This window comes from Pleurodeles waltl, chromosome 1_2 (genome assembly GCF_031143425.1).
Source record: "Pleurodeles waltl isolate 20211129_DDA chromosome 1_2, aPleWal1.hap1.20221129, whole genome shotgun sequence".
In the NCBI taxonomy this organism is placed as follows: domain Eukaryota; kingdom Metazoa; phylum Chordata; class Amphibia; order Caudata; family Salamandridae; genus Pleurodeles; species Pleurodeles waltl.
Window position 1 is genome coordinate 827433036 of NC_090437.1, and position 72089 is coordinate 827505124.

Sequence of the window (72089 nt, forward strand, 5' to 3'; positions counted from 1 at the left end):
CACTGGAAGCCTTCACCTCAGTAAATGCTTATCAGCATCTAATTATTATAAATATTGTGTTTGAAGAAAAGCACTCACGCAGTTGCACCTCTACGTGGTTCCAATGGTAGCCCTAAATGCAGAATGGAAGGGGATAATAAATGTGCTTGTGATGCTGCAAACTTTGTAGTGCAAAACATTTTGGTGATACTCTCATAATTATTAAAAGATCGTAGAATCAACTTGATACCCTTTTCATAGACTCAAGGTTTCTACTGTGAACGTAAGCAATTAGTCATTGTATAAAAGGAGAGGATGGGCAGTTAATTTGTTGTTTAATAAAATGTATTGGCAGGGCATAGTCACCGAAGATTTGCATTTCACACCGTGTGATGCTGTGTAAATATAGATATGTTTCCTTCATTTAACTTAACATGAGCTGTAGCTTGCAGACTTGTGGTGTAAGAACTGTACCATTGATTTATTGCCACATTCGGTTTTAACTTTTGTATCGATCATTTGATGATTTTAAACAATCTATAATAAATCCTATTTGATTTGAATGTACCCTGTAAACCATATAGCCAGTATTGGTCCTGCCGAGACTGGGAGTGCTGCAGCGGTGGCGAGTATAAGATGTCACAGAGGTATATTCACCAAAGTAAATTTGCACTGCTATATCTAGAAATTGTCATCAGAAAAGGAGGCAAATTTGCTGAAGTCTGCAAAACAGTTTCAAAAGGAAGCTCTAAAATGTATAATTTCAGTATCCTTGAAGAGCTGGGAAGGGTATAACTTAGTACTTAGATCACCCATTCTTGAGAATGATGGAACCAACATGTTAGACAATGGATGCCACAGTAAATGCCTCACATGAACTGTTACTTAAACTGGAGAGTCGCTGTTTTATCCTTCAGAAGGTACCTACAGCAGTGGCTTTAATTCATGCATGATTAGCTCAGCTGCAAAGATGCTAGATAAGCAATGTAAAAGCTAAGCAGAGGGGTGCATCTGTATAACGTGTAGATAATCAATCAACTTGCGAACCTCCCAACCATTCGGTAGTTATTGATTGAAGTGAAAAACGAAATGATTTCACCAAATTTAATAGATGCAAAATTGTGGTCAACAAAAGAACAGGTTTTGTCACATGCAAGTGAGTGATAGTCTCAATTGATCAATGGGTAGGGTATTTGATACACAGGACTTGAGCAGTCCATTACTACCATTAATGAAAGAACAAGATTGGATTCAGGCACACACAGGTGAAAAAGAGGCTCACCTAGTTGGTGTGAGTGAAATCTGGCATAGGAAAGTTTGATATTACAGAAGTGGAGGAAAGATGAAAGAAAAACATTGAAGGGGTTGGCAATTGACCTCACCATGCAGATATTGGGCACTGAAACAGTCACTAACCGAGTAACGTGAGAGTATGCTCGACCTAAGATAGTGGCCGGGCTGTCAGCTCCATCCTTACTTGCTGTTATGACAGCCGGTATTGCTGATTTGAGGTGATTCGGCTGCGGTTTATGGAATTTACAATGAGGTGAAACTTATTGCTGCATATTTCTGGTGTTTCTCTTCGATGTTCTGCCACTGCAAGCTGATTCTTGTCAACAGCAGCATCTGTCAGGTGACTGTATGAGAGTAAGGCTGGCTTGAGGAAAGGAGGCCGAACTTGCAACTTCCTTATTTTTCTTGCAGGTACTGCACTAAACAATCTCTAGCATTTCTTAAAGGCACCCCGTCATTCCTATATGAGGCTTTTTTTATTTCTGTTTAAAGACTCTTGGTTCTTATTTAAATAAAACCTGGTATTTCTACCCTTATTGTCAAGTCTGACAGTTTGCTTTAAGACCCAGTTTAATAGCCTGTGTTGCTGTTTAATACCAGAGTTCAAATATTATTAATTTAGACATACATTTTACACCGCATCCCTCGATCAAAAGAAAGCAAACTATTTCACTAGCACCTGTTAAATCTAAAGTAGTTGATTCGCATAAAGAATCAATGACAACAATTTCGAAGACATTCATGCAATTCACAATAACGATGATGCCATTTGTTCAGACATTAAACACTTTCAAAGAGACTCACTTAGCATCTCAAGGTAGCCACACTGTGGTTATGAAAAAGCTGCTGTTGGATTTGGAAAATAGACCTCACCAATATTATTTATGTATCTTCAATTTATTAGAAAATATTGAGGGTCATAAGCACAGAGTTTTTCTGAAAAATCTATTGCCGTCATTGCTGAAATTAAAACTTTCAGAGAAGTTTGAAATTAATAATGCTCATTGCATACCCTCACAATGTAAGCTTAACCAAACTAAACCACAGCAAGTCACATTTAAAGTCCTACATCATCACCACCTAATGCTGATACATAAAACTGTCAGTGAAATTCCATCTTTAGTGGTGGAAAGAAATAAAATATATATACATGAAGACTTTTCAAAGAAAACAGTTGTGTTACCTAAGCAAGTTTCAGACTTACATCCTCAATTACGAGAATCTGGTTACAACTGTACTTTTTGATCCATCAGTCATAAGAATATGTAAAAATAATACATCTAGGGCCAGATGCAGCAAGCAGTTTGCATGTCGCAAACAGCAAATTTCACTGTTTGCGACGTGCAAAAAGCACATCGCAATGCACAAACCTCGTTTTGCGATTCGGTAACCTGGTTACCGAATCGCAAAACGGGTTTGCGAGTCGCAATTAGGAAGGGGTGTTCCCTTCCTAATTGCGAGTCGCAGTGCAATGCAGGATTGGTTTGTGACCGCGAAAGCGGTCGCAAACCAATCGCAATTTGTATCCTTTTCAAATGGGTGGTTACCCATTCTCAAAAGGGAAGGGGTCCCCATGGGACCCCTTCCCCGTTGTGAATGGCACTGTAAACATTTTTTCAGAGCAGGCAGTGGTGCTTTGGACCACTGCCTGCTCTGAAAAAATGAAACAAAAACGTTTCATTTTTCGTTTTTGTAATGCAACTCGTTTTTCTTTAAGGAAAACGGGCTGCATTACAAAAAAAAAAAAAAACTGCTTTATTAAAAAGCAGTCAAAGACATGGTGATCTGCTGTCCGCAGCAGGCCACCATCCCTGTGAGGGCCGCCATTCACAGGGGTGTCGCAAATTGCGACCCACCTCATGATTATTCATGAGGTGGGCATTTGCGACCCCCTTAGGCATCGCAGATGGTGTCAGGGGCATCATCCAACATTCAGAATTGCGACTCGCAAATTGCGAGTCGCTCTGACTCGCAATTTGCGGGTCGCAATTCTAAATGTTGCTACATCTGGCCCCTAAATCCTTCTTTTCACCTGCAGACCTGATTGCTTTCCTAGATCTACATGCTCCAGTAGCTGTGGATTCTCAACTTGGATATTTGCATATGGTTCTTCTTCGCTGCATAATTCTTGTGACTTCTTCCTTTTATGATCAATAAGTCATTTATAGAGCATGGTGCTGTCACACCTGGGGGTATCTGGGCGCTGGGGTGTGATGTCTCCATCAAAGAACCTGTACCTTACGGCTATCTGGGTACGAACACTACCATTTAGCAACAAATGCACTGCCACCAGAGGTCCTTCTGCACCATCATTTCAGGAATTACCAATAGTACTAAACCCTCATAACAGTAGTCCTCCTTCAAAAACAACTGGTGCTGCCTCGGACCCTCCCACTTCCTAGTTCTCTATCATAAAGATTTCTGACTCATCGCCCTACTGCCTCATTATTTACCATACAGCCTGCCTGAACTTCTACACCACCATACTTCGCATGCAGCAGGGCTGTGAATGTGAAGAAAAGGTCGGGAGAGTCCTACCACTACTGAAGCGGCCCAGCCAGGGTTGGGTGCGACTTGTAGCGGCAATCCTGTTTACCCATAGTCAAGGGTTCTGGAAGTTCTGGAGGAAACTCTAGTTGCCCCAGCAGGCCCTGACCTTCAGTGACCTCAACAAGAACCAGCAGTAATTTTGGGCAGCATTCAAGGAAACCACGTGTGCTCATGCCCCTCAATCCGAGGTGTGGCGGCACGTGCATGCATTAGGCGACAAAGAAGTAGACAAGAAAATCATCAACCTCAACAAGAACCAGCAGTAATTTTGGGAAGCATTCATGGAAACCACGCATGCTCATGCCCCTCAATCCGAGGTGTGGCAGCGCGTGCATCAGGCAACAAAGAAGTAGACAAGAAAATTCCAAGGGAAACGTATAGACGGGAAAGATGCGATCAGGAAAAGAAAGGGCTTTTCAGCCACAAGCAAAAAGAAGTAAGACGCTTAACAAACCCTCCTTTCTGCTCTCAACGTCGAAATGGGAATCAAATATGAAGTTAAAACATCAACCCTTGATCTCCCCGATAACCCCCATCTTTCAAAGATTTAAAAAATCATCAAACATTCCCCGCAAAATATACTTCCTGAAGGATCCAGTGGATGCAATGTTTTCCTTACCTAATGGCTCCATGATTCTACCTCATCCAATCTCCCCTATAAAAAGTGAAAGCAGCTTGCTCTTCGAGCAAGGCTACAAAAGTGAGATAAAGAAGGAGAGGCAGACTGGAAAAACTGCCCTTGATAACATCAATATATCAATGGACGACAATCATAAAGAAAACGTCTGGGGGCCAATCAGTGACCTGAAATTACTGACCCTCCTGTCATCTTCGCAGTCCCCTGATACTTCCAACTTTCCATCCTCGGAAAATTGAACTGACTTCTCACAAACAGGTATTCAACCTCCCCCTGAGGTAAACATAATTATTAAAGGAGCCAAGGACTCCAAAATAAGTCTACCTGCCCCGAGGCCACAAGAGGCCAGTCAAAGAGGGGAAGGGAATCACCCTCCAGAAACTATCCTCATCTTGGAGAACCCTAAAAATCCACTATCACCAGGGCTAAATCTTTCTCGATCACAAATGGATCTGAGTTCCGCCACACACACCTTCAACGGGCCCTTCCTCCAAGATATGGGGGAAAATCCAAATAAAGAGAAAGCTGCAATTTTAGGAACTCAACTGGACACTTCTGCCCCCGAATACAATTCCCCAAACACCTCTGTCACATCAAAGACAAAAATAACTGAACCCAGAACTAATGAGGTAAATTATGAGACTGTATGTCCTTCACAAAATATACAAAAACAACTGGATCAAAATGCTGTTTGGGATATTTTCTTTAAAATCTCACAACTTACACTGGATTCCCTGTCCTATCAGTACGCTAAAATGGATGTCCAGGTGGACCTATTGAATGCAATGGCTAAATCAGTATCAGGGATCGATCAGAAACTAGCAAACTTAAACAATTTGATAAAGCGAGCTTAGAACCTCGCAGAAATGAAAATAACTGATTGCACTTGTGAGCCCATAATCAACAAGCTGGCCTCACTCCCAGAAGTATTAAATTTAATGGTAATTAACCTCAAAGAAAATCTGAATATGAAAAGAGGGGGTGAAATTTCAGTTGAAGAATCATGAAGGCAAACTGAGGAAGTCATCCAAAACAGAAATAAGGGCAACGGAGCTTATGGCTACCCGGTGTAAATGACTGACATGGAAATAGAATCCCTGGAAGAATCAGGATCCGGTCAGAAAATAGCGCCAAAGGAAAATGCATGCTCATCAAAATCTCCGTAGATCGAGGGAAGAAGTGAGCCTGAGTTTCAAACAAATACACCTCCCCACAACCCACAAAAAGACAAAAGGTAAGTGTAAAGCAAGAAATAAAATGAGGGGTGTCTCCATGGGCCCCCTGCCATTAAATCAAGCCCGTTTCAAAATCTGGATAAAATAAATGGTACGTCAATGCCTCATGACCCCATAAATAGCACGATGTGTATCCCAACGGCAAGTACATTATTTCCATTATTCAAGTCCCAAACAAGGGGCCCCACCCCACAAAACTATAAGGGGCAAAACAAACCACACTCAAAGGTGCAGTTAATTCAGTGTAAGGACAAAGAAGTCACGCAAATCCCAAAAGTTATAGGCCAAAAAAAAGCAGGATTCATTGAACATCAATCTACAACAACGGGAGGCGGAAGTCAAATTAAGCCTTTGTCCTGTAACTAACATGATGCCATTTGATGAAGAGGATATAACTATAACAATTCCCAACACTGGATATGCTAAGCATCAAGGAGCTCAAACAGGGGCACAAATGGCTCGGCACCAGCCAAAAATAAAAAAAATGCTTAGACCACTCTCGGAAGAAGAATCCCCAAATAGATCAACTGTGAGGCAATTTGTTGAAATTCAGGATGGTCAGATAGAGATGACAGAACATAAAAGAACAATCAAAATGGGAGAACCGGGGGTCTCTACAAAAAGCCCCAATTACTTTCCGTCTAGAGTCCTCAAACAACTAATTTTGGAACCACAATATCAATCTAGGGGCTTACATGACATCCTTGATAGAAGTAACATATTAAAATTGTTACAAGCTATTCTGGTTCTAAAAGATATAAAATCTACTGACATTGTCTCAATAGAATTCCTACAGGTGGCTAAAAACAATGAAGGAAGATCATATGAATCAACCCTGGTAACATGGAAGACGTCGCAAGTGCTTGGGAGAGTTGTCAAAGAAGAAATCTCCTTCTTAAAATGGGGAATTAAATTCAGCATACCCAAACAAACGGGCTATCCTGATCCTCTAGAGGACCAAATCAATATACCAAACCGAATAAATTCAAAAGAGATAAAACAACTCTTCTCAGTTCTCAGATCTGCAGTTGGAAAAAATGATGATCACTCCACAGGGTTCAAAGCATCTAGTACGCACCCCCTGCTGCAGCTAGATCTGGGCTTGTTGTCGGAAGCAATTCATTTAGAAAATCGTCAATGACTTCCGAACACCCGGGACCCTACGGGGCGGTCAACTCCACTTGATAAACTCCTTCAAGTCTGCTCTTGGAACATAAATGGGGTTAGATCAAATATCCAACAAAACGATCTGACAAGCCTTTTAAAAAAAATTCATATTATCCTTCTGCAGGAAACTTGGGCTACACACCCATTCGCAATTGATGGATTTACGGTTTTTTTTCCCCAGCAATCAGGTAGGAAAGGTTTGGTCACCCAAAGGGGGATTAGCAATTTTTATTTCAGCAGGGTTAAATATGTCTTGCTTATGATTATATGAGGAAAACAAAGATTTCCTGCTAGTTAAGCTAGACGGATGGAATAAAGAACACTTAAGCCCTCTCTTGTTAATAAATGTATACATCCATCCGGATGCACGATCCAAGAAACACATGTCCTCCAAACTGATTGACATAATAATAACTGCCTATCAGGATTTGGGATCCCTGGAGCTTCTAATAGCTGGGGATTTCAACTTGAAACTACTAAACCCCTTCGAAAGGGATGCCCAAACCATCATTCAAGATCATTTATGAGCAGTACCCCAGCAGTCAATGGGGTCAATAGAGCGAGGGAAACCCAGTACAATGGCACTTTCCTTGGTTAAAGATCTCAAGGCCTTTGGGCTCAGATTCCTAAACGGCAGGTTTCCACAAGACACTCCACCAGCAGCCACCTGTTATGTCACCGGAACTCAAAAAACAATTGATTACACTGTGGCCTCCTTATTTTTACTTACTCTAATTAATAAGTATTACATTGTAAAATCAGATAAGAGTGACAATGGTCAACAATGCTTGGTGATTGGTTGTGGCGTTCCCATATTTAATTCTGCACTGACTGCACCAAGGGATGTTACCACAACGAACTACAAAAAACTTTGATGGACCGAAAAATCAATGGAATCTATTGGAGAATGGTCAATGGCGATAATTGACCAATGCTATAATGATACATCCAGGAACGCAATAAAAACCTGGTCGACGTTCCTGGATAGATTTGCAACTGGTCTCCTCACAGCTAGATCACAAAAGAATTATCAAAAGGAAATAAAAACAAAAACAACCATAATTATTAAAGTTTCAGTCCACTTGATTAAATTAAGAAGCAAACGAAACAGACTCCTAAGATTATATAAGGCACATCCAACAGACTTACGTGTGAAGGCCGACCTAAAAAATGTAAATAATATTTACCGGAAACAAATATGGGATCAAAAACAACAGGAAAATCATGTCTTTTGGGCAAAGGCCTTATTTCTAAGCAACAAATCTAATGTACAGGGATTTTGGAAAATGATGAATGACTTCAACAAAGCCCCAATGACCCTGACCAGCTCCAATATCGCAGAATCCGTATGGACTAAATATTTAATCCACCATTTTGGTGAAAAAAGGGAACTATCGAAAACCTGGAAGATATAACAAATGAGTCAAGCCCAAAATGATCTATATGAAAGCTACCCACTCACTCAAAAAAATCTGGAATTTTGACATTTACTACATCAGAAGTTTTAAATTTAATAAAGAACTGTAAAAATGGAGGTGCTCCAGGTCTAAATGGGATCCCAAGCGCACTATTCAAAGTGAACCCTGCCTTTTGGGGAAAAAAACTGGCCCTGACTTACAACAACTGTACAGAGCTAGGAAGTATTCCAAAATCATGGAGGGGAGCTATAATCCATCCGATATTTAAAGGTGATTTTATCCCGAAAACTATCGTTTGATTACCTTAATGGATGTCGAGGCCACATATTACGCCGGGCTTTTACTGGAGGAACTTCGCAGGTGGGCAACCGAGAATAGTACTATTCTGTGCCCTTCAAAGCATTTTCAGGGGAGGGGATGCTGCCCCTCCCTAGCCTGTAACACCTATTTCTAAAGGAAGAGGGTGTAACACCATGCTCTCAGAGGAAATGCTTTGTTCTGCCTTTCTGGGATCTGGGCTGCCCAGACCCCAGGTGGGCAGAACCCTGTCTGTGAAATGGCAGCAGCTGTAGCTGCAGTGCAAGCCTTAGAGAGCTGGTTTGGCAGTACTGGGGGTCCATGGTGGAGCCCCCAGGATGCATGGAATTGGCTCCCCAATAACATATTTAGAATGGGGGGACATGCTACATGGCCATATTCGGAGTTACCATTGTGAAGCTACATATAGGTATTGGCCTATATGTAGTGCACGCGTGTAATGGTGTCCCCGCACTCACAAATTCTGGGGAAATGGCCCTGAACTATGTGGGGACACCTTTGCTAGTGCAAGGGTGCCCTCACACTTAGGGGCATATTTATACTCCGTTTGCGCCGAATTTGCGTGGTTTTTTTCGACGCAAATTCGACGCAAAACTAACTCCATATTTATACTTTGGCGTTAGACGCGTCTAGCGCCAAAGTTCATGGAGTTAGCGTCATTTTTTTGTGTGAACACCTTCCTTGCGTTAATGATATGCAAGGTAGGCGTTCCCGTCTTAAAAAATTACTCCGATGCATATGCGTCGTATTTATACTCCAGGGCAAAAATGACGCCCGGGAGTGGGCGGGTCTAAAAAACCTGCATTAGCGCTGGATTTTAGCGCCTGGGTCAGGGCAGGTGTTAAGGGACCTGTGGGCTCAGAATGAGCCCAGAGGTGCCCTCCCCTGCCCCCAGGGACACCCCCTGCCACCCTTGCCCACCCCAGGAGGACACCCAAGGATGGAGGGACCCACCCCAGGGACATTAAGGTAAGTCCAGGTAAGTATTTTTTTTTATTTTTTTTTGTGGCATAGGGGGGCCTGATTTGTGCCCCCCTACATGCCACGATGCCCAATGACCATGCCCAGGGGACATAAGTCCCCTGAGCATGGCCATTGGGCAAGGGGGCATGACTCCTGTCTTTGCTAAGACAGGAGTCATTTCAATGGGGGATGGGCGTCGTAAAAAAATGGCGCAAATCGGTTCGTGGCGATTTTTTTGCCTCAGCCTGACTTGCACCATTTGTGGACGCCCATACGCCATTTTCCCCCTACGCCGGCGCTGCCTGGTGTACGTTGTTTTTTTTAACGCACACCAGACAGCGCCGGTGTCTAACGCCGGCTAACGTAATTGAATAAATACGGCGCCCGCATGGCGCTTCAGAATGGCGTTAGCCGGCGCTAATTTTTTTGGCGCAAAACTGCGTTAGCGCAGTTTTGCGTCAAAAAGTATAAATATGGCCCTTAGTAACTTTGCACCTAACCTTCAGCAAGTGAAGGTTAGACATATAGGTGACTTATAAGTTACTTAAGTGCAGTGAAAATGGCTGTGAAATAGTGTGTGCACTATTTCACGCAGGTTGTAATGGCAGTCCTGTGTAAGGGTTTGTCTGAGCTCCCTATGGGTGGCAAAAGAAATGCTGCAGCCCATATGGATCTCCTAGAACCCCAATGCCCTGGGTACCTGGCCTACAGTGACAAATGTAAAAGCAGAGAGAGCATAAGCACTGAGGTTCTGATTAGCAGAGCCTCAGTGACACAGTTAGGCACTACACAGGCATACATATTAGGTCACAAACTATGAGCACTGGGGTCCTGGCTAGCAGGATCCCAGTGACACAGTAAAAACACACTGACAAACACTTACAAACAGACTAAAAGTGGGGATAACCATGCTAGAAAGAGGCTACTTTCCTACACAAATGTAAACAAAAGAATCAACCGTTTTATCTGTGTTTTGTAGATTTCAAATCAGCCTTTGATTTGATACAGCTACGCCTTCTATGGAAGAAACAAGACGCTTGAGGAATACCAGGAAATCTGCTAAAAGCCATCCAGCTGTTAAACACAGATACGTGGGTTAGAGTTAAGATTGGTGACAGTTCCTTCCTTTCAAGGGAATTTAAGACAAAACAAGGTCTGAAAGAAGGCTGTGTGCTGGCACAATTTCTTTTTAATCTTTTTTTGTCAGATCTGACTGCAAAACTAAATAAGGTGAACATTCACGCCCCTAAGATTGGAGACATGCCTATCTCCAACTTGTTATATGCCGACGATGTAGTACTTCTGAGTCATACCAAAGTAGGATTACGTCAGCTCATCGTCAAGTTATCGGAATACGCTGAACTAAATGGAATGGAAATTAATCAGAAAAAAACAAAGTGAAGGAAATAAGTAATAGAATCTCAAGATTAAGAAAATGGCACACCCAAAGGGGAGTTCTGGAACAAGTCAACCAATATAGATACCTGGGCGTACTGTTTGACGAATGGGGGTCTTTTCTACCTCAGAAGCAGGAACTACATCGTAAGGGAAACACTCTATTGCTTGCTTTTCGCAACTTGAAGAAGCAGCTTAATGGCCCTAGCTACCGTCCCTTGCTGCAAGTTGTTGCAGCCAAACTAAATTCGACTTTAGGATACAGTAGTGAAGCACTGTGTGCACAAGATGCTACCATCCTCAACATTCTCACTGGGAAAATATTTAGGTCTCTATTCAAGTTACCAGGGTATACCTCCCAAGCACAAATTAGGCTGGAGTTTGGTCATTTAAACCAGTGCCTAGCTAGGCAAACAGTTATATCAAAATCTGGAAACACTTAGAGCTAGCTAAAGAAAATCAGCTTTACCAAGCACTCTGGAAGGAGATTAATTCCAATCCTAAAGCCAAGCAAAGACAGTATTTAGATCAGGCACTAGAAAGCCTGGAAGTATTAGATCTATGGGACTCAAATCTCTCCTGTAACATGTTCAAAGAAATCTTAAACCGAACAGTGAACAAAAGATCGGTAATTGTGGATAAGAGCCTATTAGCTACCAGATCACACTCTTGGATGATAATAAATTAATACAAACTTCTGAAATATCAGCCTTACTTCGAGGCTGGGTGGTCAAAAGCTTACAAGAATCTTTTCATCAGACATCGATTTGGCATTATTCCTGGTGATGCCCATCGACCTCCATGGGAACGCACCGCAACAATTCCTCAGTGTAGGATGTGCAGATGCGGACTGGAAGATATAACCCCCCTGATCTGCATCTGTAACAGCTTAAGAAATGAATGAAAACTCCTATTAAAGGCAGCATTTAACCAAAGGGGAATACAGTCCTGTAGACAAGCAGTGATTGCTTGCATTAATCCTTCAGACTTTGTTTTTAATGCTAAATTTACAAAGTTTTTACGCTTGATATCTAAAAAATTACAACAAGTTTTAAACTAGTATAAATGTAACATATATACCTATAGACTTAGAGTCCGGGACTGATTCTAGGGAAACTTTTTCTCCTTCCTGACATCAGATAAAATTAATCGGACCTAAAATACACCTTTATAGTCTTAGGATCTTTTGTTTAAAGATGTGGACACGCAGAAAAAGAGGTATTATACAACTAACACTATACGGAAATAAATCTACTATAGAAATAGGGGGTTACTGCTAGTAATAACATTTAATAAATTTACTCTTCCATGGAATATACCCTTGGAAAGTCGCGGTTAAGCATGCAGGACTGCACGTCTACACCTGGAAGTTTTTCTAGATTAAAAATGGGAAGTCTTGATCTTCTTTTAATGTATAAGGGAGGGTATGTATATATATTTGTAACATCTTTTTTTTTTTTAAAGTGTATGTAGGATGCATTGGTTTTAATTGACTACGCATTTAAAATAAACTTGACTTGACTTGACTTGGGTGTGATGTCTCCGTCAAAGAACCAGGTCTTGAGTCTCTTTCTGAAGTCTGACAATGAAGGTGTGGTTCAGATGGGGTGGCTAGGTAATTCCAGGCTTTGGCAGTGATGTAGGAGAATGAGTGGCCACCGCTACAGCTGAAACAAATCCTGGGAGTGTGTGCGAAGGCCAGGGAGGAGGAGAGGAGGTGTCTAGTGGGCTGGTGGAAGTGTAGGTTGTGGTTGATGTAGTGCGGTCATGCAGGGCTTTGTAGCCATGTGTGAGGAGCTTGAAGTGGCATCTCTTCTGAACGGGAAGCTAGTGGAGGTTTCTGAGGTGGGAAGTGATGTGTGTGCATTTGGATAGGTCCAGGATGAGTCTTGCTGTGGTGTTCTGTATTGCCTGGAGTTTCTTTAGGAGCTGGCAGGAGATGCTGGCGTAGAGAGCGTTGCCGTAGTTGAGGCGCCAGGTGACGAGGGCCTGGGTAACGGTTTTCCTGGTGTTGGCTGGGACCCATTGGAAGATTCTGTGGAGCATGCAGAGGGTGTGAAAGCAGGAGGAGGAAACTGCATTGATCTGCCACTTAATGGTCAGTTTCCTCTCAAGGATGATTCTGCGGTTGGGTGCGTGGTCTGTGGGTGTGGGAGTGAGTCTGAGTTCAGCTGGCCACCAGCTAAGGTTCCATTTTGAAGTGTTTTTTCCAAGGATCAGAACTTTCATCATGTCAGTGTTGAGTTTGAGGCAGTTTGCTTTCATCCAATCGGCGATGTTGGTCATGGCGTTGAGGAAATTTACTTTGGTTGTAGAGGGGTTTTCAGTGAGTGCGAGGATGAGTTGAGTATCATCTGCATAGGAGATGATATTGAGTCTGTCGGATCTGATGATGTCGGCCAGGGGAGTCATGTAAGTGTTGACTAGGGTGGGGCAGAGGGATGAGCCTTGGGGTACACCACAAATGATACTCTTGATGCGGAAAGTGAAGGGAGGCAGTTGGATGCCCTGAGTGCGTCCTGTCAGGAAGTAGGCAATCCATTTGAGGGTGTTGTCTTGTATGCCGATGCATATTGAGTGTGCGGATGAGCATGTGGTGGGAGGAGATGTCAAAAGCAGCTGACAGGTCGAGGAGGATCATGATGGCAGTTTCCCCACAATCGAGGAGTGTTCTGATGTCATCCGTAGTTGTAATGAGAACAATCTCGGTGCTGTGGTAGGAGTGGAAACCTGATTGGGAGATGTCCAGTAAGCTGTTTTCTTCCAGGTAGCAGGTGAGCTGTTGATTGATGTCCTTCTCAAGTACTTTGACATGGTAGGGGAGCAGAGAGATGGGTTGGTAATTTTTGAGTTTGTTGGGGTAGGCGGAAGGTTTTATCAGGAGGGGTCCGATTTCTGCATGTTTCCATTTGTCCAATAAAACTGCAGAGGTGATGGAGATGGTGAGGATGCTGGTGAGTTCTGTGCTGATGAGGTTGCTTCTAAGGTTGAACAGGTGGTGGGGGAAAGGGTTGGAGGGTGCCCCGGAGTGGATGGATGACATGATGGCAGAGGTGGATTGTGTGGTGAGCAGTAACCATGTGGTGATTTCTCTTTTGGTGTGCACTCGGAGGTCGAGAGGGCTGAGGTTGGAGATCGAGGGTTGGGATGGAAGTTGTATATGGTGACTATCTTGCTGTGGAAGTAGTCTGAGAAGGTGTTGCAGAGCTTTTGGGAAGAGTGGATGGTGTTTTCTGTGGCTGTCGGATTGGAGTATTCTTTGACTATTCTGAAAAGTTATTTTGTGTGGTTGGTTGCTGGGTCAATGCCGATCGTGATGGCCATTCTCTTGGCTTCCTTGATTTGCCAGTGGTAATTGCTGAGGGCTTCTTTGCATGTGGTTCTATTAGAGGGATTCCTGGTAGGTTGCCATTGTTTCTTAAATCTGTAGCATATGTGCTTTGTGGCTCTGAGCTCTGGTGATTATCAGCTAGTGTGTCTCAAAGTTTTATTCATTCTAGCTGGTTTTAGTGGGGCAACTCTGTTGGCGCATTTGGTGATCCAGGTGAAGAAGTTCACGATGACCTGGTCAAGGTTAGATGAGACTTTAGGTTTAGAAGAGGCAAGGGCCTGCATCCACTGTTTTCCTGTTATTTTTCTCCAGCTGCGGAAGCCAGCTCTGTGGTTCTTGATGATGGTGTTTTGAGCACAAGTGATGGCCAAGTGGGCAAATCTGACTCTGTTGCTGGAGGTAAAGAGGGAGTTGAGTGTGTGTCCGGCTCTGTGTTGGTACGGTGACCAGTTGGGTGAGGCATATGCTGCTCATATTCTTGAGAAGACAAGTTGAGGACTCTGAGTAGGATGTAGTGATTGGAGTTGATGGATAGTGGTGTGATGATGTTGGGGATGGCGTCACAGAAGGCCGTTGGAGTCCTGGGTGTTTGTATATGAGGGTACCTCTTACGGTTGTCTTGGTGTTGTAGCTGGAAACTGAGATGTTGCATGAAGGGTGTGGTTTTCTCGATGGTTGCGATGCATCAAATGGTGTTCTTGAAGATCATGGCAATGCCCCCGCCATGTTTGTTGTTGCAGTCTTGGTGTATAACCTTGTAGCCATTGGGTGTTGCAGTGGGAATGTCAAGGTTCAAGGACAGGGTCAGCCAGGTTTTGGAGAGAGATAAAGGCCACGTCGGGGAGAGGGAGGTGATGGTGTCCCAGATATCAGTGGCATGTTTGGAAAAGAATTAGGCGTTGAGCAGGAGCGGTTCTGAGTTGTTCACAGTCTTCGGGGTAGGTGTGGTGTGGGGCCATGGGTAGTCTGGCGGCTCCAAGTTGCTGGAGAAGCAGCAGCTTCAGTAGGTGAAGGGTCCTCTGGTTGCTCAAGGGGAGGTGGTTCAGCAGTTGCTGTTGTCGTGTCCATGGTTCATGGCTCTGAGCTCCTTGGTGGAGTAGCAGTGGGTGGTGGAAGGGCCAGGGTTCCTGGTGCTGGGTGCGGTCCAGGTGAAGATGGACGCAGACAGGCTTGCCTTTGGTGTGCCGGCGACACATCATCTGTGCATGTCCGCTATACTCCTGCGCTGCAACCTCCATTGAGTAGGTCCTGTGGGAGAGAGCAGTGCTGGGTGGCAGGAGGTGGGAAGAGGGAAAAAGGCGGGAAGCGGATGAGCGGCAGGTGGGATGGGGGGAGTACGGGGCAAAGGCGACAGAAGGAAATAAAGAGCCTGTGAGGCAATATACACCAAAAGAGGCAAAAAACTGAGAAAGGCAAAAAGGTCAGGCAAGAAAGGACAATGAATGGGCAATAGAGAGACAGTGGAGAGCCTGGGAAGGCACAAGGAAAGAGGAGGCGAAAAGAGGAAAGCGGGCACAGGAGGAGAAAGCAACAGGAGCATAACAAGTGAAAAAAGGCTTGAGGAGGCACAAAGGAGTACGAGGGAGAATAAAAAAGAGGAGAACAGCAGCAGCAAAGGCAGCAGGAGTACTGGGGGAGAGGTGGGCACTGAACTGCAGGGAGACCTACGCAGGGAGAGCTAGAGCGAGGACCCAATTTTAATAGGCACCCTAGCACCATGTTTCCATCTTGGATTGCACTTTCATTGTCTCAGTGTACCAATTAACGTGTTCTTCCCTTAGAGGTTATATCTGCTGTTTGTCTTGTATGTTTTATTTGTTGTCAAATATGGCCTTTTTTTTTATCACTGTACTCATGTCACGCTTTCTAACCTCTTTTCTCCACTACCATAACAAAATTTACTGTGGCAAATAGTTATAATTTAAAAATTGCTTCTTAAAATGTTAAAGATGTGCTACCCAATAACAAAAATGGAAAATATTATGCAATTTACATAAATGCATATTGCCTATATATTTTCAACAATAAACACACTTAGATGATAACATTATGGCCTATATGACAAAAACATGGGTTGGTACCATAGTTTTGTCCCCAGCATAGCAGCACAAAAATGGTGTGGATATTTGTTTCTCTCAGAATTTTCTACTTATAATTTAAAAGCGCAAAAATGATTCTGAAGGCTGGTATGTTTATGATCAAATGCAAACTGGTAAATACCCCCCTCATTTGTTTAATATTTATGACCCTATACAAAATGATTAAATTTTTGGGAAATCAGGATCTGCAGAAGAACTTGCTATTGGAAATGTACCTCTTATTTTAGGTGGAGACTTTAATTTGATCTCAGACCTACTTTTAGATAGCATTTCTACAGTCAAATATTGTCCTACAAAGTAATATGCCCTACTTAAAACGTTTTTAGGCAACATTAATGTAGTTGATCTTTGGAGAGTTACCTACCCCACCGATAAGGATTATACTTTCTTTTCTAGTGCTTATTCTCTGTACTGATGTATTGACCATTTACTTTCCTCTAGAAATTTATGTCTTTTGATTTCAAATTGCAAAATAGAACCCAAAACTGTTTTAGACAATGCCTCCGTTTTCTTTTCTTTAACTTTTGATGATATTCCCAAACAAATACCTAGCTGGAAAATTAATGCAGATGTTGTGCTCTCTGAGGCAAGTTGAAAACAATAATTGTCTGCTATTTCTGACTATCTACATAGTAATAAACCAGATAACACTCCTAAAATAACTCATTGGGATGCTTTTATGGCTTTCATTAGGGGTGCTGCTATTACTTTAGTGGCACATGGGATCAAATTATTCAAATCTAGCCTCAATATTTTGGAACAATAAATCTCCTTAACTGAAAAGCTATTCTATCTTCTTGAGACATTAAATATAAGACACTATTACAAAATTTAAGATATGAATATAATACTGTACTTAGTCAAAGAGAGGTATTTTTATTTGCAGGCAAAATAAATCCATTTTTAATTCACTGTCAATAAATCTGTGTGTACTTTTACTAATTGTCTATGAGTCAAACAATATAGGAAGTTTAGATGCCCATTTCTTATTTCTACTGAAATAGCTCAATAAATTCAGACATTTTATTCAAACCTTTAAAGAAAACGTCGGGATACTCAAGATTCTATAATTGATAACTTTTTACTTAATTGCAATCTACCATATTTATAAACCTCTGACAGTAGCATTTGCGATGCTTTCTTTACTATAGAAGCAGTCTGCAATGCAATTAGATTTTTAAAATCTAGGAAAGCCCCAGGTGCTGAGGTATTCTAGCAGAGTTTTACAAAACATTCACTACCCACGTTTTCCCTCTTCTCTTATCCTTATTTCATGAATTTGTGAGCAACATTTTTGTTGTGGGTTCCTTTAAAGAAACAACAATTATTATTATTCCTAATCCAGATAAAGACCACATGGTAGTTCCTAATTATCACCCTATTTCTCTCATTATTCATCGTTGCTAGACTTATGCTAAAATGTTGGCAACTACACTTTCTCTAATGTTAAACCATACTACTCACACAGATCAATCCAGATTTGTGAAATGTAGATTATCGCCAAATGATACCAAATTACTATGTCATACTCTTACTCCCCTGAAGACATTCAAATGGCCTCTAGGTTTATTGGTTTGGATGCTAAGAAAAGCTTTCGACAGGGCTAATTTGATTTTTGTTATTTAGAACCATGCAAGAATTCTATTCTGTTTGGTACTACTTTTATTTCAGTGGTTAAAGCATGACATTATTCAAGTTCAGCAACAATCTATATTTCTGACATTTATTTTCTTTCTTTTCACTTATTTAGGGGTACTCTGAAGGGTTGCCTTTTATCCCCTTCATTTTTTATATTAGCTCTAGTTTGTGACTCTGTGGATACTACAAGTTCATAAAGTCTCTGCTTATTCAGATGATGTTTTGTTATATCTCAATGAAAATTTGGTTATGTAATATCTCAAACTGGCTTCAATCATCCAAATGTCAGACTAACGTATTCATATTAAATACTCGTTATTGACTCTTGTTTAGCTATATAATGTGAAACTAGTTGACAAAACAGGTCCTTGGCATTGCAGTAAGGAACCTGGCATGGTGAAACATGGTATTTGATTGTGCAATCATTTTTATATTCTACTCTGGTGTTTGATATACAATTTCACAAATTTGCCATTTTGATATTTAGGGTCCTATGAATGTGTTATAGGTACATCTTCTCTTAAGATGTTTCCACTAACATATATCGATATAAGGTTGTTGGATTAATTAATGTATTCAAATCCATCACTATAAATTGTAAATGTTGTAATGCTCTATCTTTAAATGATTGGTGGGAGTGTATATTATACATGAGAAATAGGACTGATTTTTTTAATAAGAATATTAAGGCAGGAAGGTGTCACTGGCAATTTGGGAACTGCTCAGTGGTAGGATTGGGTAAAGCAAGCTAGCTGATCAAATAAATTAAAGGAGGCTCCAAGCTCAGAATCCTCTCAGTTATGATTGAAACGTGTCAAGATTACAGCAACAGATATCATGACTATTGAATTTATTCCCCCAGCCACTTTAAGTGCTATGAAATTAATTAAAGTGAAACTGATGTCTCCTCTGCTTCAGAAATCCAAAGCCTCAAACACTACTTGTAGATCATTCAGATTTGGATGTCCAGCACCTTCTTGAAGCCCAACCAAAACAGAATTCCTCTTATTTGTCAAGGACAATAAACAAGAAAGAGTACAAACCTGCTCCAGTGACATGAACCTTGACGGATTTGAAGCCCAACTTTCACCAAATGCTAATTCACTTGGATTCACTCTGGACACCAACCTCACCCTAAAGGAATATGTTGCCAAAAAAAACAAAGACAACTGTAACAGTTCTCTCTCCTATAGAAAGTCAGAGTCTTTCTTCCAGAAAGTGACTTCAGTTCTGCTATTCATGGCTTTGTACTCCTGTCTCTGGATGATGGTAGTGCCCTATTCTAAGGCCTTCCAGACTCCACACTGGTATCTATGCAGCACATCTCATCCTGCGCCTGAAGAATATGATCAAATCACCAGCATCCCAAAAAAAAAGTTTAGCTCTGCTTGCCAGCCCACACCATCTTCAAAACCAGCTAAATCATTTACAAACCCATCATGATCAGAAATCCCACTTCTTGTGCAGATAAGCTTACCATCTCTGGTGGTTCTCAGCACACGAACAGCTAAGACACCATTACACTGCAGACTAAGAAGTGTAAAAAAAAGAAAAAAAACAAAACAGCAGGCTTCTTCCATCTAAATGAACAGGATATGGAACAACATCCCTGTATCTAACAGGACCATCCTAACACAGATCCAACTTAGGAAAGAGTTGAACAGTTGATGAATCACTTCTTCAAAAAACACTGCATCACAATGCATTAATTATCCTCAATCCAGCTTCCTTTCCTATTACTTGTTGATTTTATGTTTGTCTCTGATTAGGTACAGCACTCTGCTGTCTGCTGACTAAGTTTGAGATATAGATATACCAAGTACATACATACATACATGATGTGGGCAACGTTGAAAATAGCCTAAGTGATTATTTACTAAAGGAGATGCTGGGAGTAAAAGGTTGCAGAATCCAAGGACCAACAGTGATCTATCTGTTCTGTGCCACAGGTAGGTCGAGCTGGGAAGCTGAACTTACCCAGCAGCAAAGGGGGAGCACCAACATCATTGTAAAATCTATTGTGGTGTGTGAAGTGAATTGGAGACATGTAGAATTCAAATTCACTGCAGTGAAGACCAAGTGAGAACTTGTTCCGAATATTTGCCCTGAAAGAGAGTATTTCATTGTAATTTGGGCTGCAGGTGCATAGAAGGAACATTGTCATTCTCCTCTATATTTTGGTCCTCACTAGTTCTATTTCTAATGGTAATATAATTTTGAGGAAAGTGACTGGGGGTAGAGACTATTACATGTATGACTTCTTACATTTGCGTGTCTCATTTTAATTGTGTTCGGGGGACATTGGTGCAAAGATAATATTTCATTGACAGGAAGCTGGATTTAAAAAAATCTAAGTTTAGACATATTTTGCTAGCCTCTTAACTGCGGACTTTTTAGAACTTCCTGTATCTAATATTACTTTGAGTACTGTATGAGAATTTGGACTATTGCCCAATTGTAATCAGTATTTATGTTCACCCAACACCAGTATGAACATGTAAAAATGTGCTCATTTTGGTACAAAAGATGTAGATACTGATGCCTTTGGGACAGGAGGTTTTAACTTGAATTTGACAGCAACAAACTGGTGAAAGGAACAACAAGAAGTGTTTATGAATGCCTATGAATGGTTCTCCTCTTCAAAAATCTAATATCCTGGGAGTGCTGTGTCTTTGCAATGTACATGAAATAAATGTAGGTATCTTAAATTGGCTTTTTTGTCAGATATGCCAATACAATGTGAACATAAATCAAATGCCACATGGGCAGTCTTAGACTATACCTTTGAATCTTAAAACATTGTTCACATAGCTTCTGATTGTACCCCATCTCCAAGACTGAAGAGTGACCACTTCCCCCCAGGCCCCCAGCCACCATGGCTGACTTTTCTTTGAGAGTTAGAAGCCAAGTGTTAAAGAGTAAGCTGCTTTGAAAGATGGATTGTCTTGACAGTGATTCCTAGGCCTAATACAGCAATGTCAGTATAGGAATTTTGGAAATGTTCCACATTTTAAGGAGAGTTTTGCAACAGTTAGAGCTTGGGAAATAAGGGGATAAGAATTATTAACATCTGGGAACTAGTTATAGTTGTTTGTGTTGGGAACTGAAATCATTCTCTATGTCTTGTAAGTTGCATTCAGTGAAGATGGGGCAAATGTTCAAACCTTCCCTCCAATTTAGGATGGGCTTCTGTAGTGGTAGCGCTTAGAATACACAGTTTGCATTTCTAGATCAATATATATATAAATATTGAATAGCACGGTTTGGGATTAAAGTGCATTATAATCATAGAAATCCACCAAGAAACAGTTAAAAATTGGATCATACTTTTGGCCCAAAGGTGCAAAACTACTGAAATTCACCAGTTATGGTATAAATGGCACACAGCACCCACCATACCCTACATCGCCTACCCTGTTAAACTCTTGCTTGTGATTACTTGTTCCGGTCTCATTTGCAAATGGGCATTTTGTGCATGATCAGTACATGAGTTCTGCCATGCGTTGTGTGAATTACATTCCATAAGCAGCAAAATTTCAGTTATTTTGAGCAACACCCATATCTTGGTTTTTAACTATGTTTTCTCAGCGAGTACATACAGTGGCAGTTGCCACTGTGCAGTTATAGTAAGACCCAAGTTTCCATATGAAATGTACACTGTGCAGTTATAGTTAGACCCAAGTTTCCATATGAAATGTATTTTTTGCGTTGCTGATAACTTTGCCGCAGTGTGACAAATCTTTACAGAACATTCCAAAAGAGTTAATCTACCTCAGCTCCTTCCTGGAAACTTTTGTGGTGATCCGTCAAATGGGGCAGAGAAAAGAGACAAGCTCAAAACATTTTTTCCCTATGTAATTTCAAATAGACATTTTACAAAAAACTGTTGAAGAGAATAATACCAAATTTGGCAGAATGCTAGATCTTTGCTCCAAAAGCATGTTTTTTTATGATTTGGTGTAAATCAGTTTAGCAGGGTTTGAGTAATTAAGATTACAATATTGGTGATTTTAGTGGTATTAGGGAAATACTAGTGATATCTTTATAGTTTGTCCCCCAGGAGTCCAGTGAGCCTTCCAGTACCACAAATTAAAAAAATAGAGCAATCTGACAGGCTGGCAAGACTTGTGTTTCCATTGACTGCTTCAGTCCTTTGGGACCTTCCCAGTAATGTCCATTGGGACCGCTCAATCTGATTGGATGGCTGCAAAATCAACAGAAATGTTTTGGCTGCTGGGCTGGGGACTTGGTCCTCATGTCCTGAGTTGCCCAACCATGGGGGTTCGGCTCAGGGCATGGCAGCTGGCCAGCTCACACATGCCACCCATGGCTAAAGACCATTTATGGTAGCTGGCTGGCTTTGGAATTGGGCAAAGGCCCTGGCCACAGGCCAAGCTCTGTGGTCTACCCGATGCTGTGCACACACGGAGGCCATATGTGGCAAAAGGGTTGGCCACCAGTCAGGAGTAAGGCACAGGATTATGGCACAGACCCAGGCCACAGGCCGGGCCTGCATACAACCTTCTGTTGCACCTGGCTAAAAGGTGTGTTCACTGAGGTTGAGGGTTAATATGATCAAACAACCCCAGATATTCACTGAAAAAAACAAAGTTTAAAGTGACATTATAGTTAGATATGGTAATAAGAGCTTACTTTACTTTTAAAAAAAAACTTAGAGCTTTGCTGAAAATAAATGTAAAAAAAAAAGGTTAAACCCTCCACACTGCTGGAAACCTATTGGATCTGATTTTCTCCTCAATCAGGAACACCACAGTCAACAAGCCAGCAACCATGACCTGAGCAGACCACATCCTCATTGGTTTCAGCATAGCCATCCTGCACCATCACAGACCTATCACCACCTGAAGTGCCCAACATAGCTAGAAAAGTATCACAGCAGAGGGGAGGGCTTCCACCATTTCCAAAAACTAGCCTGAGCACACCAGCAACTTACTGGATGCCATCAAGAACATCATTGGTTGGATTACTACATTTACCGATACCTTGGCTCCCCTTAAGCACAACCCAATGGCAAGTGCCCGACCACCAGCCAGATGCAACACAGAGGAACTCAGCGTGATGAAACACCCGTGTAAGCAACTGGAGTGCAAACTAGTCAAGAAACTACAGAAAAAAAAGAAAATACATTTTCAATCCCTAGAGGCTATCACAAGCAGATATGTATCACTAAACGCGCAGCTCTGGCAGATTGCATTTACCATGGCACTAACAGCAGCAACAAGATCTTCACCATCAAAGATTTCACTGCTCCTCCTGCTGCCTTCAGTAACATCACCCTCTCACAAGACCTTTGCAACAAGCTCTTGGAATTCTTCTGTAAAAAAATAACCTCCATATACAGCAACTTCGATCCTCACCCAGACCTCATCAACTTTGCATCACAGTCGAAGAGCAAACCCTAACCTTGTGACCTGCCATCAACACAGTCGACATTGCTGCTACCATGAAAACCATCCACTCTGGAGCCCCATCTGACCCTTGACGCCACCAAGCCTTCACCAAAGGATGCTTACCAATCAGCGAAGCACTAGCACCCAACCTCAACACCTCAATAGACTCGGACACTATTGGGATGGAAAAGTCCTCTGCATGGTAATGGACATGCACCCCTGCCCTGAGTGCCCAACTCTACTGATGTCTGGATCGCTAACCGTGATTTGTCTTGACATTGGAAAACATGGATCATGTCTGTGTGCCATGACATAGGCCTGTCTCGCAGACTGCAGTCTTGTTGGACCAGTATGGGCACCCCAAGCGCTACCCTCATAGTGGGGGAAGGCTCATGTCTTCACCATGAGTTAAGCAGCACAAGCGCAGTGATGGTAGCATACCGAACCAGAACTAGAAGCAAAGCAGGACAATGTGCTTAACTGCAGCTGTTATTTACACAAGGCACAAGCACAAAAACTGGCATTTAATTTTTATGGTCTGTTTTTCTAAAACAAACAGGGAAGAGCAGAGAGGAGAAAAATAGAATCTCTAACCACTTTTTTAATATACTTAATATCACATTAGGGTCCACTGTTATTCTTCATGTCTGCAGCCATACTTCCTCTTTCATATGTGAGAGAAAAACAGCAAAGGTTGGCAGGAAGGGTGATGATGTAACCATGTATGGAATAAAGTACCCCCTACCATACACTTTAAGAATATTGCAAATCATCACAGAGGTTCATGATACTACAGGGGAACCAGGCTGAACATTAAAAAGGAACTCAGTCTTCAGCCTCGTTCCTTTATAAGGTTATGAAACTCCTCTGTGACTTGCAGTATCCTTATAATGTACGGCAGGGGTACTTTATCCCACATACAATGATGATAACACTGTGAGAAGCTGGGCTGGTTTGTAGTGGGTACCAGCTGTACTTACACCTTCTGCCAGGTCAAGTGATCCAACTTAGTGAAATGTAGGCAGTGTCTAGAAGTTTAGGCTGTCTGGGGTAGCTGTAGCAGAGCAGCCAAGGCTGAACTATGAGACATGCAAAGCTCTTGCAACACCACTATAGTCACACAGTACTTATACACAATACAAGACAATACTCAGTGTTATCAAAAATAAAGATACTTTATTTTAGTGACGCAAGGGCAAAAATATCTTACAGGCAATACTGCTTCTGGAGGTAAGTATTATACACAATATACACACTAGTAACCAAAATCAGGTAAGTAAACAGTCTTAGAATAGTGCGAACAGTGAAAAACAGAATAGATTTATATGGGCCTTGGGGCAAAACAAACCATATACTAAAATAGTGGAACGTGAAAGTCAGATTCCCTCCTCGGCAAGTGTAGTGTGAGAGGGGCGCTGGGAGTGTAAGAAAACACCAAAGGTAAGTAAAGAGCCCAGGAAAACAGGAGTAAAGTACAGCAAGTTTCCGTAGGACACACTAGAAGTCGTTGTAAAGGATTATGCAAGAACCAAGCAAGACTGCAAGAAACCAACAATGGATTCCTGGACCTGAAGACCTGTGGAGAGAGGAGACCAAGACAAGAAGCCGATGAAGAGTCCAGGAAGAACAGGAGTCCTTGCCAACCTGGATGAAGGTGCAAAAGTGGATTCTCCATTTGGAAGAAAACTCCAGAAATGCACAAAAGAAGATAGCTGCGGGTTCCTGTTGGTGCAAGAGATGTCCCATGTTGAGTCGTTGGATGCAGGCTGTTTGTGTTGCTGGATTCCGCCATGCCTTGGTTCACGCAAGAATGCGTTTTGTGTCAAAGAGGAGCTGCCCGGACCCAGGAGGGACCTGGGGGTCTCAACTCAGACTGAGGAGACAGAGGGGGCTCTCAGCACTTCAGAGAGCCCTCAGAAGACCAGGCAGCACCCACAGGAGTCCCAGGACACGGGGACAAAGGAGTTCCAAAGTGCGGTTGTCACAGCACTACACAAAGGGATCCCACGCTGACGGAGGACAACTCAGGGAGCTGAGCATCACAGGATAGAGTGCTGGGGACCTGAGCTACACTGTGCATGAAGAACGTTTGGAAGAAGTGCACAGAAGCCGAAGGAGCTGCAGAGGACGTGATGCACAGGGGTACTGTCTGGCACAGGGAAGCAAACCCTTACCTCCACCAAATTTGGACAGCTGGACCTTTGGACAGTCAGGATCACTTTGGTGCACCACCTGTGTTCCAGGGATCACGCTCGTCGATAGGAGAGGAGTCCCAGAGTATTGGTCGTCATTGCAAAGAGGTGCCTTCTGAAGCAGGGAAGTGACTCTGTCACTCCATGGGAGATTCCTTCAGTTCTTCTGGTGCAGGGTGAAGACAGGCAGTCCTCAGAGCGTGCACAACCTGGAAACTGTTGCAGTTGTTGGCTGAAGTTGCAGGTCACGGTAGCCTTCCTGGATACTTTGTTGCAGCGGTTCCTGGAGCAGTCTGCGGTTGATCCGACGGTAAGAAGCTGAGGCAGAGGATGCAGAGGAGTCCTGGTGGAGTCTTGCAAACTGAATCTGAGGAAACACCCATAGGAGACACCCTAAATAGCCCTGAGAGGGGGATTGGCCATCTACCCAGGTATGCACCTATCAGGAGGGGTCTCTGACGTCACCTGCTGGCACTGGCCACTCAGCTGCTCTCCACACCTTGGTATCCAATGGCTAATGACAGGGACACTCTACAGGAGCTCTGAGAACCACCCCTGGGGTGGTGATGCACAGGGGAGTGGTCACTCCCCTTTCCTTTGTCCAGTTTCGTGCCAGAGCAAGGACTGGGGGTCCCTGAACAGGTGTAGACTAGATTATACAAGGAGGGCAACATTTGTGCCCTTCAAAGCATTTCCAGAGGTTCTGGGAGAATACCCCACATGCCTGTTACACCTATTTCCAATGGGAGAGGGTGTAACACCCCCTCTCCTAAAGGAAATACATTGATCTGCCTTCCTGGGATTGAGCTGCTCAATTCTCAGGAGGGCAGAAACCTGTCTGTGAGGTGGCAGCAGCTGGGGCTGCAGTGGAAACCTCAGAGAGCTTGTTTGGCAGTACTGGGCCCTATGGTGGAGCCCCCAGGGTGCATGGAAGAGGCCCCCCCAATACCAGATTTGGATTGGGGGTTCAATTTCACAATCTTAGACACCTCACATCGCCATATTCGGAGTAACCATTGTGAAGCTACATATATGCATTGACATATATGTAGTGCACGCCTATAATGGTGTCCCCGCACTCACGAAGTCTGGGAAATTGGTCCTGGACAATGTGGGGGCACCTTTGCTAGTGCAAGGGTGCCCTCACACACAGTAACTTTGCACCTAGCCTTTAGTAACTGAAGGTTAGACATATAAGCGACTTATGATTTACCTGGTGCAGTGAAAATGGCTATGAAATCCACCTTCGTACAAACACTGATTCTGAACACAAAGATATCTGTTTCTGTGCTTTCGTGCCTATGTTGTGTGCAGCGGCGGCTGTTACTCAATGGCGGTAGTGGGGCGGGAGGGTGCGGTTGAAGAAAAAAATAAAAAACAGCTTACCTTTGGGGAAGATGCGTTCGTCTCCCCTCCGTCCTCATTCTCTTCCTGGCTGCACACAGGTTCCCAGCCAATCACAACGCTGCTGTTACCAGCATGACAGCAGCGTCATGATTGGTCTGAATGGCCTGCTTTGGCGCTCAGACTGGGAATGGGAGCCTGGGCATGTTCTCCACTCGTCTGTACAATACAGCCGGGTAGAGAACATGCAAGGTGCGCATGTCTGTTTGGCAGGCCCAGCACGGCCAACCAAGCAGACATGCATGCTTTGTGCAACAAAAGCCCTCCTCCGGCCCCCTCCCTCCAGCCCAGTCCCGCCCCACCCCATACCCTTGGAAAAATAAAATGATAATAACATTGTGTTCTCATTTTATTTTTCCTTTCCCCACAATCCAGTGGGGTGAAACTCCTCCGCCTCAGCGGAGTAGCCAACCCTGGTTGTGTGTTTTTAAACCCTAAACTGATGAATGGGCTCTTGCATCCGTAGTGACTTTGGATGCATAGACATAAAATTGATTTTGCATTGTTGTCAATAGTTAATTAGAAATTCAGGATCTCCTCATACCGAGTACCCATTGATCGTTAGATAGCGAAGATGACTTTTTTTTTTAAACAAAGCGACTGAGGAGACCAAAGTATAAACTAAAAAAAATGTATCGGAAAATATAAAAAAAGCCGAAGGAGTGATTTTCAGATGGGTTGAAAGTGGACACAAAATAAATCATGTAATAAACATGGCCTTCTCTTACCCTATTCTAACATTGTAAGGATATCACAAAATTCCAAACATGAAAGCCCCTCTTTCAAAAGATGTCTGCCATATGTGGAGATCAGGGAAACCTTCTGTACAAGTACTGACCCGGGCCGACAGAGACACAGATCGGATAATTATAAATCATTCTGTGTCTGTGCTTTTTAATGCTGCCCTCTGAGATCACTACCGTTATTTTTATGCTGTTATGTGAGGCTTTAAAGTAATAGCACTGAGGGGAAACGCGTCTGCATAAAAATTAAATGTAGACGTAGTGTGACTTGATGTCTACTTTAAAGGTTCACTAGAAGAAGCGACATTGCATTTTATGCTGCTTAATAAGGTTTGCGATTTCTGCAACAAAGACATTAAAAATAGACCTGGAAATCTCTTATAATGTTGATTCACAAAAATTATTCAAAAGATCACTCACAATTTGACAAATGTGTTTTTTCTTGGAATGTTCATAGAAAGATTCTGCAGACGTATCCTTTACAATTTTCTATTTACCTGGTGATTCCTAATGCATTTCCTAATTTGTATTATCTGTGGAAGAAACCGAGCCATACTTCACCCTCCTACATCCTTCACTGTTGCTTTTTAATTAATGAGATTGACCATCATTGTTTTTCTCCTCATATTTGCAAATGAACCTTAATTTCCATGAAATTCTATGAATATACTTTGTCCACAACAGCTTATGGGAAAGAGGATGATATATGACCTGTTTGAAGGTGACAACAGGGCTGTGGAAGTAAGGGACCTGTCCTGAGCGAAAGACACACATTGACAATGATGCTAAGTGCACATGTGGACTAGATTAGTAATTTACCTCTGGGCCCATTTATTATCTAATCAAAGGAATGAGGCACTCTGGGCAGGATTTGACAGCAATTTGGCATGTGGTGTGTGTGGCAATCTGAAGGGCAGAGAGAGTGATATCATACCTGTCAAAAAATGACTAGCAAGGGCAGATGTCTGAAGTAATCTCAGTGGCAACATCTACATTGCTTACATTTCTCACAATTGACACATACAACATGCATACTCAGCTCATGCTGACATGTACATACATGTTGTCTCACATATTCAACAATCTTGATGAAATAGATATCGGTGGATGGCTGTAATGTCACCTAGGGCCAGATGTACCAAAGGATTTCACCCATTCTGTGTCTATGGGAAAAAGCTTTCGTACATATGGCCCCTAGTTCTGTGCATCCAACCCAAGTTTGTTCAGGGAACACAGGCAACGGGAACAACACAATGTGAATGTACTCAACAAATGGCACTGGCCACCAATACCTGCACATTGACTCTCCCTTTAATGCCACACAGACTGCAACAACAGGCACATGAGTATAAACTCAGCACATATGAGCACAATCTAGCCCATGAAGAGGCAAAGGATGGTGAGGTACAGAGAGAACTGTGCACATGAGGCACTTACCTCTGGTGCACCATAGAGCTTTTTCATATGGAGGTAGGACCTCAGTCACCAGCCTCTCCATCTCCTCTTGTGTGAAGGCTGGGCCCCATCACCTGCTGGACATGGCATGATTGCTCCCAGAGTCGCTACACAGCAGCCCAGTAGTGGAGGTCTTGCTGGCAGCAGTCAGGAGTCAAGTGAGGGATTTTTTTAACATGGTGGTCACGTCTGCCACGTATGTGATCGTCACCGCCGGCGGACTCAGCCATTTGCCCAAGAATGCCACTGGCAACAATGATAGCCTATGGGTGTGTCCACCACGGTTGCTACCGCCATCCGCCATGATGACTTTCACCGGCGGGGTCGATCAGTTCCTAATGTCCAATGGAGCATGTCAGGCAGCTGCTATTTCATAGGCCAGTAATGCGGTATTAGGACTCATAAACTGTGTCACACCTCATATAATTTTGTTTTGAGTACTAAAACCTGCTCTTGTAAGTCAGTTTTGTTTGTCCTACTACTCAAATACCATTGGAGTATGTTTCTGGGCACATATGGAAATTTACAGTGGGGCACAGTCAAGCCCAGTCAAAGGTCATTTTTGCGCTCAGGAAATCCAGTCACATTCCTAGTGGCATCTGTGAGGTACAATGTTGCTTTTGTTTCTGATACATGATGTGTACACATGTGAGGCAAATCAAGGAGGTTGCATGTGACCCTTGTGTTTTGAGCAGTTGTGGTGTGTACTGTTTGCCATGTCAATCCATTCAAAATTGTCATGTCACATATAAACCTTAACATGCATGTATGTTGCTGTGGACACAATGACTAATGTCAGAACTACTTTTTTGTCCTGTACAGGTACCCAGGGAGAGGGATGATTCAACAAGCACCTGTCCACCATCCACTGCCAGACCTTCAGGCCACTGAGCAAAGGCACATCATAACATACTACCGCCTGGATAGGCAAACAATAGTGGACGTTTGTTGCCACTTGGAGCCAGACCTGACGCCAGCCTTTAGTTATCCATCCAGCATACCACTCATTGTACAGGTTATGTCAGCATTGCACTTCCTAGCCACAGGGTCCTTCCAACATGCAGTGGCCATAGCTGGTGGAATGCCCCAACCTATGTTTAGTCTGGTGTTAAGGGATGTCCTCTTAGCAATGTTGTAACAACTTGACAGCTATATCTAGTTCCCCCCCTCCCCCGAGGATTAAGCCCATGTGAAGGCTGACTTTTATGGGTTTGCATACCTCTCACATGTTGTGGGGGCTATTGATGGCACATATGTTGGTTTGTGTCAAGTATACCGCAACAGAAAGAACGTCCATTCCATCAACTTCCAAGTTGTATGTTTGGCAGACTTATATGTTTCACAGGTATGTTCCCTTTATCCGGATTCAGCTCATGATTCATAATGCAGAACAGCACGGTCCTCCAGCTGATGTCACTACTGAACCCAGAGGGGGCTTGGCTGGTTGGTAAGTGACATCTGTCCTGGTTGTGAGTGCGCAATGTTTGGTGCCACAATTCTGATAGGAGGGACTCACTGTAGCACATATGTCCCATTCCTTAACAGGAGACTCAGCATATCCAAACAGTCCTTGGTTGTTGTCGCCACTGAGAAGTCCAACTATGCCAGGGGAAGTCCTCTTCAATGAGGCCCATGGAAGAACAAGACAGGTAGTAGAGCTGGCTTTTGGGCTCATAAGGCTACATTTAGGAGTCTGAACCGCACTGGTGGAGCTCTCCTCTACTCACCGGGTAAAGTCTGTAAGATCATTGTGGCCTGCTGCACGCTTCACAACATTACCCTGCAGAGGAATATCCCATACATCCCAGAGGAGGCGGAGTCTGCAGTGCTACCGGGTGAGCCCCCTGAAATGCCAAGTGAGAATGACAGTGGTGACGAGGAAGGAGTTGATGTGGGAAGATCTCATCAATAACTACTTTTCATGAGTGTATGTCATGTGACTGTAGGAAGAACTGCAGGTGTCAGAATGTGTGGAGTAGAGGGAGTATGCAAAACAATGCAGTGCTAATGCTGTCCAACATCCATCCAAAGGGTGCGTGAAAAGTTAGCCTTTGACATATCCCCACTTAGATGTAGTTGCTTTGTTTATGTCAGTCTTATTGCAATTTAACCTAATTTCCAGATGCTTGCTATGCGATTTGGGTTGTAGGCATGTTATTGAATCTATACTCTTTGGCTTGTCTTTGTTCAGGTACCTTCACCATGATACCCTCATGTGGGCATTTTAGCTTTGTAGCATTGGCAGGTATCTGATGCTGTTCTGACATGTGAGGTGGACATAGATTGTTCCAGGTAATGTAGGTAACAGATTTGGGATGTATAAGACCTATTCCAAATCAGTCGGGCCATTGTTAGGATAGATGGTCTGAAGTGCACAATGTACTTGTTCTTTTTGTGCTGTGTTGGGCCAATTTTATTATGTGTGTGGATATGTGGGCATGAAATATGTTGTCATCAAGAGCAAGCCAGGCATTCACCCTTCACATAGGATAAACACTCTTCTTGTTTAACCTCTATGTGGCGTAGCTGTAGATGTGCTTCCTCATTGCAGGCCACAGTGCATGTGCTACAACACTGACATGTTTGTGTCATACCACCAGATGCATGGTCATTGGAGTAAGATGGACCTGTGTTCAGGGACTTTTGTCCTGCCCTCTGTCTGTACCTTGGTTTATGTGAAGTTGGATTACTTTGGTGTGGTATGTGATAAGGCTCAAGCTGGTGACATCAAACGCTTCTCTCTTTGCCTATTCTACAGGTCAATATCTGTCAAGGCTCTTCCTTCTGTGGTCTGGGCAACTGTGTTGAAGCCAAATCAGCTCAGCCCAATCTGCTCAGAAACCAAAGACCAGCCTGCTCCTTAGATAAAGTAAAGTAGTTTATTACGTGTACACGGAGACTGAACAGCCAAAGAGATCAAACTCGAACAGCATCCAAAAGGAAGTAATACATGATCTTTTATACCATTAAACCACAAGCAAATTCGTACATTTCATTGGTTCTTGACATTGACGTATGATCATTTCTGCAAGATTGCTAAAGTTGTTACCATTAATTCTTTATAACGCACCATATAGAGAATAAAGCATAGACAAGGAACTTGCATAATATGTCCTACATGTAAAATATCGCGTGATACATCTAAAAACAGAAATAGGAACAACACGTGTACATTTGTCACTTTCCAGAAGGAAGATTGCTTAAGCTAGCATGCAATGATATTTCATGGTGGCTGTTCTAATAGCAAGCCTTTCAACATAATGCGTTCCAAGCAGTACCAAAATATATCAGTAAGCACAATTCATGTTGGATATCAGTTGTTCAATAGAAACAGGCCTAGTTGTCATTGGATATAACAGGACCCACCAGGCCCATAATGGGTCCCAGGAGAATGCAATTCCACATTCCACCCTCTGATACTCAATGACAACCTAAATTTTGTGATCAATGGGTGCCATTTTGATAGGGTCACCACCCCTGACATTACGCTCACCGCCCACTTGGCAGTGGTGCGCAGTATCTCTGCGACAGACATTCTTTATAAGTATTGTCAGGAAGGAGGGACAAACCCTTATCAGCACACCCAATGTTATTATCGCCACTACCCCTACTACCAGCACTTCTATTAGCCATGATCCCCAACCACGGAACCATGCTGCAATTGTCCCCAGAATTCCTCCGACATATGTTGAATCTGACACTTCCTTTGCCCCCTTTTCTACCTTCTCCATCTCCCCTATTGCCCTTCTTATATTACTGTTGTTGTCCCGAATATATACGCAGCATTCTTGAAGGATCACGTGACAGACACCACCATCTTTTGCTAGAATGATGTCTAACGCAAGTCTGTTTTGAATCACAACAGCTCTTAGATCTGTGAGTTCCTCATTAATATTTACCAGGGCTGCAGCTGTGGCGCTCGCCAATTTTTCCGCTAATCCTGCTAATTTGTGTATTTGATATTCTGAGTGCATGACCCCCAATGGCGGCATCAATACTCCTTCTATAGCTATAGCCTTATCTATCTAAGAGGGAGAGCTTCTTCTGCGTATTTTCCAGGGGGCCTCATTTACTATTTTGGACAAATCAGTCACATGTGAAATGCGAGGTAATACAAACACCGGGTAGCAGCTGCCTCGCCACCCTGATGGCAACTTAAAGTATGCAGAATTTCCACACATGAAAAATATGCCTCATTGCACTGAGACACCTACAGACAAACCCATTAATTCTTCATAACACACCATATATGGAGAATAAAGCATAGACAAGGAACTTTCATAATATGTCCTACTGGACTAATATCGTGTGATACATCTAAAAACAGAAATAGGAACAACACGTGTACATTTGTCACTTTCCAGAAGGAAGATTGCTTAAGCTAGCATGCAATGATATTGCAAGCATTGCAACATAATGAGTTCCAAGCAGTACCAACATATATCAGTAAGCACAATTCATGTTGGATATAAGTTATTCAACAGAAACAAGCCTAGTTGATATTTATATCATAGGGCCCACCAGGCCCAGAATGGGTCCCAGGAGAATGCGATTCCACAACTGTACCTTATTATATCCACCTTGACACAATATGACTTTGCCAGTCCAGGCATTTTGACAGAACATGTGCTATACAGTGGAATAAGATGTTTGTTGTAACTAAACACTTGTACCAATGTGTTTGTGTGTGTTCCTAGTAAACCTTAGCAGGACAGTGTACCTGTTACACAACCCTCCTTGCACTAGTATCTTTTGTCTTCATCCTTTGCTTCACATGGTCTTAAATCTCTACGTAGCTATAATTGATACAGAAGCAAGCAGACACAAACTTTGTGATATGTGGTATTTATTGTGCATAAGTGCATACAATGAAAATAAGGGACATGATGGAACAGAACAGTTAGGGATTCAGTCATGGTTAATGAAATCATTGTATTAGATGCCACAGCATTTGAAGTCCAAAATCCAGTGCACTCCTCCCATAGGAAATGGAAGGTTGTTAAGGGGCAGTCAACAGAGTGATTATGTGACACACAAAGGAGTTTCTTCAGGAAGAGGTCACTTGCTGGCAGTGGGGGGTTTCTTGCTATCTGCACCTCCTGTATTTTTAAGTTGATGTCTAAGTTGATGTCCCCGCTACAGAGGCAGGGGTACCTGTTGCTGTTTCTACCCATGACAGGGCCTCCCTTCCAGTGGCTGGGACCGACGATGAAGGGCCTGGTGTTGCTGGTCCAAAGGAAGAGGTATGGTGTTGCTCACAATCCCTGAACAGTGTACTGCTAATCTGCCTGAACACCCCTGTTAGGGAGGCCAGGATGGTATTTGTGGGTTCCCACTTTTAAAGCATTTCTTTATGTATGTCACTTTGCAGTTGCTTGACCTCCTGGAGCGCGGCACCTACCTGGCCCATCACGCCTTGGGACTCTTGATTGACCCCCAAGACCTGGCTGATGGTGTCCTGGCAAAGGGCATCCCCAGTGCACACAGCTTGTTGGCCCACCGTATCCCTCTCACGCACCGTTCCCCCTCGGACCTGTGCCCTTGCCACAGGGTGCTCCCTACTACTGGTTCCAGGACCATCATTGTCCGAGGTGTAGTGATGTGGCTCAGGATCCTGGACTGGGGGGCACAAGATGGTTGACACTGTCCGAGGGATGCAGGTCGGGGGGCCAATGGCTACCTGTGAGGTTGATGCAATGGGGCTGGGAGATCTTGATGTGGGCATACTGAGAGTCATTGTTGTTGCCTGACCAGGTTGCCCAGGCGGGCCAGAACTGTCCACCATGCCCAGAGGTACAGTAGCGTTGTTGTCACTGAGGGCTCCATCCATTCAGCAGTGGCAGTCTCTTCTCTGGGCTCTGTGTGCCCAGTGGCAGCACGACCTGTTGATATGAAAGATACAATATTACTGGTTGTATTGTGACATCTACCTTCAAACTTTTACAGTAACATTTAGCAAAGACCTTGTAGTTAGTTGATTTGCAGGTTATCCTATTGTGACAGGTACCCATGGTGTTGGTTGTATTGACCTCAGATTATTAATACATGCACATTCCATCGACTTCAAGCAGTTGCTGATTTTGGCTTTTCATTGGCACTTGGGAGGATGGTATGCGATTGCTATCTTTCAAGCAGTGCAAGCAAAACAGTGGCTGGACAGGATGTGGCTTTGACCATTTGGAGGCCTTGTTGATTGTTGTGCAGGCAGACCCAGGAGTCTGTTGTATGAGTGATGGGAGACATCATGTGGTCAGTGCATTGTGAATGTTTCTGCAGCCAATGCCATTCTGTTTATGCACCTTTAGTCCTTGTTTTTCATTTATGTTGCACACTGGTTGTGCTGTCCTTCCTGTCCTCAATTGTTTCATCTTGGCTTAGCAGTTCAAGATTGAGCTAGGTGACCAACAGCATCTCTGATTTGAGCATGATCTGTGTATTGGTCCCCCCCAGGTGAGTACATGTGATTTGAGAGTGATCAGGCAAATGTTTTGGACAGGTGACCACTGTTCTGCTATCTGGAGTCACTTGAACAGTGCACCCTGAGAGGTGAAGTCAGGCCACTCCTTCTACTTCCCAACACAATCCAGATGTTATCTTCCCAGGTGAGTGAACTTCATTTCAGAGCTCACTTACATATGCATTGGGGCAAGTGGACATATGGCTGGTGAGTGTAGTTAGCAAAAAAGGGCCCATTTAGTTAGGCATTCAGGACACTCCCTCTAGTTACCAACAGTTGACAAATGTTATACCCCCCAGGTAAGTGCACTTCATTTGGAAATTGTCATCCAGAGGTGTTTTGAGAAGAGAACATGGTGCTGATGTTTGTAGTTACAGATACAGTGCATGCTGGTAGTTGCAGTTATGTCACTCACTCTAGAACACACACTTGACCAATCATTTCCCCCTATTGAGCACACTTCACTGAGAGTTGACTGACAAATGTAATTGGACATGTGACCACTGTTCTGGCGTTTGGAGTTAATGAATCAGTGCTTGCTGGCAGTTACCTCTCTCTACTACACTAACTATCCTCCCAGGTGAGTAAACTTCAATTGGAACTGACAGGAGTATTTGGACAATTCTACACTTGACTGGTCTTTGGAATTGCATACACAGGCCCTCCTAATCTTAGCAGTCCTGTCAGTCCCTATACTACACACACTATACAAATGTTACCCTCACAGGTGTGTACACTGTAATGTTGATTTTACAACAGGAACACTTTGAGGGGAGGACACTGTGCTGGTGTAAGGAGTCATCATCATAACAGTGACTGCTGGAGTTGTAGTCCTCTTAGTCCGTGTACCTCACACGATATACACAGATGTTATCCTCCCAGGTGAGTAAACTTCACTTGTGAGATGCCAGACAGGGGTCTTACAACATGGGAACACTGGAATGGTGAGTGGTATGATAGTAAGGGTAGCAGTCGGTCAGCACTGGTCATGCATGACCTGGCATATAGGTGACATGTTCATTGTTGTGACTTACCAGACTCCACTCCCTCAGGTATTCCTGTCAGTCCCTCAAGACGCAGAATGGCCAAGACCTTCTCCTCCCAGGAAGTACGTTTTAAAGGTGGAATGGCAGTGCCACCGCCAGTCTTCTTAGCCTGCATCTGGTGCCTGGAGACCAGGGAATTGTCCTTGCCCCTGAGATCATTCCACCTCTTCCTGATGTCTTCTCTTGTAAGCAGAGTGGTGACTACAGCATTCACTCTGTCGACTGTCCTGTCCCACATTTTGATTTTCCTACTGAGGGAAGTATATCTGGACTTGTGCCCCAACCAATTGTGGCTCTACTCTTATGATTTCATCCACCATGACTTTACCTCATCATCAGTCAAACAAGGATTTTTCATGGGTGACATGGTGGTACAAAAAAACAGTAACAGGTGATAGTATCTTACTAAAGCGGGGGAATGCAGAGGTGTGTAACTGAAAAACGTGTGTGCAAGGTGTGGTTTGTGTTGTAGGAAAAAGTTGAAGGGGCGCCTATTCTATGTATACTTTTTTGGAATGCTTTCTGTCTTGCTGGGTCTTTCTGTGTAAATACAAAAGGATTGTAGTGTGAGAAGGGTTGTGTTTTACAGTGCGCTTTGCCGGTGTATCGAGTGTGGCAATGTGTGTCCGCTGTGTTGTTTTCAAATGTATCCAATGTGCCGTTGTGTATTACTTTGGTGAGCACGGACCTCCATGGTTCAGACCTCCATTGGCTAACCACCATGGGTGTCCACCTCTGTGATTTTGAAGTTGTAATAGGTCAGTGGTTGGTCGCTGGGCTGTCGGGCTGGAGGTTATTATGCTTAATTCCAGCCCCCCACATCACTAGTGGTCTGCTCTTTTTGGTTGGCGGTCCTGCCTGTATGACTCATAATAGGGCGATCTGTAAGACCACCAAAATGGCAGTCTTTTTCAGACCACCAACAAGGCGGTCTGGTGGTCCGACTGACAAACTCGTAATGAGGCCCAGAGTCTTGGCATGGTTTTGAGTCCCACAAGTCTTTCAATCTTTAATCAGATCCTAAAATAAAATATGTAGACATTAAACATGATGTGTGATTCAGTCCTTTTGTAATACAATGATGGCCTATGTGTGGCATCAAGCACAAGAGAAGCTTGCAAACAAGGCACCATTACTCTGTTAAATTATGTGTCTGAGAATAGACATATGGGGGGTCATTCCGACCCCGGCGGTCAAGGACCGCCGGGGCCGGGGATGCGGGAGCACCACCAACAGGCTGGCGGTGCTCCTCAGGACATTCTGACCGCGGCGGTTCAGCCGCGGTCAGAACAGGAAAACCGGCGGTCTCCCGCCGGTTTTCCGCTGTCCTGCAGAATCCTCCATGGCGGCGCAGCTTGCTGCGCCACCATGGGGATCCTGACACCCCATACCGCCATCTGCGACCCGCCAGGAACAGGAACAGGATGGCGGTATGGGGTGTTGTGGGGCCCCCATAAGAGGGCCCCACTTTGTATTTCAGTGTCTGCTTTGCAGACACTGAAATACGCGACGGGTGCCACTGCACCCGTCGCACATACCCACTCCGCCGGCTCCATTCGGAGCCGGCTTCCTCGTGGGGAGGGGTTTCCCGCTGGGCTGGCGGGCGGCCTTCTGGCGGTCGCCCGCCAGCCCAGCGGGAAAGCCAGAATGGCCTCCGTGGTCTTTCGACCGCGGAGCGGCCATATGGCGGCTCCCTCCAGGCGGGCGGCTCCCGCCGCCCGCGGGGGTCAGAATGACCCCCATGGTGTCCCCGAACAAATTGAAATACTCTCAAAAAGAAGTCCAATACTTGGGACATATCACTGAAAAGGAAACAAGAAAAGTGTCATGTGAGAGGGTGGAGGCCATTCTAAGAATGGGTCTTCGTAAAACACAGAGAGAAGTCAGAATGTTGCTGGGAATGGTTGGCTACTGTAGACAGTGCATACCCAACTTTTCCTTGGTATCAAAGCCTTTACTGAAGCTGGCACAAAGAGATGTGCCTAATCTGATCCCATCCGACTCAAATCTATCCTAGAGCTGAAACAAAGTCTCTGTCATGCCCTGCACTGGGAATGCCTGATTGTACCAAGAGTTTTATTTTGTTTTGCAGTGAGAGGGAGGACTGTGCTCTATCTATGCTTAACCAGTTACAAAGAGATGCGAGAAGACCTGTGGCCTATTTTTCAATTGCCCTTGATCCTGTCGCTGCAGGGCTGCCTGGTTGTCTAAAGTCAGTGGCTGCCGTGAGTACGAGCCTCGAGAGGTGTGAAAGCATAGTGATGTGACATCTTTTAATTGTTATGGTACCTCACTCAGTCAAAGTTTTGCTTACCAGAACCAAACCCCAGTACTTGACCGATTCAAGGTTAACTAAGTATGAGCAGCAGATACCAATCATGTGGTGTTTATAAGATGCCAAATTTTAAGTCACAGTACATTGCTCACATTACCCACAAGTGGTAAATTTGATAATTTTGGGCATGACTCTCTTGATGTCACGGATTTATGCACCAACCCAAGGCCCAACATAAAATGTGAGCCTTTTATCAGTTCTGATTATGTCCTTTTTGTTGATGGCTCATGCTTGAGAATAAATGATGGTTCCCTGAGAGCAGTTTATCCAGTAATGGGGAGCATGTGAGAAGATTGCCGGAAGCCTTGCAGCTTCCAACTGAAATTGCTCTTGTAAATTGTGCAGCAAATATGCGTGACAATAGTTAGGTTGCAGCCGGCAATAGATATAGAGGTGATGTGTCACACTATTGTGCAACTGTGACCTGTACATTTAATGGAGCATTCACAGATGAGTCTCAGGAGGACACTGTCTTTTCACTGTTGATAGCTATAGCTGACAAATGGCAAGAACTGAAAGCCTTTGAGGAAAATGTTACTGAAGCAGAACAGCAATGTTGGATTAGAGCAGGATGTAGAAAAGATGCAAATGACATTTGGGTTTCAGCAAATGGGAGACCAGTGTTGGCAGAGAGTCTGTCATCTCACCTGACACAACATTTTCATTACCCCACACATTTTGGTAGAGACATAATGGTAAGGTCTTTTAGACAGAGTTGGATCTATCCTACATTTAGAGCTCATGCAGAAGAATTGTGTCACCGTTGTGTAACATGCCAACAGATGAATGCAGAGAAACAAACACCAGTCAAACTGATCAGGTGGTCCCTTGAACCGGATGCAGATGGATTTCATCTAAATGCCTGTTTGTAATGGGCCAAGATATGTTCGAGTTATAGTGTGCATTTTCTCTTTCTGAATGGAACCCTACCCAACAAGAAAAAAGGACAGTCTCGCTGTAGCTAAGCTGCTGTTGTTAAGGGAACTGGTACCAAAGTATGGAAATCCGCTTTCTCTGGAGTCTGATCAAAGAACTCTCTGTAACAGTGAGATCATTCAGATGTTGTGAGCATCACTACAAATAGAGCATACGTTGCTTTGTAACTATTGATCTGAAGCTTCTAGCATTGTAATTCAACTCAATGGCACAATCAAATCCTGGTTGGCAAAAGTCTATGCATCCACCACTTCACTGATATGGCCTGATGCTTTACTTCTACTGTTGATGAGTCTTCAAAGTACACCTTACAAGCTTATCACCCCGTGAAATACTAATGGGAAAAGCCATGAGATTGCCTGCTGGACCTGCAAATGCACTTATGAACATTACAGATGACATGGTAATGGATTACTTCAAAGGATTGGCTGGTGTGGTCCATTTTGTCTCTTGACAGGAGAAAGCTGTCACTGCAAATTCACATCAAGAGCAGTGCCATGATTTGACCCCTGGGGCAGGGGTGGTGCCTTCACTGGAACATTAAGATGTTGACCCCCCCTCACCTCTGCTGACAGCTACCATATGCATTATCTTTAATTTAATAAGACCACAGCAGCACCGCAGTGAGCATTGTGTTACTCCTGTATCTTGGCAGGGAGCAACTAATCTTGCTCATTGGCAGCCAGCCAGAATTCAGTCAAGTACGCATGTCGGTTTTGAGAGGGCTCCTACTCTGACCACCCCAACATGTACACTTTAGGTCTCTTGAACCCGCACTGCTTATGAATCGGGGGGGGCACAAGCACAGCTCCCCCTACCCCTTTGGAGCACTGGATACATATGCCCCAATCAGTCCTTGATTTGCTCTCATACCGTGTACTACTAAAAATGGCATGAAAGCAATGCAGGAGATGGTTGTGTTCATGGCAGTTCAGGCTGGCTCAAAAGGTAGTGAGGAGTGGGAGTACTACAGAACATGACAAATCAATGTGCGCCTTTATTTTTAAGCTGTACAGTGACTGGTCGTGCTTAAGTTTCTTGCAGAGTCACATGCCCATATTCCCACACAGAACATCAGGGCCGGTGAAGTGAGGTTGAAGGAAGCATTATTTTGTCTGTGTCCTCTCCAGCTGTGCCTGCATGCTTGCAGGGTTGCGTAAGTGACTGTTTTTGTAGTATGACCATTACGCAGAGCAAAATCAATCCGCAAACTGACACAGCTTGTTCCTAACATAAAATGTATCTACACTTTTTTTTAAGAAAACCAGGGTAAGCAGTTAAGGTGAATGTTTCATTTTGTCCTTAACTCCAAAGGACACCTGCTGTTGTTCTGACTGTTGTTAGAATCTACTGGGTAAAACTAGTTTTGAAAAGGAGTGGAAGTGTATGTGGCAAGTCATTGGCAAATACATCAAGACTAATGTAGATGTCAGTTACCTTCGAATTTATTGTGGTTTCTCAAGCAGTGATCCAATCATAGTGACCACCCTTGCATTCCATTGCAAAAATGTATTAAATTACCTCACCAGAGTTTAACATTTAGCAACTCTAGGGTGAATGCAGTGTGTGCAGCATTTTTTTAAATTTTGCTTGGTATGACACTACATGTCAAAATGTAAAATTATAAACCAGAGTGACAGCCTATGTGCACGTTTGTATCACCACATAGGAAAGACATGGATGTTTGTGGAACACTCGAAAGTCAAACTTGGGTATCAATGATGATAATTTCACAAACCCCATTTATAACAAGTGAATGGAGACAAAAATATCATGTGTTGTTAGAAACTCTCTCAAGTCCCACAGATCATTCTTCGGAGGAAACCACCCCAAATTATGTCGGTTGAGCTTACTTGCTTTGCTCAATTGTGAAGTTTCTCTTAGTCCCAACCTTTTTATGCCCTACCACTTTGAAAAGTCACCCCTACCACTGCCCAGGGGACTGGATACTCATCAAGAAACACATGAAAAAGTCCTGTCTGGAGTCAAGGTACAAAGCCCCCTAGCTGGTGAATTTCATCACTGACACTGCTATTAAATGTGCTGGAGTGCCAAACCGGGAGCATGAGTCACATACCCACAGAACAGAGATCTTTATGAAGAAATAGAGTTCTCTGAGCCATAACGGAGATCATTGGTCAATGTACCACTGCAAATCGTACAAAGCATTTAACAGCAAGGAGAAGAAAGGGATGAAGAATTGAAGACAGGTGAAACAATCCAATTGTCGGATACCTCACAGATTGGCATTGGAGCTCTTGGTGTAAAAGGTGAAGAATCAAGTATGCAAGAATCAAGTATGCAAGCTGAAGTGACTGCTGAGACACCTTCAGAGCAACAAGAGGATCAAAGAAAAGGAACAAGCACTGAATCAAGAGCAAAAAGCGATGCCCACTGTTAGAAATGGGTTCTTTGCAGGTTACCCTCTGTCCAAGCAAGAACCCTCAGTCTAGTCAGGGTAAAGGACAATCACCTTCAGTTAACCCCTGCTCACCACCTTGGTAGCTTGGCACAAGCAGGCAGGCTTAACTTCAGAAGCAATGTGTAAATTATTTGTACCAACACGCACAATAACTCAGTGAAAACACTACAAAATGACACAAAACAGGTTTAGAAAAATAGGTAATATTTATCTAAACAAAACAAGACCTATATGACAAAAATCTAACATACACAAGTCTAGTTGTAAATTTAAAAAGCAAAAAAAGTCTTAAATCCTTTTGAAAACAGTGAGAACTTAGTTAGCATTCAAAAATACCTGGGTAGCGTCAAAATAACACTGTGTGTCGGAAAAGGCCAGCAATGCGTCAATTTCTCACTCGCAAGCAAGACCATGTGTCGTTCCTCCTCCGGTCGGGTCGGCATGCGTCGCTTTTCCTCTCCCACAAGAGAGCAATGCATCGATCCGACAGGCACCTCAAGTCCGGGCAGGCTTTGCGTTGTATTTCCACGCCCAGTGATGTTGCGTTGAAAATCCAGTCGCATGGTATCACAAAAACACGCTGCGTGGGGTTTGCGTCATTATCAGCCTATATTAGCGGGTGTTGCGCGTCGTTTCTCCTGCTGCGTTGCGTCGATCTTCCAGCCGCGATGCAGGTGGAGCATAGATTTCAGCCGTGAAGCCGGCGGCGCGTTGTTTCTTAGCCGTGTCTCGGAAGGTGCATCGAAAATTTCCTTGCACAACGGTCTGTGCGTGGATTTTTAGTCTTGGACTGTCAGCTTTACCTTTCAAGGGTCCAGGAACTGGATAGGGTACCACTTGCAGGGCAGGAGTCTCAGCAGAGAGTTCAGGTGCTGGAAGGGAAAGTTTTTGATTGCCCTGGGACAAGAGTGAGATTCTTCACAAGCAGGAATGCACAACAAAGTCCAGTCTTTGTCCCCTTTCACAGGCAGAAGCAGCAACGGCAGGATAGCTCCACAAAGCACAGTCACAGGCAGGGCAGCACTTCTCCTCAGCTCTTCTCCTTGGCAGAGGTTGCTTTTGATTCCAGAAGTGATCTAATTTTGAGGGGTTTGGGTGCTCTTCTTTTACCCATTTCTCCTTTGAAGTATGCCTACTTTAAAGGAAAGTCTCTCTTGTTTGTGAAATCCTGCCTTGCCCAGGGCAGGCCCCAGACACAAACCAGGGGGTTGGAGACTGCATTGTGTGAGGGCAGGCACAGCCCTTTCAGGTGTACGTGACCACTCCTCCCCACCCTCCTACCACAGATGGCTCATCAGGATATTCAGGCTACACCCCAGCTCCCTTTGTGTCACTGTCTAGAGACAGGTGGACACAGCCCAACTGTCAAACTAACCCAGACAGGGAATCCACAAACAGGCAGAGTCACAGAATGGTTTGAGCAAGGAAATACCTACTTTCTAAAAGTGCCATTTTCAAACACACAATCTCAAAACCAACTTTACTGAAAGATGTATTTTTCAAATGAGAGTTCAGAGACCCCAAACTCCACATGTAAATCTGCTCCCAAAGGGAATCTATGCTTTAATGATATTTAAAGGTAGCCCCCATGTTAACCTATGAGAGAGATAGGCCTTGCAACAGTGAAAACTGAATTTGGCAGTATTTCAATGTCAGGACATATAAAACACATTAGTCTATGTCCTATCTTAAACATAGACTGCACCCTGCCCACGGGGCTACCGAGGGCCCACCTTAGGGGTGTCTTACATGTAAGAAACGGGAAGGTGTAGGCCTGGCAAGTGGGTACACTTGCCAAATCGAAGTCTGTGTGTCCGGTTTAAAACCAGACACACAGACACTGCAGTGGCAGGTCTGAGCCAGGTTTACAGGGCTACTAATGTGGGTGGCACAACCAGTGCCGCAGGCCCACTAGTAGCATTTGATTTACAGGCCCTGGGCACCTCTAGTGAACTGTACTAGGGACTTACTAGTAAATCAAACATGCCAATCATGGAAAGCCAATTACGTACACATTTTATATAGGAGCACTTGCACTTTAGCACTGGATAGCTGTGGTAAAGTGCCCAGAGTAACAAAAACAGCAAAAACAGAGTCCAGCATGCATCAACAACCTGGGAAATAGAGGCAAAAAGTTAAGGGGGACCACACCAAGGATGCCAAGTCTAACACCCACAATGCTATATGGCCAAAAGCTTACAGTCAAAAGAAGTTGAAGTAAAGTGGGTCAGTTGTTTGAATACCACCAACAATTGACAAGAACACAACATCAGGTGGTATAGGTGATACAGAAGGAGATCAACAAACAAGCAGAATATCAAAAAGAGCTAGAGTGTCTTGTTGAAGAGATTCAGCACCTGAATGGACTTACTACGTGAGTCAAGTGCTAAAAATTCCAATATCTGATCGGCTTGACTGGAATAAAGAATTGGCTGAACACCCTTGAAACTGTTTATAGATAATTATTAGTCCTGAAAAATTCATTGAATGACCTGTGCTAATAGACTGAAACAAAACCTGATAAGTTGCCAAAAAGAATAAAGAAAATTTACATAGGCCCGAGGCAGCTAAAGAAGATCTGGGATATCATTTTAGGGGAACACTGGTAGATTTAAGGAAGACTATATGTAGAATTGAAAAGACTGTTTTGCAATATAAATGCCAACTTTGCTGTTACACTCATCATTTTGGATGATCTGACTTTAGACAAATGTGTGTCCTAACAGAGATAGATGCAAGATTATTTTAGGAATTACATTTTATTTAGTAGTTTAATTAGCTATGGTGATATTATTGTTCATATACTTTACACCAACGACAGAGAAATCTGTATTTTCATTCACTAACACACCACCTAAGCCTGAAATAGAACTTCATTTGTAGATTACATTCAATAAATGTTTATTCTAGATTAATGCAAGGATATACATAAGCTGTAGATGTAAAGGATTGTTATGTATGTGCACACTTACCCATATTGGCTGTTGAGGAGGTGGCATACCATCACATTCCTCTTTCATATGCTACTTTACGCAGTATTTTCCTTAGTTTAGTTTACAGTCAACAACACTTTGAATAATACCACTCTAACTTTGACATGATACATTCAAAAGTACCTTTACCAAAAAGCATGAACTTACATCCACAAGCAAACGAAATGGAGAGTACCTGGCATTATTTAGGATTTTTCCCTTCGATAGACAATATTAAAACACAGGAAAATAATCTAACCTGCTTAATAAATCCATTAGGGAAAACCTTTATCATGATACTGGGAGAGAGGAGGACACATTTTGTACGTAGTGCTAACAAGAATGAAGATATTTTGAAGAATGTTTAGAAAAAGGAGGGCAATGAGTATAGAAAGAAAATATCTACTCCAAGAATAAAGTTAGAGAAGAGACACAAAGAGAAAGTGGGTGTTTTCAAAAGAAGGTTTCAGGGCAAGAAGTGTCCTGTAGAGAATAGTAATTGTGAGCATGTATTTGAATTATCGGGAGGATCATGGCAACTGTTACAGGGAGACAACCCAACTATACCTGGAGTTTATTTTATTTGTGGAGAAGATGCTTATTATAGATTACCTGCTGATTGGAAGGGTATTCGCTTTAGGATTGATATTTCCAAAAAGTATCATGTACAGAGCTTAAATGCTTCAATAATGACACCTGCAAGCAGATACACATGTAGTGTTAATGTCTGAACACAACTAGGGGGAGATATATTTAGAGCAACCATAACAATAGTAGGTGTGATACTAAACAATGAAAAGATTAGAAAGCTTTCAACAATAGTGGACAAGCTAGCAACGAACAGCATATCTGGAGCTTTATTAGTTGAAAATACTGAATTAGTAGCAATTAGATCAATGGTTTTGCAAAACAGACATGCTTTAGACATTCTGATAGCAGAAAAAGGCAGAGACTGCAAGATGCTGAAAATAGGGCAATGCTGCGTGGACGGGAGACAATTTTAGAATAAGCAAAGAATATTTTTGATCTAAAGCTTGATTCTAGAACCTTTAGAAACCACTAGTATACTTAAACGCTTCACCAAGGGAAGCTCTGCAATAGGCAATTGGATTAAAGCAGCAGGAGGAAAAATCCTCAAAGCTATATGAGTACCTGTATTAATTGTAGTTGCATGTTTCCTGACTACATTAGGAGTTTAGAAGGCTATTAAAGCATTATTGCAAAAGAAGAAAAGTAAAGAAATAAACAAATGAATGAATGAATAAAGATTTTAAATTGAATGAGTGTATTAACAAAGAATGTCAGAAACTAAAAGAAAGGGAAATTTAAAGAGAAAAAATTCAGCTGAAGACAAGAGTAAAATCTGAAACCATATGTGAATGACATTTGAGTGATGTTAGAAACCATCAATGAGGGAAGTTGCGAGAACGTAAATAAAAATTAAGGTAATGAACATGTGAAATAAAATCTGTCACACAAATGCTGTGCTGTAAATGTGAATTTCCACACCAATCTTTCATAGTCACACGTATTTAGCTTGAACGGCTCATGAATGAATTTTTCTTTCTTTTCTCTTCTCTTGACCTGTGTCAGGGACATAAATGTTAAAACATTGATGACGCAAATGTATTGGGACACTAGAATGCAAAAAGAAAAAAAATATTATGCTTCAACTTCTTCAACAAAATATCTTTTATAAAGTATAATAATGTATTAAAATGTTTACTTTAATTTCCGTGGAATGTTTCTTTATGAATAAGTTTTGTCAATAGAAGTGTATGGGAAGGGGGATGATTTTACTTAGCTTTTTAATGCATTCACCTTGAACCACTTTTGTCTTTTAGTAAATGGCACTGAGAGAAACTTGCTGAGTTGATAGTCAAGTTACATTTTAAGCCATATATGTAGGTCACTTTAAGAAGCTCTTTGTTTTAGAGTGCTTCAACAAAGGAAGCTGTCTTGATGTCATAATGACACTGTGTGCTGATTGGTTAAGCTGATAAGCTGGATAAGTCTGCAACAGTTTCTGTTAACCACAGATATAAAGGCCCTCATTACAACCCGGTGATAAAGCTGCGGTAATGCCTCCAACAGGCCAGCGGTAAATAAAATGTAATTGTGACTACGGCGGAAACTGCCAACACAACAGCCAGGTGGAAGACAATGTACCGCCCACCCTATCACAACAAGCCAATCCGCCACCTTTTCCGGGGCGGTACCAACGCCATCAAAAGCACAGCGGAAACAGTACACAGAAGGGAAATGACCACCTCTGGGCACTCTAGGAAGACGAACTCATCGCCTCCAAACGCACCTGCCGGAGACTTAAGAAGAAATGGCTACTCGAACGCACACCCGACAGCCTGACAACCCACAAGGAAGCCACCCGCAAGCCACCCACCCGCAAGCACCACCAACTAATCCGACTCGCCAAACGCTCCCACTTCACAGAACGCCTAAACAACAACGCACATGACAGCAAGGAGCTCTTCTGCATCGTGAAGGAGCTCTCCAACCCCAGCGCCAACGTCAACGACGTCCCACCATCCCAGAAGCTCTGCGACGCACTCTCCACCTTCTTCTATCAGAAGATCGCCGTCATCCACGACAGTCTCAACACCACACCTCCGCCAGACCCCACCCCCGACATCTCCTCCTACGCCAACCACCTTACCACCTGGACCCACGTAGACGACACCGAAACGTGCATGATCATGAACTCCATCCATTCAGGATCCCCTTCAGACCCTTGCCCACACCACGTCTACAACAAAGACGTCTCCACCATCGCCCCCCAACTCCGAAAGATCATCAACCTATCTTTTGAAACCGCGACTTTCCCGGACAGCTGGAAGCACACTGATATCCAAGCCCTCCTCAAGAAACCCAAGGCTGACCCCAACGACCTCAAAAACTTCCGCCCGATCTCCCTCCTCCCTTTCCCAGCGAAGGTCATTGAGAAGATTGTCAATCCCCAGCTCACCCACTACCTCGAGGACAACTCCATCCTGGACCCCTCCCAGTCCGGCTTCAGACGCAACCACTGCACCGAGACCGCACTCCTCGCCGCCACAGATGACATCAGACAGCAAATGGACAACGGCGAAACTTCAGCCCTCATCCTCCTGGACCTCTCCGCCGCCTTCGACACAGTCTGCCACCGCACCCTACTAACACGCCTCCACAAAGCCGGTATACAAGACAAAGCCTTCAACTGGATCTCCTCTTTTCTCTCCGACAGAACCCAGAGAGTACGTCTCTCACCCTTCCACTCCGAAGCCACCAACCTCATCTGCGGCGTCCCCCAAGGCTCCTCGCTAAGCCCGACGCTGTTCAACGTCTACATGGCACCCCTCGCACAACTGGCCCGGCAACACAATCTCAGCATTCTCTCCTACGCCGACGACACCCAGCTCATCCTCTCCCTCACTAAAGATCCACACACCGCCAAGCCAACCTCCATGAGGGACTGAAATCCATCGCCGAGTGGATGAGAAAAAGCCGCCTGAAATTGAACTCTGACAAGACGGAGGTCCTCATCCTCGGACGCACCCCCTCGGCCTGGGATGACTCCTGGTGGCCGACCGAGCTGGGACCCCCCTAACACCAGCCAACCACGCACGCAACCTCTGCTTCATCCTCGACTCCGCCCTCACCATGACCAAACAGGTCAACCCAGTCTCCTCCTCATGCTACAACACCCTCCGCATGCTCCGTAGAATCTACAAGTGGATCCCAACGGAAACCAGAAAAACGGTGACCCAGGCCCTCGTCAGTAGCAGACTTGACTACGGCAACGCACTCTACACAGGCATCCCAGCAAAAGACATCCAACGACTCCAACGCATCCAAAACGCCTCCGCCCGCTTGGTCCTCGACGTACCCCGCCGATGCCACATCTCCCACCACCTGAAGGACCTCCACTGGCTCCCCGTGGACAAGAGGATCACCTTCAAGCTCCTCACCCACGCTCACAAGGCACTCCACAACACCGGACCGCCTACCTGAACAACAGGCTCAACTTCTACGTCCCCTCCCGCCGACTCCGATCTGCCAACCTCTCCCTCGCCATCGTTCCCCGCTTCCAGCGCAAGACTTCCTGCGGCAGATCCTTCTCCTACCTCGCCGCCAAGACCTGGAACTCCCTCCCGACCCCCCTGCGCCAGACCCAGGACCTTCTCACCTTCAGGAGACTCCTCAAAACCTGGCTCTTCGACCAATAGCAGACCCCCCTTGCCCCCACCCCCCTCAGTGCCTTGAAACCCTAACGGGTACGTAGCGCGCTTTATAAATATTGTGATTGATTGATTGATTGATTGAAGAACCACGACGCCATGGAGCCCGAGTTGCACATATTTCCCATGATTGTATACCTCCTCCTACACCAGGAACACCAACGGCGGTGAAGACGACCACAGTGAGTACCGCCCCTAGCACACAGGGGAGGGGGGAGGAAAAAGAGAGTGACACACACACACCCAACACCCCCACCCCCACCCCCAACAACATACACACAAACGGATGCAACAACATTACATATCCACCCCGTACCCCTCAGGAATAATGCAAGGACAAAAGGAAGTGAGTAAAGTGATTGAAAAATACGTTCTCAAATCACATAACAGTATTTACATATATGTACAAATGGAGGGACACCGCCCACTCCATATTGTCCGTGGGCCACAGGGCCATTTCACATAGGCCAAGGCCCCACTTGACTCCTGCCTCAATCTGATGTGAACACTGCAGGTGCATCAGGTCTAAAATACACAGGCACCTTAGGGGGAAGGGGAAGGGGGGGCATCTCATCCGGAAGATGGTACAACGCCACTGCTCCTGGAGGGGGCAACATGCCCACTGCAATGTCCTGGGGAGCACAAAGCCACAGTCTCTCAAGTGGGTGCTTTGCCCACTGCTTGGTCCTGGGGAGTGGAAGGCCACAGTCTCTCTAGTGGGTGGTTTGCTAATGCACATATGGACAGGGTGACAAAACAAAAAGGGGGCGGAGAGACAGAGAATACACTTGGTCAATGCCAGCAACAATGCCACTGTTGGTGTACACAACACACAGGGAACAGCCCTATGCACTAGGCCATGCACTACCATTGCAATGCTAGTCACCAGGCCATGGAGTATAATGCCTAAAGCCAATAGCAGCATACCTGAGACCCATAGGACCCTGCCCAGTAGTAGATGTCCACTGGCATGTTTGGGGCTGGAGTGCATCAGACCCTGCCCAACATGGAACCTATCCTGCCATGTTTGTCCTGGCCTAGTGGCACCCACAGGCCCACATCCCCCACCTAGATAACACCCCACCACGCGCAATTTGCTGAATTGGAAACTGTAGCCACCCCCTTGTGGCTGCTGTGGTGCCTTCAAGCGCCTATCCAACTCCAGATAGGCCACCGCCAGTATGGGGAACATCAGGGTTTGACAGGCACCCCTTCCTCATTGGGAGGCCATCTCCAGCTGGGCCTCCACCGTCTTCCTTGCTCAGAAGTGCAGGTCCTCCTATTGTTTCTGACAGTGGGTGTTCTGCCTGCCGTAGACCCCCAAGGTGCGCACGTCCTTTGCGATGGCACACCAAATACCCTTTTTAGGGTCGAGCCTGCGTTGCATGTGCTCGCGCATGCGTATCGCAGCGAGACACTTTAGTATTTAGAAAAAGGGCTCGGAGCCCTGTCAACTTCACGTCAGTGTTTTTTATTGGTTCGTGGGCTTGCCTAATAAAATCTGCTTGCTTTCATTAGTCGAAGGTATGTACACGTAATGCCTTTTCCGGTGGCTATCCCTCCTCGAGCGCAGCGACCAAGTACAGAAAACATGCGAGGCTCACTGTTTCCCATCGGGCTGGTGGACTTCTTTTTCTCTAATTTACGAGCGCAATCTCGCTTGGCAGAAGTTGAGCGCTTTGCATAGTTAATTTCACTTTTTCGGGTAACGTACATAAATGCACTTTTGCCCGATAGGTGAAAAGTCGGGTTAGGAGTTTACAACGCAATCAGCTCTAACATGAGCAAACGCGAGACCCGTTGCATTGTAAATGCTTGTTCTTATGGGCACTGACCTGCAGAGAAAGATACATTGAAAAAGGTATCAGTCATACCATCAGGCCTGTTACACTCATGGCCCACCATATCCCTCCCATCCCCTTACGCACATATAGTGACCACCATACATGCAGCACTCTGCCTAGGACCGCTCAACCACCCCCCTTACACGAGACCTACACACACAGCACTCCATGCATTCATGCCCCATGCATCATGCTCACAGTGTACTCACCTGTTGGTCTGGAGGACCATAAAGTAAACGGTACTGGGTAGGACCCCATCCACAAATTTTTCCAACTCCTCCAAAGTGAAGACTGGGGCCCTTTCATTAGAAACTCGAGCCATGGCCACTTCCAGACACAAGTCACAGCAGCACTTGCAGTGTAGGTTCTCTCCTGTTGAAGGTCAGGTAGCAAGTGAGAGAACAAATAGAAAATGGCAGTCACGTCCATGGTGGTGCGTACCATCACCGCCGCCGTACATCACTATTGGCTACTGTACTCCATAGGGCCCAATGATAACAATGAGGAGTTGCACAGCGGTCCTCGATCACCTCCCGCAACGACGCATAACGTCAGCAGAATTACCTCATTTCCACTTGTCCCTCTACATAGGTCAGGCGGCAGCCATTTCAAGGGGGGGCAGGCCATGGCACCTAACTGCATCACAGCAGACATAGGCACATTTATGGGACTGCACTTTAACATACTGTTTCTGTCACAACATGCAAGGCATTTTACTCTGAGGATATGTTTGAATATGACCAGCTGCTCACCGTTTTTCCCCCTAGAGTACAACCGCTGAGGATTAATAGGAGAAGGAGAAATACCCCCGTGAACAGGCTACTGGTGGACTTGGCAACAATGGAGGACAGGCACATTATCCTCACCTACAGGCTTGATAGGGCCACAATCACGGAGCTGTGTGCCCAATTGGAGCCAGACCTGATCTCACCTATCCGTCACCCCACTGGGATCCCCCCTCTTGTGCAAGTCCTATCAGTGCTACACTTCATGGCAAGTGGCTCCTTCCAAGTGACAGTGGCCATGGCTGTAGGGATGTCACAGCCTATGTTCTCAAACGTGCTGACCAGAGTGTTGTCTGCCCTGGTGAAACACATGCGCAGCTACATCGTTTTCCACCCGTTGGAAGATTTGGCCACAGTGAAAGCTGGCTTCTATGCAATGGGACATATCCCCAACATCATTGGTGCAATTGATGGAACACATATTGCCTTTGCCCCCCCCCCCCCGGAGAAATGAACAGGTGTTCAGAAACTGAAAGAGATTTATGAATGTGCAGATAGTGTGCCTGGCGGACCAGTACATCTCCAAAGTGAATGCAAAGTATCCTGGGTCTGTGCATGATGCCTATATCCTGCGGAATAGCATTCCATATGTGATGGCTCAACTCCAGAGGAACCGGGTGTGGCTAATAGGTGAGCCCATGGTCCCCACCCATTGTATGTTGGTCTACGGGTGCAGGTTGGCCCTAAGGGTGATTGTGTGTCTAACAAGTATCCCTCAATATTTGCAGGTGACTCTGGTTACCTCAACCTCTCATGGCTACTGACCCCAGTGAGGAATCCCAGGACCAGGGCAGAGGAACGTTACAATGAGGCACATGGGAGTACAAGAAGAATTATTGAGCGTATCTTTGGCCTCCTGAAGGCCAGGTTCAGGTGCCTCCATCTGACAGGTGGATCCCTGTTCTACTCACCCAAGAAGGTGTTATAGATCATCGTGGCATGTTGCATGTTGCACAACCTAGCCTTGAGACGCCAGGTGCCTTTTCTGCAGGAAGATGAGGCTGGAGATGGGCGTGTGGCAGCGGTGGAGCCTGTGGACAGTGACGAAGAGGAGGCAGAGGAAGAGGATGTGGACAACAGAACAACTATAATAAGACAGTACTTCCAGTAACACACAGGTAAGACACTGTAACCTCACCTTCTATTGCTGTTTTGTGTAGTGAATTGTCTCTGGCTGGCTGCTGTTCCCACTACCATGGCCACTTATTGTACCCTTTAACATGCCTATTTGCAGATATTTGTGCCCTACTCTGGCTCCGGGTGTATTGACTGCAGCACATTACAGGTCATACCTATGTATACATAACTGTACAGTCTATTTGTAATGTCTACAGATTGTTAAACATGTACATCCTTAAATCATTTGACATACTCCGTATTTTTCCAAGGGTGTTTATTTCAGTGCTGAAAAGTAAATGGTGATGTGCAATGGGCTTGGCTGATGTTGGAGGAAAGTCCAGTCTATTGGTATCACAGGTGCATTGTCCAATGGGGCATGGGAAGTGGAGCAATGGCAGTTGAAGGTGGACAGGGTGATAGAGTGGGACACAAGGGTGACAATCAGGAAAGTCTTATTTCCTGGTGAGGGTCTTGGCACGTGTTTCTGGCTGCTGTCTGGATCACAGAGAACGTTTGCGGGGTGGTTCACATTTTGCAGGGGAAGGGGTGCTGGTGGCCTGTGAGTCCTGTGGTGGGGCCTCCTGGCCACTAGCGGAAGTGGAAGGCTGTTCAGATGACTGACTAGTGGCAGGGGCCCTCTGGTGTGACACTGCCTCCCTCATAATGTTGCCCATGTCTGCCAGCACCCCTGCTATGGAGATCGGGATGTTGTTGATGGCCTGCAAGTCCTCCCTGATCGCTTGCTACTGTCCCTCCTCCAGCCGTCTGTTCTCCTGCACGTTGTCCAGTATCTGGCCCATCGTGTCCTGGGAATGTTGATAGGCTCCCAGGATCTCGGAGAGTGCTTCCTGGAAAGTCGGTTCCCTGGTCCTGTCCTCCCCTTGGCACACAGCAGTCCTCCCAGTGTCCCTGTTGTCCTGTGCCTCTGTCACCTGAACTGTGTGCCCACTGACCCCAGGTCCCTGATTGTCTTGTGTGCGAGGTGTGGTCTGGGGTTCCTGTACAGGTGGACACACTGCTGATTGACGTGTCTAGGGACAAATGTTTGGGGACGCTGGATGGGTGCTGTGATGTTGGTTCCTGATGGGGGAGGCTCTGTGGTGGTCTCTCCAGTGTCCCTGATGGGCCAGGTAGGTCGTCCAGATCCTGAAAACCAGAGTAAGTGTCATCACTGTGGGCCTCTTCAGTTGGGGGACTGGATAGTGCTGGCACCTCCTCTCCGGTGCCATTGGCTGGGGTTCCTGTGGGGATGTAAATGATGTATTATGGTTAATGTGTATGATATAGTCTACATCCCTGGCTTCCTGTCTATGGTTGGTGTTGCCCTGCCAGCTTTTACTTGTGTATGCTGGTGTGTGATGGGATTGTTAGTTCTCTATGCTGTGCATACTTTAGTGATGAGTGTCCATCCATTAGAACAGTATGCAGGGCTTGGCATTGGGATTGAAGAGATGTGATGTTGGAGTGTGTGGGATGTGGTGGAGTAATGGGAGTGAGGGATGTGATGGCACAAGGGTAGGGGGGTGATAATAGTAGAGAGTTGACTTACCAGAGTCCAGTCCTCCTCCGACTCTGGGCAGGCCCTCAGGAAACAGTATTGCCGAGGCTTGCTCCTCACATGCTGTGAGTTGTGGGGGAGGAGGTGGGGTTCCACCACCAGTCCTCTGGAGAGCAAGCTAGTGTCTTGCTGCTATGGAACATACCTTCCCCCGTCGGTCGTTCCACCTCTTCCTGATTTCGTCCCTTGTTCTGGGGTGCTGGCCACGGCATTGACCCTGTCCGCGATTCTCCCCCATAGCTCCATCTTTCTGGCTATTGATATATGCTCAATCTGTGCTCAAAATAGCTGTGGCTCTACCCTGATGATTTCCTACACCATGACCCTTAACTCCTCATCAGTGAAACGAGGGTGCCTTTGTGATGCCATGGGTATTATGTGATGTGTGTTGGTGAGGGTGTATTGGATAATGTGTTGGGGTGTGTGAAGTGGGGTGTGTGAGGGATGTATGAGTGTATGTGGTGTGTGTATTTACTTGTGTCAGTGGTCTTGGTGTCAGTCTTGTGGCAATAATTTGTATTTGTAAGGGGTTGTGGGTAATGTGGGTTAGTGTTTTATAGTGGTGTGGGTGTGGTATGTGTATTGGTGTCAGGTGTGTGTAGTTGGAATTGTCCAATGTGGTGTTGTTTTGTCTGTGGGTGTCCATTGTGAGCGCGGCGGTATGTACCGCCAATGGTTTACAGCCGTTGAATGTCCGCCATGGTGATTTGTGGGTCATAATGTGATGGGCGTTGTTCTGTTGGCGTAACATTGTGGGTTTTGATACTGCCACTTTATCACTGACCTTTGATCTGGCAGATTTGTGTCTGTGGCTGAATTCTGTCGGATTGATGTGTGTGTCATAATATGATGAACGGATATACACTGCCGCGGTGATAAGTTGGCGGCTCTCAGCGTGGCGATAAGCAGGATTTACCACCAATATAATATGGGCTACTATGTGCATTATTCGAGGTAGGTTCATGCTTTTCCAAATGATTTTCATTGTTCCATTGTTCATTGTACAGAGTCATACGTTGATTAAACTCATGTTGTGACTTTAACTTTATACTTCTGTTTACCCATAACTAATGTCTATGAAAGTGAGTGTGTTATCTTTCTGCAAATTTTCTAAATAAAGTTCATACCTAAATATACATTCAACCTGCTTTATAGGGCCATGTGTGCTGTTAAATTAAAAGTGCAAATGGCTTGATTTACAACTGCAACATAGCCTTTCTTAAAGTGACCTTGCAGTCGTAAATACTTTCAGTCTTTTGGAGTATTACCCTGTAATTATGTCATATTCTAAATCCCACTGCAGCGTGGACCTGGAAGAACTGAAAGTGGATGACTTACCTGATATTCCCTGCTGTAACGCAATTGCTCCGACACCTGAAAAAGACAACACAATAGTTAAGAGAGAGAAAGAGCATGGAAGAATATAGACAGAAAAAAGACTTGTGGTATACCCACAGGAGGAAAATAGAGAAGAAACAAGAGAAGAAAGACAGAGAGGAAGGACAGAGAGGAGGGGAAAAAGCATGGGAAGGTGGGGAAAAGGACACAAGACAGAACCGAGTAGCACTGACGAGGGAAGATGGAAGGAAAGAGACAGCATCTGGAAGCATGAGTGGAGACCAAAACCGGTAATGCTAAAGCAGGAGGCATTCACCCATGTTGAAGGGCCTCCTGCACAGGAAACTCTCCGGAGAGGCAATGGTCCTCTCATGCTTTAGGAGAAGCATGGCTTGCCCAGGTCAGTGATCATGTATGGGGTTGGAGGATGTGGTGCGGGAAGTCAAGGCTGGATGAAAGTTGTGCACAAAGCAAAGGCAAAACTACACCACTGAGGGAAAATAAACAATTTTGAGAAAAGGCTAAACCAAAAATGGAATCACAGTAAATCAAATATATCTGTATTTGATTACTTTTTGTACCATAAAAAGAGTTACAAAGATAAAAACACATAATAATAAAGTACAATATAAATCATGAGAAGATAAAATATTAAATAAAAGATCAAATCCCAATTAATCCTTCCTCAGATTCCTGAGATTCACTATAGATCTTAAAAAACAAGATACACTAAAAACTGTAAATTCATTAGACAACATCTGTAAAAAGATCGAAGCAGGCTGCACTTGAGACAACCCTTGCCCTTCAATAGCAGAGCAATAAAATCTCTTCTAGGGTCCTTAAAATACTTGTAGAACATCACAAAATGTAATATGTCCTGTGGGGATGTATTGTTGCAGCTGCAGGGATCTAGTAAGCCAGAGTCAAGGCATCCTTTTACTGCTTTTGGCTATTCATAATTTCTGAGTGTGAAGTTACTCAGAAGTGTAGATTTACATGTCCCCGTCCCCCTGAAACCTGGTAGTGGAGACAAATTTACAAATGTAAGTACTACAGCCAAAAACAACATGAGTACACCCAACACCACAAAAAGCCAACCCCTGGTGCTACAACACCAACACCAAATTAACTTATTTAGGTCCTCATTACGAGTTTGACGGTCTTGCGACTGCCATGGTGGCAGTGGCAGATCCAACGCCATTAGGATGTGGTCAGACCGCTGTATTATGGGTCATGCTTGCCTATGGAGCAAAGATCTCTGCAGTTCTGCAGGCACCGCCAGGCAGCACACACCTACACGGTCACGAGGGAGAACAAGTAGGCTGACAGAGACAGTGTTTCTGTCGGACACATTACTAGGTTACACACCTGCAATGTGACTGTGGCGGTCCAACCTCCACATCTCAGAAGGTGCAAAATGGACAGTATAAAGGAAGGCACTCACCTGCAGGCAGCATTACACTTCTGGAGCCGCCAGGGAACCCATCATGCACATCTTGCTACTGTTGGTGGTCATAGATGGAGCACAAAATCAATGCCACCGTGGATACCACCGTCCGTAAGTACACACACCTACCTGTGTCATTACACTCTACAACAGATCGTTACACTGCAGTCCATATCATATGGGGATCATGCTATGAGCACCAAGTACACATTTAATTGTGTCCCATATCACAATCAGACACAAAGAAGGATACATTCACACTCACAATACGCCTCCTTTCGGCAGGTCACTCACACTGCACAGTAAAACTACACAAAAACAAATATTCACACATCTCAGGAACATGGACAGTGAAGGCTACAAAACATTCACTCAGACATCAACAACAACTCACATCTACAAATACAACTCACACACTCACATTCCACACAGGGCAGGAACAATTCTCTCCGAAGACTACTCAAGAGTTGTCTCTTTCCTTCATAACCACCATACTCAAACAGCAATTGACTGCGTATGCCTGTGTTGGTAAATATTTTTTATTTGATTATGTGTTTATTCTAGATATGTATAGTTCTTTAGGGAATATGTATTGCTACTATGTCATAACAATAAATTACACACATACTCTTTAAACCTGTTTACCAAATGTATTTTTACTCACAATTAAATATGTATATGTATGTGAATATACATATCTATGTATATATATATGTGTGTGTGTGTATGTGCGTGTAGAAATAAAAATAAAGAAAATAAAATCTATAAATAATACTCAAATTATAAATAAGTACATTAAAGTAAAACACATTAATAATGAATAAATAAATTAAAGAAAAATAAAATAATGATTAAAATACACACATATATATATAAATAAATAAAATTATAAATAAATAAACACAATATAAATGTACTCTCTTGTAAGCTTTACTGTGTGTACTCAACACCATATGTCGTGTCTCTATTAATCTATCCTCCATCTCCACTCTGGCTCATCCCAAACCCATTCTACTACTTTCATCTCCAAAATAACCCTCCCTAAGCTCTTCCCTCCTCTTCCACATCTAGCTCACCCAAACCTCACTTTACTACCATGATTTCCCAAACAACCCTAATAAATTCTCCCTCATTTATCTCACCTGGACTCATCCAAAACCCCTCCTGCTATTATGATCTCCCTAACCCTTTTCACCGACTCTTCCCTCCTCAATCTCTGCTTTACTCCTCCCAAGCCTCATCCTATTACTATAAACTTCCAATTAACACTTCTGGATTCTTCCCTCCTCTATCTCTCCATTACTCTAGTCAATCCAACTAATAAACTCCCATATCCTTTGCTCAAATTAACTCATAAAAATACTAAAACTGAACCTGTATTTCCCTATACTAATCCAACACTAATTCCTCTGGGGCTCCGGAGTAGCTTGCTACTCACCGAAAAGCGCTTCGACGCCTCGTCAGGGGTAGTAAGCGCTATATAAATACTATTACAATACAATACAATACATACATTAAGGTAGAAAAGGAATTGCAGGACTAGTATACCCAAACACACAACAGCATGAGTTTATTAACTAGAAAAACTATTAATGTCCAAAGGCCATTGGCCAGTCCATACGTTTGGTCCAAAAGTAGCACAGGGTTGTGCCCAAACTTGACTCCCAGCTGCCATGGAACCTCCACAGGAAGGGGCATCATGGTGTCCGGCAGACACGTCAGGGATTACCCAGGGGTGGGGGATGTCTGATTTGGGAGTGGGTCTTAGGGTTGAGAGGGGTGGTCTTCTTCTTGGAAGGGATGGGCATCAGCTATGGGTGCTTTCAGGGGGGTAGGGAGGCCTGGGAGGTAGATGGGAGGAAATTGGATCTGGGTGGGGGCCTCTTGGGTTTAGGACTGGGGTGGGGGAAAAGGGGAAAGGTCAAGGTTAAACAAAAAAAGTTTCATAGGGCCAAGGGGATGGTTAACAGGAGGGGTCGGGATTTGGAGGTTGAGGGAGTGGTTGTACACTGTGTAGGTGTGGATGTCGTGGGTGCATGCTTATGGGAGGTATGCTTGCGTGTTTTGTGGGTGTCTCTTGGTTGGGTGAGTGTAGGTGTTTGTGTGTCTTGGGGTGGGGTGGGGGTGGAGGTGCAGGAGGTGCAGGGGTGGGTGTGTGTGTGGCTGTTGGGGTAGTGACTGAAGGTATGGTGGATGTCTGTGTATCTTTAGTAGTGGTGTCTGTGGATATGGTGCGTGTGGTGGATGTCTGGGGTTCTGCTGGGGTGGTGTCTGCCAGTATGATGGGTGTGGTGGGTGTGTCAGTGACTGTTGGTGTGGTGCCTGGTGGTGTGCTGGATGGTGTGTGTGTGATGCTGGGTGGTAGGGGTGTCAAAGGAAGATATGACTGTTGCTGTGTCTGTGGGTGGATGTTGTTTGTGTGTGTGCTTGTGTGTTCTGTACTGCTTGTGTTTGTGTGCACTCCTCTTGGGTGTTGAGGTGGATGCATGTGGATCGTCTGTGTGCTTTGGTTAGGTAGGGAAAGGGGGAATTTAGATTGGGAAGAGGGAGTTGGAGGAAGGGCGGGAGGTGGGGGGATGGCTGGCTGTCGTCAGTGAAGTGGCCACAACCTGAAAAGATCTCTGTTGGCCAGCCATTGCAACCATGTATGCCTTCCAGAAATGCATTGGTTTGCTGGGGTTGGGTCGCCAGTCCCTGGATGGCATTTACAATGACTGACTGACCCACAGAGATATTTCTTAGGAGATCAATAGCCTCCTCACTGTGGGCAGCAGGGGTAACAATGGTTACAGCAACAGGTGCTGTGGCAGAGGTTTCTGTGGCAAAGGAGAAGTCCATCCTCTTGTGTGAGTAGGTATAGCCTACTAAGTGGGTAGCAACAGGGAGGGTGGTGATAGAACAGTGGGAGGTGGACAAGGATGGTACTGGGGGATTCCCCGATGGGTTTGCAACCACTAGGGTATGTCCACTGGAAGAGGAATACGATGATGATGATGATGATGATGATGACGATGTTCCGGTCTTCCCTGTGGCACTCCCCACACCCTCTGGGCCATGCGGTCCCTCTATGTTAGGTGTGTCTTGACTCGAGGTCCCCTGGCCAGATGCTTCCCCACTCAGCTGTGCCCTATCTCCTTCACTTGCTGGTGCAGATGCTGCAAAGACAAAGAGAAATAGGGTCATCACATGTCCATTATCACACTTGAACAACAGCTCTGATTGGCATACAGTACCATGATGTCAAGTAAGTCCCAGCAACAAACTCCACCCAAGTGGCCCATACATGTGCAATATCAAATGCATGAATGTCATATGAACTGTCATCAGTTGCCCACAGGAAAATCAGGATCTCAGACAACCACAATTGCATGGCTGAAGTTGTGCAATCACAGTAACCATTGAACTAGTAGGAGACCTCATCACCCACAATGCATTTCCCCATCGAGAAGATCTCAATGACAAGTTGTCATACAATACTAGGTCAATGCCAACTGCATTCTCACAGATCCAACACAAGGAAATGCACACATCTATTTGTCACATACATAATGACCCAACAATAAGAAATGATGCTCCACAATTCTTCCATGCTGCTGACAAAAGTGCTATAGCCTGGAGAAGGTGACAGGAAATACTCATGTGACACATGTGGCATGAAAATGAACACTGTAGACATCATGCGCATGACGCCAGGGACAGATGTTCCCAAAATACACAACACAATGAATCAGAAAGCCCCAGGGTAAACACCACTAATGTCTGGCACCCCTTACAATGACATACTCTGAGTGCATTAGTAAAATCCATTAGTCCTTTGCATGTACGAGAGACCCAGAAGTTGCAAGGACTTGTAAAAGGCCCTCAACATGTTGCCCAATAAAAAAGCTACATCACTGTCCTCATTTTCCTCATGCAAACCCAGATGTCTGTCTGTGGGTGAATGCCTGTACCCAAACACATGTGATTTAAATATAACTTCAAGTTACTCCATGATACATGCCAGCAGTCAGGGCACAAACCTCAACTATTACACATGTGCAGCACACTTTTCCACATGATGCCACATCATGGGCATAGATAGTCACATTGTGGCTCTAAACTCTAGGCCTACCGGCCATGGCCCTCATTGCTACTACAGCTGTACATGTCAAGTGACATGCTATGACGCATGAGGGAATGTGTCAGACAAAAAGCAATGGTGACATACTCCTGTTTGTGGCACAACATGACAAATATCCCCATTGTGAATGTACTAGTCCACAAACAGTGTGCCATGCACATTTATGTGAGGGAATACAGACAACACCCCAGCACCAGAGGTAGACCATGCATGAAACTGCAGCTTACAAATGTATTCTAAAGAGAAAGGGATGCATGCTGACATGTAGGCACGAGGAATGTTGGCAACTGTCATGGCACATAAATCATGTCAAAGGACAGCCCACACTTACCAAGGGGAAGTAGTGATCAGTAGCTGCACAAAAAGTACAGTGTAAGCCATGTCACATTTATGTTGGACGCCTTCACATTCCAGACTGCAGTTAGGCACCAGCACCCATCATACGCTGAAGACAAATGGCCTCTGGGGCAGATACCAAAATACATATCTACTCAGGAACATGGTAGAGGACAGTGATCCATCAACTACATACCTTTGGTCTGGAACACTGAGGAACAGTGGTTTGTTGCATAGCAATTATACACAATACAACAAACAATCCATAATTGATCAATGTACCCATCTGTATGTGGTCCCTGCAGAGCAAGTGGTTGATGATTTTATCCAGTTTTGGCCTAGGTCCCTGGTCCAATAGGCAAGTCACATCAGTATACAACACATGAAATATCAACACAAACAATCTCTCATTTATTGTGTGACACATTGCTCATCCTTAATTGTCAGGGAGAGCTGTCAGGACCTCACTTAATCACTTGGCAATAGGTCAGGCAGGAATATGCCCTGTGCTCACCCCCTTGCAGCTGCTGTGCTGCCCTCAAACGCCCACCAAGGTCTGGATAGGCCACCGCCAGAATGCAGGCCTGTTAGAAATAGGGTCTCTGGTTGGCAGTCACTTTGCACTCTGTCCAAACAGGGGCCCTCACTGTAGTTAGGGCAATGGAGATACACACTCAGATAACCCTTGCTCACCCTCTAGGTAGCTTGGCACAAGCAGTCAGGCTTATCTCAAAGGCAATGTGTAAAGTATTTGTAACAACACACATACTAACACAGTGAAACCACTACAAAATGGACACTACACAAGTTTAAAAAATAGGCAACATTTATCTACATCTAAAAAGACCGAAATGACAAAAATCCAACATACACAAGTCAAGATATGAATTTTTAAAATAAGAAGAGTCTTACTTAATAGAAAACAATGGAAACGTTGTTTTTGCACAAATTACGTGGTTTGCATCACAAATAAAACAGCATGGGCAAATGTGCATCGGAAAAGTCATCGATGCGTCGATTCCTTTCTCGCAAATGAGACCATGCGTTGTTTCTTCTCCGGTCGGGTAGGTGATGCATCGGTTTTCTCTCCCGCAAAAGTGTGATGCGTCGATTTCCGGATGGGGACATGATCCGTGCAGGTTCAAGATGACTTTGATGCAGAGAGACGATGCGTGAGAAATCCGGATGGATCTGCATGGTGATGGAAAACTGTCCTGGATGGGGTTTGCATCATTTTCAGCAGCCACAAGTGGGTGTTGCTTCATTTCTCCAGCTGCGATGCAGGTTATGTGTTCATTTCCCAGCTACGCCTCAGGTGGTGCATCAATTTCGGCCCGAGGCGGGTGGTGTCTCGTTTTTACAGCTGCATTGCAGGTGGTGCATCAAAATTTTCCATCTACACCTTTCTGTGCATAGATTTCAGTCCTTATTTCACCAGCTTCACCTTTCAAGGGCCCAGGGACTGGATAAGACACCAATTGGCAGGAGTCTCAGCAGAGTCCAAATGCTGGCAGAGGAAGTCTTTGATGACCCTGAGACTTCAAAACAGGAGGCAAGCTCAGTCTAAGCCCTCGGAGATTCTTCTCAAGCAGCTATACCACAAAGTCCAGTGTTTGTCCTTTTTCAGGCAGAAACAGCAACTGCAGGCCAACCCAGCAAAGCACAGTCACAGGCAAAGAGGCAGTACTCCTCCTCCAGCTCTGTAGCTCTTCTCCTTGGCAGAGACTTCTCTTGGTTCCACAAGTAATCTAAAAATCTGGGGTTTTGGGTCCACTATCACCCCTTTCTGCCTTTGTAGTAGGCAAACTTCAAAGGAAAGTCTCTGTTGTTCACAAAATCCTGCCTGGCCCTAGACACACACCAGGGGGTTGGAGACTGGATTGGGTGAGGGCAGGTACAGCCCATTCAGGTGTAAGTGGCCACTCCTCCCTCCACTCTAGCTCAGACAACCCAACAGGATATGCAGGCCACACCTCAGCTCAGACAGGGAATACACAAGCAGGCAGAGTGACAGAATGGTTTGAGCAAGAAAATGCCTACTTTCTAAAAGTGGCATTTTGAAACTGACAATTTAAAAAACAACTTTACCAAAAGATGTATTTTTAAATTGTGAGCTCAGAGACCACAAACTCCAGATAGCTGTCTATTCCCAAAGGGAAACTGCACTTAAACGTTATTTAAAGGCAGCCCCCATGTTGATCTATGAGAGTGATAGGCCTTGCAGCAGTGAAAAACAAATTTGGCAGTATTTCACTTTTAGGACATGTAAAACACATCAGTACATGTCCCACCCTTAACATACATTGCACGCTGCCCAAGGTGTTACCAAGGGCCTACATTAGGGGTGCCTTACATGTATAAAAAGGGAGGGTTTTGGCATGGCAAGTAGGTACACTTGCCAGGTTGAATTGACAGGTTAAAAATGCACACACAGGCACTGCAGTGGCAGGTCTGAGCCAATATTTACAGGACTACTCATGTGGGTGACACAATCAGTGCTGCAGGCTCACTAATAGCATTTGATTTATAGGCCCTGGGCACCTATATTGCACTTTACTAGGGACTTACTAGTAAATCAATTATGCAAATCATGGAAAAAACAATCACCAATACCATTTACACAGAGAGCATATGCACTTTAGCACTGGTTAGCAGTGGTAAAGTGCCCAGAGTCCTAAAGCCAACAAAAACTGGTCAGAAAAAATAGGAAGCAGGAGGGAATAAGTTTGGGGTTGACCCTGCAAAAAGGGCCAGGTCCAACAGGGTCATTAGGGGGGTCATGGTCCAATGGGAACCTCGCCCACAGTGGGAGGACAGCCCCAGATAGGCCTATGTGATCTTCCGGGGCCATCGTCTCAGGTCCTCCCACCTCTTGCGACAGTGGGTGCTCTGCCGGCTGTGTACCCCTAGGGTCTGAACCTTCTTGGGAATGGCTCCCCATATCCCCTACTTTTGATGGGAGTTTGGTCTGCATGGATGCAAACGAAAAATCGAGAGATCATTTTCACAAGTTCCATCACAAATGGTTAACTCACATACATGTCAGTAACCTCAAGGTAGAACGTTCCTAATTGTCACTACTCCCTAAGTGTGACACATACAAGCCAATGAGTACAGGGCCATGACTACAGACATTCATTTACCAATCTGCAGAGCAACCCACAGCCCTGCTCAGGCCCTACAATGACTAAGTAAGCTCTCTGACATCATGTGGGACATACTCTAGCACTATGACTCACATCACAGCTCTTGTGGCTTCTGAAGGGTAAACTCCTTAGGCATGAATGGACCAACACATTCACACTCTGTGAGAATGTCTCTCTGCATACAGTTCCAACAGGCTACTGGCAGACTACAGTCTTCAACATTACACATGGGTAACAATAAAGGGACTGGCATGGTGGGTACAGAAAGTGTCTAGCCTATCCATGTGTGAACATTTGCAATGAGAAAAGCAGAGTCATGCCACTTCAGCGGTTGGGGTTCTGTGTCATGTACTTGGACCACAAAAAACACTTTTTTAACACAACTTTATTAAATTTTACAATTTACAAGTGTAATAGCATGTTCAAATACTATCTGGTCATAACAGTTACCGGAGGTCTACATTTTCCGCATTTACAGCAGTGTGATATATGAAAAGGTAATGAAACCATAGCATATAAGAATGAGCAAGTGTGCTATCCAATCATAATATTTAACCCACTAACTTATGGCTGACGTACCAACGTAACAATTCTATAATCATGGGGGGACTGAACATGCACAATATTATGAATAGACTTGTATTTGTCTTGCCAAACTGATCAGTTTGTTAATACATGAGCTGATGAACAATGGGTAAGCAAAGAATGTCACTTGGGGTCCTGATCCGGGAGGAGCCCATCAAACATAAATACAAGCAGTATGGAATACAGTGGAAATTGGTAGGAGACATGACAACCCTGCACCCTGGACCTATGGTATCCAGTTAAACATCACCTTCATCGCTATCCTGTGGGGAAAGTTTCTCTAATAAAGTGTTACATTGCATCGCTATTAGTCGTTTACGTGACCCCCTATATTCCTCACGGCGGATTGCAGCACTCTACATCAGCCCCCATTGTTTTACCTTCTCCCTCTACTGTTGTATCTATGGGAGCTTGGAGGACTTCCAATGGCACGTAAGTAACCTCTTGGCCAACAGAAGTGCCATATCAGCGAACCGGGAAGTCACGGACGCTGATATGGGTCTAGGGTATAAACCCAGTATGCAGTGTGCCAACGGTTGCCAGTGAGTCCCACCTGTTACAGTCATCAGTGTTGCCCTAACGCCATCCCAATAAGATCCTAGTAGTGGGCATGACCATATCATATCTATTAGGTCCGCACTTTGTAAATGGCACTGCGGGCAGGAGGTCGAAGCCAATGGGAATATCAGAATCAATCTATGTGGTATGAGGTAGGCTGTATGAAGTATTGAAAATTTAATAAATTTAAAGCATGAGTTTCGGGAGATTTGTTTTAAATACTTTAAGAGAAAGGCCCATTTTCCGTCTGTTAGTGTCCTCTGTATATCAAGCTCCCATCTGTTCCTTAGAGACTCCAGTGAAATACCTACATGTCTCCTAAGTCCTCTATACAGCCATTTAATTAAACGTTGCTCTTGCCCAACGGTGTGTAGTGCCTGCAATAGTTAATGCGTTTCAGGCATGCGTTCGTCTGGGGCCCAGTGGCGACGTACGCAATTAATAATACTAGCATGCGTTAAGAACAGAGTATTTGGAAGCCCGTGCAGTTGTGTAAATTCATGGTGGGCCATCATCACTCCCTCCACAAACAGGGGACCTATGGTTAGCTCCGCCTGCTGAGTCCAAGAATAACGCATTTTATTAGTAAGAATATCTATAGAAATGAGAAGACCACATAGCGGTATATGTGAAGAAAATGGGAGGGATGATCGTGTGTATGTTATAGCGAGCTTCCAATAAGAGAGTGCAACTTTCAGTAGCCTAGGGCCGTCAGTGAGAGGTGTAGAACCTGGTACAAAGTAGAGTGTGTAGCTTGCCATTTTGTAACATGAGTGAGGTATAACCTATTTCCTCCAAATTATGGTCAGCCAGCCAGTATGCCAGCCATTGTAGTTGACTGGCTATACAATAGGCTTTCACATCAGGAGCTCCCATCCCACCATCATCAGACGGCAACTGCAATTTAGCCAGGCTGATCCTTCGCCGACCTACAATCCATATTAGGTCTATCAGTATTGCATTATGCGTAGTAAAGATGCATGGCGGCATCAAGATTGGTAAGTTTACAAAATAATAAAGTAATGAAGGTAGGAGGACCATCTTGGCCAATGTTAGTCGGCCAGATATCGACAGAGGCAAAGTCTCTCAGAAATTTACTTGTGCCCTTATCGCTGCTATCGCACAGCCTAGATTGTCATCTAAGAAATCTTCTGGGTTGCGATATATTTGCACCTCTAGATACCGGAATGATTGTATGGCTAATTGTATCTGAAATGGTCCTAAAATAATCAGGGTATATCTAACAGGCCGCTAAAGGAAAAAGCACAAGACTTATTGCCATTTATCCATTGACCTGACAGGCCCCCAAATGTAGTCACAAGCTGGGCTGCCTGCTCAAGGGAGGAACGCATATCCCTAAAGTAGAGGATCATATCATCTGCGTATAAAGAGTTCATATGGAGCGATCTGTCTACTCGTATACCCTAGGTTTCTGCATGTTGACGAAAGCAGTGGGCCAGTGGCTCCACCACCAGAACAAATAATAGGGGGGATAAGGGACAGTCTTGTCTGGTGCCCTGTGATATCGGATACGAAGAGGAGAAACAAGCCCCAGTCTAAGCCTTGGCAGTGGGGGCCCAATAAAGTAGCCTAACACAATGGACATAACCGGGGGGTATACCATGTGCCGTAAGAGCTGCCAACATGAAATCCCAACTAAGGGAGTCAAAGGCCTTTTTTAATATCTAGGGAAAGGCAGTCAGCATAAGGTTGGACAGTATGAGAGGCAGCCATGACCTGAAATAGTCTGCAAATATTGAAGGAAGTGTTTCTCAGGGGCACAAAGCCGCTTTGGTCAGAGTGTAACAATCGTGGAAGCAGAGGGAGCAAACGGCCAGCCAGTATCTTGCTAAGGATCTTGTACTCAGTATTTAGAAGGGAAAGGGGTCTATTCGAGGACATCTCTGCAGGGTCCCTACCCGGTTTCAGAAGAGAAGTTACTAATGCCTCCTGAGTAGAGTGAGGGAGTGTCCCAGTTTCCTGCGAGTCCGTATATAGAGTGAGGAGATGGGTGGGCCAACAACGAGGAGTATGTGACATAAAACTCCACCAGTAAACCGTCTGTGTTGGGTGTTTTGTTGTGGGTTAAGTCTTTCATAACATTACGTATCTCACTTTTCGTTATAGGGGCTTCGAAGGATTCGCATTCCGAGGGTGCGACTTGTGGCAGCGTATGTCAGGCCATATATTAGGCTTCTGCCTTTGGGTCCTTCACAGCAGGTGCTTTATGTGGTTGTGCGTAACATTCTTGGAATGCTTGGTTAATTTCTGACTGGGTATGTACTGGGCTATGTGTTGGAGTATTTATGCTGAGAATCGGGGACGGGGAATGTATAGGTTTCATCAGTCGAGCCAAAAGGGTGCCAGAACAATCCGTCTGTGAGTGTCTCTTAGGGCCAGATGTAGGAACCGGTTTGCATGTCGCAAACTGCGAAAAACGCAGTTTGCGCCATGCAAAATGGCCATTGCGATGCTGATTCACATTTTGAGAGTCGGTACCGACTCGCAAAATGTGAATCCGACTCGCAAATAGGAAGGGGTGTTCCCTTCCTATTTGCGACTCGCACAGCAATGCAGAATTGCTTTGTGACCGCAAAAGCGGTTGCAAAGCAATTCGCAGTTAACACCCACTTGAAGTGGGTGGTAACTCATTCGCAAACGGGAAAACCCCTTCCCCTTTGTGAATGTCCCTAAAAATAATTTTTCAGAGCAGGCAGTGGTCCAATGGACCACTGCCTGCTCTGAAAAAATGAAAACAAATGGTTTCATTATTTTTTTGTATTGCAACTCGTTTTCCTTTAAGGGAAACGAGCTGCAATTAAAAAAAAAAAAACTGCTTTATTAAAAAAGCAGTCACAGACATGGAGGTCTGCTGTCTTCAGCAGGCCACCATCCCTGTGAATGCATGGACTCGCTATGGGGTTGCAAATTGCGACCCACCTCATTAATATTCATGAGGTGGGTCTTTGCGACCCCATAGCGAGTCGCAGAAGGTGTCTGAGACACCTTTCTGCATACAATTTTGCGAGTTGCAAATTGCGAGTCGGTCTACTCGCAATTTGCAACTCGCAAAATTTTCTGTTGCTACATCTGGCCCTTAGTTACATGTGCTCTATGGTCAATAACTCATAGTCTTTCTAATAATTCAGCATATTCGATGTGTGTATCCTGGAGTTGAGAGGCCTCTTCTGTGTGGTGCGCAGCTCTGTGTTCTAATAGGCCCAGTTGGCTCTTGACCTGCGTCAGGGTACATAGAATTTCCCCTCTGGCTCCCACTAACGTTTTAATCGAAACACCCGTATTTCTGCTTTGAAGGCCTCCCACTCTATCTGTGTAGAGGAAGCCGTGTGAGCGTTTTCACCAAAGTATGCGGTGATGGTAGTTGTAAGTGTATCATGGTACACTGCATCCTCCAACAGTGTGGGCTATAATCACCATGTAGGGATCAGGGTTGGGATAGGTCCCCACAATAGTGATATATTCAATGGGTTTTAATTAGAGATTGTCTTGCCTAAATATGTGGCGTGTGATAATTGGGATTGAAGAGTTGTGGTGCATAGGAATCAGTCTGAAAAATAAGATACACTGTTCCAAAGGAGAAGGAGAAAAAAGGGGGGGGATACCATAGAGGGGGTCCTAAATTTTAGGAGCAAGACACCTCACACATCCCGAAGGATGTCATGCTTCATCATCGGAGCTGCTCCTCGTCAGACCGGCGCTGCAATGTCTGACGGGCACCACCCCAAGAGGGGGGGCTCTTTGCCGGAGATCTTTTATGATAATGAAGCCGTGACCCCAAAAAAAAGTGAGAAAGAATATTAGAGGAGATTAAAGGTAGTGGTTAAAATTGGCTCTAAAAGATCAACATCAGGTAACTGCTTTATTGGACCTAATATGAAGGAAAAGGCCAAGATTAAAAATAGTCAAATGAGTGAAGCTGAAACAATGATCAGTCACTCTAAATCTGAACAATCGCAAAAAGGGTGGGGAATTTCCAAACCATCCCTAATATGGGTCAACATGTTTCGCATCCTGGTGGTCCGTACGGATCCCTTGATGCTTCGTCAGGACCAAAAAAGACTATAAATATCTCCTAGGTATGAGGGGGGTCTGTAAAACTATTCACCAAGAGAACAAACAAAGGTATGTATATAGGTATCTAGTCACTTACGTTAGTGAGAAGGTCTAATAACCGTCGCCCAACCCAATTAGGGGAACGCGTTTCCTAGGACCACACGGACCCTTGGTCGAGCGCAATAATAATTTTTGGATGCTGCCGCCAGTGCCGATACACCTACCCGGGTCCGTGTCCCTGTAAGGCACTGGCGGCAGCATCCAAAAATTATTATTGCGCTCGACCAAGGGTCCGTGTGGCCCTAGGAAGCGCGTTCCCCTAATTGGGTTGGGCGACGGTTATTGGTTCTGGAGGGGGACTGGTGCCCAGAGTGCTTCATCCTGTTAAGGACAGACGGAGTGGATGCTGTTCTCCACTGGTTCTGGAGGGGGACTGGTGCCCAGAGTGCATCACTCTCCCCGTGACGGTCCCAGTTCAGTCACTGCCCCTGCTGCACATGGGCTAGCGGTGCTTGAGTTGGCGGTCTGTGCCCTGTTCAGCGGTGCTTGCCCTGTTCAGCGGTGCTTGCCATGGCGGTCTTTGCCCTGTTCAGCGGTGCTTGCCCTGTTCAGCGGTGCTTGCCATGGCGGTCTGTGCCCTGTTCACCAGTGCTTGCCCTGTTCAGCGGTGCTTGCCCTGTTCAGCGGTGCTTGCCATGGCGGTCTTTGCCCTGTTCAGCGGTGCTTGCCCTGTTCAGCGGTGCTTGACTTTGCTGTCTATGACCTGTTCAGTGGTGTTTGCCATGGCGGTCCTTCATTGTCCAGCGGGGCTGTGGCTGCCGGGGCCCTCCTGGGCATTGACTCTGGCGGTGGCCTCCTGGCCAGTGACGATGGGGCTGTCCTCCTGGGCACTGACTCTGGCGGTGGCCTCCTGGCCAATGACGATGGGGCTGCCCTCCTGGGCACTGACTCTGGCAGGGGCCTCCTGGCCACTGACGATGGGGCTGGTGGTGGCCTCCTGGGCAGCGGGGATGATGGCGGTCTTCTCCGCCGTGCTGCTCTTCCCAGACCTGGCGATTTCTTCTGCCCCTTCCCCACCTTGGGAGGAGTCACAGCTGAGTGGACACTCCCCCCGGGACCCTTGTGAGCGGCTTTGCCAGCTGGAGGCTTCCCCCTCTCCCATCGGGCACTGTCCAACTTCTGGTGCTTCACAGGAGGGGGACTGGTTGTGCTGTGGCTCCGTGTCACACTGGCTGCCCTGGTGCCCAGAGCACTCCACATACCTCTAACAGGCACCACTGGTACCGGCGATATTTTGGCTGAGGTGCTAGTACGGGACCTATGAATTGGAGGGGGGGTGGTGGGAAAGAGGTCAAGGTTGCTCAGGAAAAGTTTCTTACGAACACTGGGACGGGTAGCTGGAGGGGGTCTGGGAGTGGAGGAAGAGGAGGTGGTTGTAGGAGGTGTAACTTTTGTTGATTTGGGTGCAGGTGCATGCGCTGGATGCTGTCGTGTGGTGGATGGCTGTTGGGTGGGTGTGTGCCCGCGTTTGTGTACTTTGGGAGGGGG